Source organism: Equus przewalskii, chromosome 3 (genome assembly GCF_037783145.1).
Source record: "Equus przewalskii isolate Varuska chromosome 3, EquPr2, whole genome shotgun sequence".
NCBI lineage: Eukaryota > Metazoa > Chordata > Mammalia > Perissodactyla > Equidae > Equus > Equus przewalskii.
In genome coordinates, this window is record NC_091833.1 from 48,297,207 (window position 1) to 48,369,295 (window position 72,089).

General features: G+C 38.1%; 2 long non-coding RNA genes across 2 annotated transcripts; one reads left to right on the forward strand and one right to left on the reverse strand.

Annotated features, from left to right (window-relative positions):
• Positions 1-5,276: 5,276 nt before the first annotated feature.
• On the forward strand, positions 5,277-10,008 carry LOC139082642 (uncharacterized). The gene is made up of 3 exons (XR_011538849.1): positions 5,277-5,376; positions 8,533-8,664; positions 9,892-10,008. It is a non-coding gene; the product is annotated as an uncharacterized lncRNA (long non-coding RNA).
• Positions 10,009-31,247: 21,239 nt separating this feature from the next.
• LOC139082279 (uncharacterized) lies at positions 31,248-47,056 on the reverse strand. The gene is made up of 3 exons (XR_011538113.1): positions 46,920-47,056; positions 41,615-41,678; positions 31,248-31,493 (listed from the first exon to the last, which is right to left on the reverse strand). It is a non-coding gene; the product is annotated as an uncharacterized lncRNA (long non-coding RNA).
• Between the last annotated feature and the right edge of the window lie 25,033 nt (positions 47,057-72,089).

Consider the following 72,089-nt stretch of genomic DNA (forward strand, 5'->3'; position numbering starts at 1 on the left):
TGTCTAGGATCCAAGCATAATTTGTAGGTGCCTCTGAATATAAAAAAGATATTTCTTTTTCTCCATGGTAGAATTATTGATTGGTTTTACACAAGCTGAAATTTTAAAAATCTCTCTTATATAAGAAATGAGGTTGTATGGAACTGGGCTATCCCAATTAATTAATCTTATCAAGAGATAAAATTAATCCATTGATATCCATTAATGGGCCCAATTAAATTTATTTATATTCCAAACTAGTTATGTGTTCTGATGTAAGCCTTAAATTTGGGAGAAGGCTAATGTGTCTTCATTAGTAAAACTGCCAATTTAGATGTTTTTTCAAATGCCGCAAGTAGTCCAGTTGGATTTTCTGGTTCATAGAAACACAAAAAAATGCACAGTTATATGCTCCCAGTATTATTTTCTAAGTCAAATTCAGTGTCAGAGAAAGATTCTCAATTTACACTTTTGCAGACAGATAATCTTAAATAACGTATGTGTGTCTCAGCATCCTGGGGCTGGTCTGCTTAATTCACAGGAACCAATAGAAACAAATGCAAAATGAACAGGAGACTAAGGATTTCAAAAGTGAAAAGAAGCAGACAATATGCGAAAGAAATCAAGCAGGTTTTAGCTTTCATTTTTATTTTATTTTGTTTGATTTTTTTTAAGGAAACCTGTTTTTCAGGGATCTCCAATATATTAGCTCTAGGAAAATGCTCCACATCTCTTAGCAGGGCCTGAGAAGGGGAGGAATTGGGGAACCTACAGTGAGATGATACATTTTTCTTCTTTTTATTTCCCCTTGGCATTATTTTACATTTTGCAATATTTCAGTCCTTCAGAAAAGTACAGAGAATAACATGAAAAATACCTCTGTACCTGCCACCCACATTCAACCAGTGTTAACATTCTGGCATATTCACTTCATGTCTTTTTGTCTTTTAATATGCAAAAGGTTAGGATATAATTTGAAGCCCTTAGCTTCCTGCGTCCTGGTTTTTCTTCCTTGCTAGAGCCAGTCACGGTTCTGAGTCGGGAAAGTCATTTCTTTCCGTTTATTTTTCATTTTTTCTTACTATGCACTTCTAAAGTTTTCTTTATTTTCTCTCTTCATTCTTTATTTCTTGACTGTATTCTTTTTCCTATAACATAAAAAATTATTCCTTAGCTTTCTCCTAAATCAAGCAAGCATCTTGGCTTTCTCTCCCTCCTCCAGCCCAACCAATCTGCTTTATTGACAATATTTAGTTTTCTCTTCTTAACCCCTAGATTGGTTATTCTTTAATTTTATAATCAATAATTAATTAATTTTGCCAACATATTTCACCAATTTTCATGCTTACTGTTTTTTCATGCTTCCTATTATTTTTCTCTGGATTCAATCTCCTCGCTACAGTACATCATTGAGTAGTTCTTTCTGGAAAAATATGAATAGTAAATTCTTTTGCTTTCTATGTTTCTGAAAATATATTTCCCTTCCCTCTTGAGTCCATCCTAAGTAGACCATGAGCTTCTCTCAGCCACGTAATGGGAAAGTGCCTTGGGCTTCTGGCCTGCCTTGTTGTTCTTAAGAAGTCTATCTTTCATCTATCTGTGGTTCTTTTGTGGAAATGTTTCTTCTTTGGGAGATTTCAAGGTTTTTTTCTTTATTTTTGATATTCTGAAGTTTCTCTAGGGTGTGTCTAGCTATAAACATATTTTTAGTTTTCCTGCTTAGCCATCAGAGTTGACTCATATTTTTACTAAAATCTGGAAATATTTAATGATTATAACTTTGAGTCTTATTTTTTTCTTCTAAGACTAAAATGGAATGTTTGATTATTTAAATTGTTCAGTGTGTTGGCTGTCTTTCTTACTTTTTCCTCACATGGTCAGGAATATTGATTTGCAGGCTAATATTGACCAAAAGTTTCCATTTGAACCTCATCCCTATAGCCTAGAAGTTTTACAGTTGCTTCTCCCTAGAAACTCACCCCATACTGTCATTTTAGCTCACGTGCCACAGCGATGTTGACAAATACCTCAGACCAGCCACCGAGCCAGCAGGCAGCGTGGCTCAGGTCTTGACTGGGGGGCTTCCTCCTTCCTCCTCCTCAGCCCACAGCTCTTTTGAGCTTCCTTCCACTTGAATGGGAGTCTTTAGTTTCAGGCAGTGAAACCACTACCCCACAGGATGTATTTAGTTTCCATTATCCAAAAGGATCCAAATTTCCTGGCAGCATAAGCTTGCTTCCGGCCCCAAAGCCTGGCAGGCCTGCAGGTTCTACTTCATTTATCACTTTGTGTTTCAGTTCCATTTCTGGCCCACAAAGATCCTTGTCTTCCTTCTGAAAATAGCTAAGTCTTTATAATTTTCATTTTTCATGTTAAATCTATCACTATTTATGTGTTGGGAGAGGAAAAGATCCTCAGATTGTGTATTTAGTCGTTTATTTTGGCCGAAGCATTGGGAAAACAAATTTCAAGTTGTATTATGATGATTGAATTACATTTAAAAATATATAAATCTGTACATCTATATATGTATATACATGTATTTTACGTTTTCAAGGCTGATAACAAAGTCCTCAAATTAATATTTTTAAGTTTGTCATGTCTCTCCTGACATCACTATTTGAAAAACATACAAAGTCCCAGAAGCAAGTATTTGTCCATTCTTGAATGAAGAAATCTGTGTTGATTTTATGTCTCTTTGAGGTATTTGAATACAAATCAGTTTGGGGAGACTCACATTTCCACATTCAGATTGCTTACTTTTATGGCACTGAACTGAAAGTTCTCACTGAAATAAACAGTGCCATCTACCGGTTGAATTTTTGTCATAAAGAGAGTTGAGTAAAATGACAGTTGATAGGACCTCCCATTGCACCTAATTCGATTCCCTCACATAATTTGCTTTCACCCTCACGTAATGGCTCAGTGAAGAGCCGGAAGTAGAACCCTGATCTAAAACACACAGGTGTTTCAGTTTAACAATGGTACCATCTTTAGAAATGACCGAGGACACGGGGACTTCGAAATAGCCATATTTGAGTTGGTAAACAAGAATTTTGTTACAGCACATTAGCTTTCTGTAATTCTTTTAAAATTATTTTCTCCCTTGGAAAAATTCTATATTGAAATGTAATGAATTAAAGGTACTGAGTAGTCTTCAGTATCATTGTAACATGAGAAGAAACACTTCATCTTCTGGAATAAGGTGGCAGGACAGAATGAGCTGCATGGTTAGGTACCTGTCATTAAGGACCTGCCCCTTCTAGAACGCTGGGGTTGGAGCTGCTTGGTATCTTTGTCAGCTTGGGCTCAGGAATGAGTGAGAAGGAGGCGACAGGCAGCAGAGCTCAGCCCATGAACTGATAAATACTAACGTAAAGAAAATAGCAAAATTAGATGGTAATGACATATCCCAAATAAAAGCTTAGCTTATAAGCTAATGTATTGGATCTTTAGAATACAATGGTAACTTTCCTACAAAAATCATGTCAGTAAATAGTTATTTATAAGAGAGGTTTATTATGTCTCATCTGGATTTTATTTTAGCCAGGAGACTCAAATCCCACTCCTTGATAATTACCTTCCTGGGGTCTGCAGCCCCTAAAGGCACTTGTCATTGTTCACTGAACCCTAAGATTATAGAAGACCTTAATATTTCAGTTCATCAATGATATAGTTTCTAGGCAATATATCCCTCATTACAATTCCCAGATATAATCAGCTACAGCTATCTAGAGCTGTAACCACAAGAGAGATTAGCAATCAGTCAAATAAATCTCAGATCAGAGAATCTTAAAAACCCAATATTGCTTTTGGGGTAAATATTTTAAATCTCAGCTCTCTAGTGAGGGAAATCCTAATCTTATTTCAAAATTATCTAAGACGGTGAAATTATGTATTAATTTTAAAGAAAAAATGTAAAAGTTTTCCTTTAGTCCATGATCATCAGGGTTGAGTCATAAATTTGTATGCTAAATAAAATATTAAAAAATCAGCTGCTTGTGGAGTTGAACCTTGATGATTCTGATCATTTAATCTCCATTCAAGACACAGATTGACATTTGAAGAAGAAAATCACTTCATGATTTTGTTCTTAGTAAGGTGATGATAAAGTCCAGTTTGCTGTATTGCTAAAGCTGACGATGAGGGAAACATTAATACATAAGAGGAGAAACAGTAAAAGAACTAATCTAATAAGTGCATCTCCATCTAATGCTAAAGGAAAATTTTATTAATTGCCTGAAGGGATAGAAAAGGAAGGTCAGAACAATCACACTTGATTTTCTCAACCAAAGGAGAAAATTTCCCGAGTGGCAGACTGAGGCTATGCGGTCAACGCCACTGACTGTCAAAGTGGGACCTATTTGGCTGAGCCTCACACACCTACAATTCATGCACAGATATTCACTGCCCAGGCTAAGGAGCCCCCACAGACAACTTGAAATTGAGAGTTGGTCCAGAAAAGCATTAACTCAAGTGGTACGAAGCTGCTGCTGCCACCACTGGTGAAGCCAAGAAATCAGCATAATGATTGTCCAGGTTTTTCATTAAGATCAAACATTTTCCATATGGTGATGAGAGATTTGGCTGACAGTGTGTGGTGGCACCACAGCTTCTGGAGATAAATGTAATAATCATAAACACTAATGGAAATTACATTATAAAATGGGAGAGAAAAAGGCCTTTTATCAAGTAATATGGGCAAATGTTTGTGTCAGTTATGGAAAGACAATGAGAAATGCCTTGTTTGATGAAATTCCAATTTTCCTCATCAAATGAAATTAAAAATAAAATTGTTAAGGGTCCGCTATCTGACAATGATACAAATGAAACAAAACAATATAGGACAATCTTTTAAATAACATTCCTTTTGGGGAACAGTAGGTTGGTAAATGAGATTGTGAATTGGAGAAATTATACTCTTTTGGTTTCTAACTAGTTTCCTCGATTTTGCAGCAACTAAATTCTCCCTATGACCCCTCCCACCCTTGATGGGACTGAATTGCATTCCCCCAAAATTTATATATTGAAGCCCTAACCCCTATGTGACTATATTTGGATATTGGGCCTTTAAGAAGATAATTAAGGTTAAAAGAGGCCATACGGGTGGGGCCCTAACCCAAAAGGACTGGTCTTCTTAGAAGAAGAAAAAGAAGAGACACAGAAGCTCTCTCTCCACGTGTGCAGAGGAAAGGTCATGTGAGAACACAATGAGAACACAGTGAGAACACAGTGTGAGAACATAGTGAGAACACAGTGAGAACACAAAGGAAAGGTCTACAAGACAAGAGGCGAGCCCTCACTAGAAACCAACCCTGCAGGCACCTCCATGTTGGACTTCTAGTTTCCAAAGCTGTGAGAAAGTGCATATCTGTTGTTTAAATCATCCAGCCTAAGGTATTGTATTACGGCAGCCTGATCAGACTAAAACAACCCCCAAATGCTATGTTAATATAATTATGCATAAGTGATACCAAAGGTAAAGTATTAAAGGAAAACCATTTGGAGAAACTCAAAATTATTCAAAACAATGACCAACACTTAATCTGGCTACTTCTTCGACTTCTTCTTCTCCCTCTCCCCTTCCTCCTCCCCATCCCCTCCTCTTCCTCTGCTCCCCCCTCCCCATCTTCCTTCTCCTCCTCCTTCTCGTTCTTCACAGTATTGTTGTTGTTGTTATTGTTACTGTCATTATTAGTATTATATAGTGTTACCACCTTTAACGTCTATCATGAACTCTGTAGTTGCCCCCAGTCCAAGTCTTTAGACACATAAAGTATGGGGACTAGTTTTTGTAAGCCATCTACTATATACTGTTCTAGGTTTTGAGAACATAATATATTGTTCTCAAATTCTGAATTGTCATGTTATGTCTATTTTAAATAAAAGATAAGAGAATAAGACAAGAGAATAAATTGTCTAAGGTTATATACCTAGTATTTGGAGGAGCTATAAACCTACATAATTATGTCTTTCCCTAGAACCCGTGGCCTGTTCACTACACCATTACACCTCAGGAGCACAATTTGCCCTGACTTTTTCCAAATTTGTGTGCTTTCCCTAAGCTTATGAGCTTATTATGTTAGCATTTAGTTGGAAGGTAGCATTAATGGACCCAAATGCCGCAGTCTGAATCCTGCAGGGCTCTATTAGCTGAATTATCCTATAGGACCTCGAACTCACCAGAAACCGATACAACTGTTTTTTACATTTTTAAACAAAATAAGTTGAAAGTCTAAATGTAAACCAGTTATATTTCTGAAAGAATATCTAATTTCTTAATTGTATGTCATTTTATTTGTGAAGACATAGGTATTCTTGTGTCAAAACTGTCTGAAGAAAAGTAGTCTATCAAGTGTTTTCTTAAATATAAAATGATAGGTCTAAAAAAATAGTCAACAAGATTTTATTTCAAAGGACAGAATCTTTTTGCTAATATTCATTTTTTGGATCTTTTTGATTCTACTTAGTTCAGATTTCTCAAAATTGATTTGATTTTTTTTCCTAAATATAGAAGTAGATATTTTTAAAATTTCTTCACTACAGAAGGGTGTAAAAAGGGAAACCGATAATCCTACCACCAAAAATTTTTTATTTTATATTGAGAGAGTCAAGCCAGGAAAAATGCAAAAAGCTAAAAAAAAAACCCCAATTATTTTTTCTCTTCTAAAAATATTAAGGACAATAAATAATAACTAAGTTAAAGAGAAAATGTTCTACAATACCTGGTTGTTGTAGTTTATTTGGGTTTTGTCTGGAGAAAAATTCTTGAGTTTTAGATGTAACTTACATAAAATACTTAAACATTTATATATTTATGTTGAAACAATGATCATATATTCAGAGCTGAAAACAATACCTGGAATATACAAGCTGTAGCTGCTTTTGAGGGGAGGGAGTTGATGTGAGACTAGATTCTGGTGATAATGAATGTCTTTATAATACAATGTAACAATTACTTTCCAGATATTCCTTTAGGTAATCTATTTCATTTACTTTTGGATCTTTTCCCTGCTGTCTTATTATTCCTGTTCCTTCTGAATGATTTTATGATTGTGCTGAGACAAGCGAGGACCTGAAAAACATCAGTTGCATTTCTTACTGGAAGCTAATTAAAGACATACGAAGTCCTTGCACTTCACTACAGCACATAAGCAATGCGTCAAGAGAAGCTGCAAGTTCTACGGACAATAGAGGAAAAGCTGGCCCTCACCAAATAAATATAAACCCAAGATATAAACTAAGATGATGATATTTAGAACGTTCAACTATTTTGATCTCAGGAGCTTATGTTCATTAAAAATGTTTATAGATTCATTCAAAAATGTTATCATCCTATTACAGCAGAAGCCACATTCCCACATGACTCCAGATAGGTCAGAGTGCCAGATCTAGAGCACAAAGCAGATTTTATACTGGATTCACACAGAGGTGCCTAAAGCCGTGTACAACAGAAGCGGATGGTTCCATTCGTGCTCTGTATTGACCCTTCCGAAAGCAGGTTGTCATGTCTATTGGGGCAATGACTTCCAAACATTGCTACAATACTGAGTCATATCAAGATAGCATTTAAACCAATCCTGGTCAATGATCAGGGTGTATGCCACCTTTTCCCTTAATATCCCCTGTAAAAACTACTCCAGAAAGCAAGTATCAAACAGTGATCACTTAGAACTCTGCTTAAAAAAACGGCTGTCAGTGAATTTCATAAATTGTCCAAGTAATGATTCCTTGAGAATTGATAGTGAAAACTTTCTCAAATATTACTTCAAAACTAATAAGAATTATTTTTTCCCTTTCAGAATGACAATCTATTGACGTTGCTTGCGTTAAAAAAAATAAAGCTTAAATTTCTCATTATTGTAGCTATATTAATAAAGCTAACCCTCCAACTTTATAGCTTACTATAATACTTTAAAAAACCTTAATGGGGCTGGCCTGGTGGCACAGCAGTTAAGTTCACATGTTTGGCTTCAGCGGCCCAGGGTTCTCGGAGTCGCATCCCGGGTGGGGACATGGCACCACTTGGCAAGCCATGCTGTGGTAGGTTCCCCATATATAAAGTAGAGGAAGATGGATATGGATGTTAGCTCAGGGCCAGTCTTCCTCATCAAAAAGAGAAGGATTGGCAGCAGATGTTGGCTCAGGGCTAATCTTCCTCAAAAACAAAACAAAACAACAACAAAAACCTTAAAATGACTGCAAAAGAAAAACAGCAGGTAGGAAACTAAAATAGTAAGCAAACTAAAATTGATAAAACATTCAAGTAATAAACATTGACCTCAGGGTACATGCATAGATAGATATACATTGTTTTCTAGTCAATCAAATAAATATTCTCAAGCCCCTAGTGTTGTGTCAAAGAGCGTTACTTGTCTAAGTGATTTTTGGTTAATTCTGTCTTGGAGCAGCATCACCCAGTTCTCCTGGCGATTTGGGGGACAATTGCCAGAAGTTGGACAATATTGAGGGATGTGTCAAAGTTTGGTTTCGGCCTCTGCATTTGGCTAAAATCTAACATTTGAATTCATCTTTGGTCTGATCCTTTGAAAGTCCAGAGAGCCAAATGAGTGTGGTGACGTTATTTCCGGCCTCGTCAGCATGTGTGTGATCAACACGATCACACAGAAGACCGCCGCATCCAAGAAAGGAGCAAGGAACACAAAGACATACTTCAGACTGATTGTTAGTGTCTCATTACTCACTTTCAAAGATAGGTAACCTGGAGTGCAAATATTTTTATGATAAAGTTTTATCAGTTAATTTGAAGTATAAGTGTATATTTATCATTGCAGTAGTAAAATGGAGCAATAATTAATGATGATTCTGCAAGTTATGAATTATTTTTACATAAACCCTTTTAAAAACTTTCAAGTAGTAAAATAAATGGGGAAATAGATTGACCTTTATGAATGTTAAGGGAAATATATTACATAGATAAATTTTAGGAAAAACATTATGTTCTTTTGGAGCCACAAACTGCTTTAAATAATTTCAACACTAATAAATCAAAACAAAGACTAGGTCATATTATGCTTCTATATTTGTAAAATTGTTCGGAGACTAGTATATATAACTTTAAACAAAACGACCTCTAAGAACTGAATTTAATGTTTAATTATTTCATTCCTATTTCGGCCTTGAATGTTTCCATAAACAGTCCTATCTGCTGGTTCTTTAGTCTTAGAAAAAGTGATGTAACAGATGGATACCAACTTGGCTCCTTTGTTCATCACATGCGAGAGGTGGCAACAATATACAGGCAGGGGCCTGAGCAGAACGAGCCAAAAGACAGCTCCGGTCCACTGAGTCCCTCAGCGCTCAGTGCAGTGACGAGAGAAACAATCCCGCAGCTCGCAGCGCTAAGGCATTATTGTTCCTGTGCTATTAAGCCAGACAATAATTAAAACAATTGATTTGCAAGCTAAAATTTCAGACTTATTCTTTTATCCTAGATATTCATTCCAGAAGATGATAGTCTCCTTTAGCCAAATACTGACTTTTGACACAGCCATTTGACATTTTCTTAATGCATATGCATCACATATATATGCACACACACGACTATCTTTGGGAAAATTTTTAACGATGAAGGAAATGTTTACACTATAGAAAAGCTTGAAAGTTCATAAGAAACTAAAAAATACAACAAACACATTTCTGCATCCCTACAATAGTATATAATTTTCATTTTTTTATATGTGTAATTCACATGTACATATATACGCACAAACATACACATAAACACATCCACTATCCTTGGGTTATTTAGACAAAAATTTAAAAACGCTAAGGGGATACTTCTTTTAATCTTTTAGAATTAAAGGATTAGTCTCTGTATCTGTCTACAAAATTGTCTGGAAAACTTGCACATTTTTATATGAATATCTCTTCACTTTGCTGCCCCCAAAGGAACAGAAGGCAAAATTTTCAACGGACATGATAATGCAACACTTCCAACATGGATACATTTGTTATAGGCCGAAAAGCTGCATCATATAATGAGTGAGTCCGTGAAACCAAGTCAAAATGATTTTCTGTAAATTAACCAAACTGTTCTTGAAAAAGCTGGATAGATATTTGATCTTGTGGGTATTTCCTATTATTCCTTGTGATTAAGATGAAACATATCACATTTGCACAAGTAAAGAAACGTGTATTTATAGACAGGAAAAATTTGTTTATATTTGGACTTGAATAATACATTTTAAGTAACGTTTGCTGCCATAGAATCGACCATGAATTAATACTAATGTTTCCCATGAACATTTGATATTGAGGGAAACATGGTCATTTCTCTTTTTCCAAATCCAATTTCTAACATTCCTTCTGAACTTGAAGGTCCATTAGCTAATATAAAGATAGATGTAGGGGCCAGCCCTGTGGCCTAGTGGTTAAGTTTGGCGCACTCTACTTTGGTGGCCTGGGTTTGGTTCCTGGGCGCAGACCTACACTACTCATTGGCAGCCATGTGGCAGCAACCCACATACAAAATAGAGGAAGATTAGCACAGATGTTAACTCAGGGCCAATCTTCCTCAGTAAAAAAAAGAAAGAAAAAAAAAGATGTAAGAGTGTCACATGAGAGCCATCATACTTTGTCCTCCTAGACTAGACTAAAATTTAATGTTTACTTGTTATGGATATTGCACCTCTTTATCTAGTTCCTAATAACTTTTTTTAGCAAGCTGTAACTATGTTCTCTGCTTCAGTATTTAGTGACAATAGGCCAGACATAACTGCATCATTGGGAGTGGAGTAGCTCTGCGGATATTTTAAGACAACATGTTCCCCTTAATTTCTGCCCAAACACCCAGGAGCCGATGGGGTCTGAGACCTCTTGGTTTCAATGAATCTTCTATTTTGATAGAATTTTGTATTTCCTCTCTGGTTCATGACCTGCCTATGGGATTTGAAGCTTGTCAGCCAGAGCTTTTATGGAAATTTGTACAACTTTGTGTATGACTTTAATTTCCATTTCAGTCAACATTTTAATTAGCAGAACTATTTCTAGGGCCTTGAAAGATTATTTTTATTCATCCAATTCTGAAAATCTCTAGTTGTCTAGCCTCTTCTTTATGTAGACACTTTAGGAATGGTGCTCATTAAAATGGCATTTGGAAATGACAGAAGGAGAAAATGTTTCAAAGAAAAATCTAAAGTACTGAACAATAAAATAATTAACTATAGGGGTTTTTCGATTTAGTTGTTATATATCATTCATATTAAACAGTTTTGTGTTTACTTCTTATCTGATCTGATAGAATTCTATAAGAAATGATATAAGAACGCAAATGAATGGTAAAATCAACTTATTACAATTGATGTAGTTTTAAAATAGTAAGTAGAATTTAATCACAACAAATAAATTTGATAATAAATAGACAGTGAAGAGATCTCAAAATCATGTAATCCAAACATAAAACAAAGGCTCAAATCCTTTCTTCAATATTTTGGCTAAGACGCGTTTCAGAGTATGCTGAAGCACTATTTGGAAAACAGGCTTTATCTCTCTATTAGAACTAATCACTCCCTCTGTAGATTTACAGAGCTTTGAAAAGGTCTCTATTCAGACTACAGAGAACACTCGTATGCCATTGTGTGCACATGTGTGCTTCTGGGTTACATATGCGTTTCTGGAAGTCATCTTTGTATTTTCAGGAGTTGTATAAGTACCTAGAATGCAGGTGAATCAAAGAAACTCTCCCAATAATAAGAATCACACAACCTTGGGAGTCAGCCCATTAAATATTTGATAGCTCTGTCAAAAAGCTCTGTAGTTATGTTGAGCTGATTTCTCTCTCCCTGTAGCACCTAATTGGAGACCCTTGTTTTTTTCTGGAGACAATACGTAAAAACTCTGAACTTGACATGGCTTTATTTCACATGCAATTATTGAGGTAATCCATGACGTGTCCCACTCTATGTCCCTCTTCTGCATGCTAAGTACTCCATCCCTAGTTACTCCGAACTGAAATCACGAGGTACGACTTCAAGACTTCTATAAAACCTCTTAGTTCCTCTCAATTAAAAAAAAAATTATCTCTGGCCAGATTACTTGGAAAAATGGTTCTCAAAACTGAAATGCTATGTGTTTGAACATACAAAGAAGAACCCATCTAGTTCTAGGACTTTATTCCCAGAAGGGAACGACCTGCTTGTTCCACATTTACGCATAAAAATCTGACTGTATACGTCTTTGCATAGGGCAATATCGGACAAACTATCTTCTGTGGGAAGTTCATAGGCGCTGTACACATACACAACAAATACACATAATTTGTTCTCTGGTCAAATTAGCTTGGAAAATTTTCAGTTAATTTAAGTTTCAGCAAATTTAAATTTAACAGGTTTTTTGAATTGTAGAACACATTAGAACCTTTAATATGTTATTGTGCCTGATGACCTCCTGAGGGATGAACATAGTGCAGTGTTTCCCAAACTTTTTTGACCTCAGAACCCTTTTTGTAGAGTGTCTTGAAGGACACATTTTGGATTAGAATGTTGTTCCATTTGGAGCACAAAGAAGTATAGGAGACACAGAATCACCTGAAAAGTTAAATCGAAGTTATTTGTGTAACACAAATGTGATTACTGTGGAAAATTCACACTTCCTAGTCCTAAATGCTACAGCAAATATGAGAAGACTAGATGTGTCAAGAGAACAAGGTATTTGGGCACTTGGTTCCTGGAAAATAAATCAAAGTGTGGCATTCTCCAGTGGAAACAAGCTAAGAGCTAGGGGTAACTTGGACTCAAAGAGAAATGCAGAGTTCTGCCTTGACTCAAATCTTGTGAGTCAAACTGTTTCTACGTTTCTTGAAGTCTTTGATAATTGTTTTTTTCCCTGAGGAAGATTGGCCCTGAGATAACATCTGTTGTCAATCTTCCTCTTTTTGCTTGAGGAAGATTGTCCCTGAGCTAACATCTGTGCCAATCTTCCTCCATTTTGTATGTGGGTTGCCCCCACAGCATGGCTGATGAGTGGTGTAGGTTCACACCCAGGATCTGAATCTGTGAACTGGGCTGCTGAAGCAGAGTGTGATAATTTCTTTTTTGCTTTCTCAGTAATCAGTAAAGCCTCAGTGATCAGTAAAGCCTCTAAAAATTCCAACCATGCTCAGTTTTGTGATGCACATGCAAAATAAATATTTTTGTCCTCACTTGTATTGGAGGGCAGCAAAGCACACTGGCATCCAACTTCATGATGGCTGCTATATTCTAAGCAGCTGAATTCTGAGGAAAATGTATTGACAGTCTTATAAGGTCGGTTTTATCAGATGCCCTTCCACACCTGGAGGGTCCTCATTTGCAACTAGCTGCTAAAACCTAGAAGATTCCGCATTTATTAGTGGAAATGATTTCTTCACAAACTGTGCTAGTTCAGACAGGAATTCTTCTTTTCCTGTCTTGGTTTTGTTTATTTATTTGAGGGAGCCCCATTACCTATTAACTTACCCTGAGCTGATAATTGAAGGAAAACAACAAATCTCTTTTTTCTACTTTCTCCACCTCTGTTTGCTATTCAGTTATCCTTTCCTATTCCTATTCCAAACATATAATACACTGCTTGGATTTTGGGGACCAAGAACAAAAATTTATATTAATTCCTTTTAAATGCAATTTCTAAAGATTTAGCCCAATCTTCCAGTCTCTCTATATATCATTTAACCTTGCTTCTCTCCTCCGGTGTATTTTTGTCACTTCAACAATCTTATCTGCAAATGTGATAAGTATGCTAATTCTTTCTTCAAAGAATTAATAAAATGGTAATAGATTGAGATCAATGCATTAATAACGTCTAAGTGTGATAGCATATGCACTTTCTTTTCTCCTTAATTACATTAATACCTAGACTGTATTTCTTCATATTATCCCTAAGGATATCTTGAGATATCCTGTCAAATATCTTGTCAATTGTAGATACTCTAGGGAAACAAGAGAATTCAGGATCACACCAGACATTTACTATTTACTTGAGTGATATTTCCTACAATTAGAGAAATAATTGAAATTTTACAGTACTATTATTTCTTGCTTCTGTGACACTTTTGTGATTTATCTAGGAAAATATTCATATACCAACATAATACCCACATAAATAAATTTTTGTTATTTATTACAAACACCTTTCTGTTGATTAATTTAAGGGAATTGGTTTTCTAATCAGACAGACTTGGATTCAGTCTTAGGTAGATCTAATACTTATTGGCTAGGAGATCTTATCAAAGTTATTTAAATGTCTTAGGCTTCAGTTTTATTGTCTTTGAGTAAAGAATTAAGTAAAATTAAACATCTAAAGTGTCTGGCAAAATCCTGGTACTTAGCAGATTTTCAGTAAAGATAGATTTTCTTACCAAAGTTATTATAACTGTCTTGATAATATAAAGTATCTTTCCTAAAGATGGGCTGCTTTTCTGACTGTTAAATGACATCAATATAAATTCTTGTATGAACAGGGACTAAAGTGAAATGGATATATTGGTCAATGGATCGATAGAAATTTGTATTTTGAATTTGGAAGCATAACACAGAGTAACAATCAAAATAATGTTATATAGTAAAAAAGCATTAAATGCCTACTATATATTTCACCCTTTGTTAATACTGGGGACAGGAAAGAAGGAGAGTCAAGTGTAAGATTCAAAAGATAGTCCTTTCTAAAGAGCAGACTACAATCTAGTAAAGAGAATTTACAGAAAGCAAATAATTACAACTCAGTGTGCTGGATTCTTCAGAAGTAGGTTGTAAAAAGTATTTGGGGAGCAATAAGAATGGCTCAGTTAACTAACCCAGAAATACTTAGAGGAGAATTCAGAGAAGAGGAGACATTTTTGCTGTTTTGTATAGTAAGTAGAAGTTTTAAAGGAAACAACGTTTCTTTCTTAGGAAATGGTGAAGAGTTTGGTGTGGCTGAAGCATATGGCTGAGTTGGACTCTCCAAAAATTAAGCCCAATATGTATTCACGAACTTTCTATAACATCTTTAGAACTTTGAAACTTTCTTTGTAGGTGCTATTGATTTAGAAAGAAGATATACTCAAGAATCAGGAGAAATGATGTACTGGACTTTGGAACTAATTATTTTTGAATAATGAAAGAGAAACATCAATATGAATTTAAATTTCTATCTTGGACAACTAAGCAGATAGTAGTAAAATAAATAGAATTATGGAAGAGCTGCAAATCTGAGAGACGTGTGGAGCTTGAGCTATTCAAGAAAATAACAGGTAGTACAATATCGAGCAGCCACTTGACAGTGAAGTTCTGGTGCTCTTAGGACACTGTAGCTATAGGTACAAATTTTATATACCATTTATCATTTTACTAGGATTATATGTCATATGTATTTATTGTGGAAAACATAAAATGTATGAAATAGAAAAAAGTCTCTCCTAATCTTATCATCTGTTAATAATTATAGGGATAAGCTTCTCACATATCCTTCCAAAACTGGGTTTATAATGTTTCCTCTTTTTTCACTTATTATTGACTATTTACTTAATTCCATAATACCAGATATTTTAGGTGTTTCAATTTGTTATATTTACCAGTTTTCCATAAATATCTGCATACATCTCTGATGTTCCCCCATTAACTGTATTCCTAGAAGTGAAATAAATTAATAAAATGTATGAAAATTTAAGTTTCAAATTGCCCTCCAGAAAGCTGGTCCTATTTTGCACTTACTTTCCCAACCAGTATGTGAGAAGACCCATTTCATTGGATTTAATTGTGATGGTGATGTTGAATTTCATGTTTCCTAATTGGCTCTATCTTCGAAAACAAAATGCTTTTGACTGATACTGAACAGGGAATGCATGGCCATGTAGCAGTAGCCTCTATCTCGACAATTACATTAACCCTAAAAATAGATTTCTCTAAGAACTGTGAGTAAATGCATTTGAGCCAAGGAAAATGTTGATATGATTTGGAGCTACAAACCCAAATTGGAGCTATTTATTGGTTTACTGTGTGGGTGTGAGTCAGTGAGAGACAGAGAGACAGTATACAGGCATGTGAAATATACCACTTATCAGAATACTAGTAGCTATAAAAACAAAATGAAAGGGTAAACGTGTAAAATATAATAATAATGTCAATAATCTTACCATGCTTTATTTTATTTTTCAAAGAAATTTCAGAATTTACTGAGTAGGCAAAAGCTCAGAAGACCAATAAGCTTTCGGACAATGAAAATTTTCATAATAACAGCTGAATACAACAGGTTAGGAAATAAGTCTGATAAATCTGATATCTGAATATCACAAGAGTTTTAGAAATATTATACCAAGCAACTACTAATACAAAATTTTGTACATTAAGTGAATTTATTTTATCACATTCAGTTTTATACCGTGTCTGCCTTTAGTAAATTTACGTCCTCTTCTGAGTGTTTGTAATTGTGATACCTAAATTCCAGGGACGATGTAACTCTCTTGTATTTGCAATGGAAATTTACCTTGAAATACAAGAATGCAAATCTTTTGTTATTAGTCTCCTGGATGACTCACACCCCAGGGAAATGCTGGTCACTTGTACAAATCAGAGAAATTATAATCAGAAATAAAAAGAGGGTTATGTACATGACTATAGGACTGTGTTGTCCTTTATTCATTTCTCTTGAGATTTCTAATTTAAGAAATTGTGAGGGTTTTCCGTTTTGGTTTTTTCCTTTCAGATTCCAGCTTCACTTCCTAGTTAGAATTAATGTCTTACCTTATCTGTTTCATTCAATGAACCAAAGTAAACACTGAGCAAGAAACTTTAAGGCAAAACAGAATTGATTTTATCTTTATATTACCTTTAGGTCACTTGTTTTTACTCACACTTCTAAAGTAAAAGAGAAACGTAATTGGACCACTGAGTACAATCTAAAAGATGTTAAAATAATCTAGAAGTTCAACAAATTAGAGTTATGATAGAAAGAGTCATAATCTCACTAAATATTCCTTATTGGGGACTTAGTATGTGCCATTTAGGAAGCGAAGTCATAAATATTCATTAAATTTTGTGTATATAGGTTCAAAGACTTTAATCAAATTGCCCAAAGTCACATATTTACTAATGGTGAATACGAGGTTTGAATCAGCTCTTCTGACTCCAAAGCCCATGTAATAGCCATGAAATGAGGGCAGGATTAGCTCTTTGGAATCTGAGTGACCGGACTGAGAACAATGGAGATCTCAGTGAAAGACCTGGGGCTGCCAGGAACCAAGCATCTCCCCAAGGCACCCACCCTGACTACTCAAGAAAAAGTGAGGGCTGGGGGCCCTGGCCCAGTGACCAGAGTGCTTTCTTATGGAATTCTTATCTAGTTTGACTTTCTGGTCTACTTTCAACTTCATTGCCAATTTCTATCCTGCTGATCTGCCTGGGCCCCTGCTTTTGCACCTGACTCATACTTTATTTTGCCGTCATCAGCTACATTCTGGCCCCCTTTCTCTGGAATATCTTGAGTCACTTGAATTATAGTACGGAGTTCTAGTGCTCTTCACAAGCTCTTGGAAATTTGAATTATCTAATAATATTCCTATTTTTTATAGAAAATTTCCTAAAAATGAGAATTTAGCTCTTGCTTCTTTCCCACACATAGACCTTCCTTTCTTAGGCACTGTTAATTAAAATTAGGATTCCTGGGCTTAGGAGTGAAGACAAAGCAACTGAGAAGCCCTATTCTGGACTCTGATCCATAAGGGAACAGGTTCCTTAATCACCCCATAGAATTTTACTCTTGTTTTTTCAGAAATCAAAGAATTGACTGAAATTAAAATTAGTAAATATCTCTATGGTGATCCACAGAGGAGAAGCATAATGTAATATGAAAATCAAAGCACCTAGTTTTTAGTCTTGCTACAGAGCAATCTTTATCAAGATACTCAACTTATGTAAGTTGTTAACGTCATTTGAGAAAATGTAGGAGATAAGTGATCCCTAAAGTCTCTGAAATTCACAATATTATATAACAATATGATTCTAACTAGCAAAGGGGGAATCTAAAGCTTGGAAGCATGAAGGAGCGGGCTGATTAATCAGGTCTCTGGTGAAGTAAGTGCACCACGTTAATATAATACAGTGGTATACTTGCAACCAGATCAATTTTATTTCATTTACCCCTGAAGTTTCAACCTGACGTCCTAAAATTGCTTTTGCAGTCTTAACGACTGAGCATGGAAAGTACTGAGAAATGTTATCAAAGCTCTCTTAAGGCTCTAGGTGGTTATAGCAGAAAAATCTACTAACAGAAAACGTTTCAAGGAGTCTCGAACTTGAGCCCCAAGCACATTTGATCACGCATGATCCCATTTATGAGTTTAACTTTAAGCAGTTTAAGATGAACTTTTTATTGGTTAGAAATATAAATTTAATTAAACAAATTAAATTCTTTTTTATTAAAATAAAAATTACCATAAAATATAAATATAAATGACAACCTAAAGTATGTTTTATAATACACATGGCAAATTATTTAACAAAAGACAAAACAGTGAGCAAATATATAAAATGCTAATTCATAAAATAGTATGTTCAAATTCATTAGTAATTGAAGAAATGGAAATTTTAGAGAAAAAACATTATATTTTACTTCTCAGTTTGGGAAAGTTTTGAAAGCCTGGTAATATTAGGTCTTAGCAAGGATGTGAGAAAATTAATACTTTCATATTCTGCTGGAAGGAATGTAAATGGTTAACCATCCTCCTGGTAGACATTTTGATAGTGTTTATTACTCCGTTTGAATTAGCACACTCTCTGAAGTAACAACTTTGCTCCTAGAAAATTATGCTAAATATATACATACGTGTGTGCCAACATTTATGTACAATATACTTGCTACAATATTATCTATAATATGGAAATATGAGGAAAGAAAACAAAGATCCAAAAATAGAAGTGAGTTAAATACTCCATGATACAATAGAATACTATGCACATGGAAAGAAAAACCTGATGAGGTAATTTTATATTTATTGATATTGAACAAATTTTACAAATTATTGTTAAATAAAATAGCAAGTTTATTATTATTATTATTACAACTACTACTATTTTTTAATTCAACTATTTACTCATCCATTCAACAAAACTCAAGGAGCAGCGACGACATGCCAGGAGTTGTCCTTGGCACTAACGATATAGCCGTGAACGAAAAAATCCCAATCCGTGCTCTCATTCTTGGAGCTTACATTCTAGTGGGGATGACAAATAATAATTAAGTAAATAAATAATAAGTTCACTGAGATAAAATCAGATAAGAGGTATAGAGAGTAATAAAGTGAGAGGTGGGGCTAAGACAGTTCTCTGATAAGGTGAACTCTGAGCAGAGATCTGAAAGGCCTAGCCATGTGGCTATTTGGGGCAAGGATGTTCTATTCAGCAGATAAAAGAGCAAGTACAAAGGCTTGCAGGAAAGCACGTGGTGATGTGTTCAAGAACGGTAAGGAGGCCAGTGTAGCAAAGAGTGAGAAAGCGGACAAATGGTAGGGAAAGACGGGGAACAGGCAAAGAGTCGTATTGACCATACAGGCCTTCTAGGGGAAAACATAAGGATTTTCACTATTGTGAGTAAGATGGCAAACCAGTGGAAGGTGCTGAGCAAAGACGCTACATAAAGTGACATACATTTAAAAGGATGGTACCAGCTGCTGTGTAGACACTGGACTGAAAGGGGCAAGGGCAGAAGTAGGGACGCCAGTGAGGAGAAACGATGGTGGGTTGAACTAGAGCAGTAGCCGTGGATGTGGTAGGACGTGGTCAGACTCTGGACAGATTTTGAAGGTTGGATGTGGTGTGTGTGAGGAAGAGAATTCAAGGACGACTGCAAGCAAGCAAATATTATTGCACGTATTCACATCAATACATAGAAAAAAGGATACAGAGCTATAATAAAATGTTTTAGTGGTTATTCAATAGCAGAAATTTTGACTTGCTATTTTGTCTTTGTGAATATAAAATATTTGTGAAATAAAGAAGGAACAGAAGGCACTTTCCTTCGGAATGATCCAAGTTGCTGGTTACGCATCGTCCTTCTTCCTGCACTTGAATGTTCTCTAAAAGAACTTTTAAACTCCACGAAAGATCAATATTTGACAATCTTAGTGATATTTTACTGATACCAAAAAGGACAACAAAAGCATTGAGGGGTAAGTATGACCTTATTTTACGTTAATTTAGGGAAACAAAAGAGAAAAGGCAAAAAGCATTTTAGAAGTGGATTTTTAAAAAGAGAAGGTCTGTAGTGGCATCATCTCCAGATAGTCTCGCCCTCTCACCTCCATACTGCAATATTTTAAGTCTCACTGTAAAGTAAAACATATTGATAATGGTAAATAAATAATTTTATATTCATCAGCTTTGACTATTGGAAAGCATTCCATTCTCTTGAACAAAACATATCTGAACCTATCTATCTTTATTTTTTTAAGATTTTATTTTTCCTTTTTCTCCCCAAAGCCCTCCAGTACATAGTTGTATATTCTTTGTTGTGGGTCCTTCTAGTTGTGGCACGTGGGACGCTGCCTCAGCGTGGTCTGATGAGCAGTGCCATGTCCGCGCCAAGGATTCGAACCATCTAAACACTGGGCCGCCTGCGGCGGAGTTCGCGAACCCAACCACTCGGCCACGGGGCCAGCCCCTAGGTTGCTCTATCTTTTGAGACAGGAAAGTCATTACTGCCTCAGTGGGTGCATGTGAATTATATCTCATCTTTTGATGTGAAGCTTGATCTTATCACTGCCTCCAAAGTTATTCTATAGTGGATTATTCCTGAGAGGGCTTTTTGATACTGTTTACATTTCCCTCAAAATGACTTCCTTTTTCTGATTTCTTCCCTCAATTATTTAATTTTTCACCTTCAGATATTTAGTTAACTCCTTTAAGCCACTCTAGAAAATGAGTTTCATGAACACATAGTAGGTACTCAAAAATATTTGTGGTGGTGGGTAGACTCTCAGAGCTCTCTGCCACTTGCTATTTAAGCCTCTGTGTATTCCTCTCCTCTTGAGTGTGGGCTAAGCTAGCAACTTGCTTGTAACCAATAGAATACAGGAAAGGTAACAGAATGTCATTTCTGTGATTAGGTTACATAAAAGAGTAACTTCTGTCTTTCCGGCAAGCTCTCCTTTGGTGGCTTTGATAAAGCTATATGGAGAAGTCCGTGCAGGAAGAACTGAGAGCAGCTCTGGCCGATGTCCAAAAAGCCACTGAGACCCTCAGTCCAACAGTCCACAAGAACTAAATCCTGCCAACACTCAGAGCTGGTGAGTGGATCCTTCCCCAACTGAGCCTTTGGATGAGACCCTGGCTGACACCTTGACTGCAGCCTCGTGAGATCTTACAGCAAAGAACTCAGCTAAGTCATGACCAGATTCTTGAAAACTGAGACAATAAATAAAAAAATAAACTATGTTGACCTAAGCTGCTAACTTTGTGGTGATTTGTTACACAATAGATAATATATTTGTGGAATGAATTAATGACTATGTCCCAGTTTCCCATCTGTAAAGTGAGAAAAAATAAAAATAGTTACATTATGGGCTTTTTCTCAGGATTAAATAAAACATCTGAATGCTTGTCATGTAGTAAGTGTTTAATAAATATTATTTGTTATTACAATTGGGTGAACACAATTATTTTTATGTTTGATTCCTATCTGAAATGTCTAGACCTGTTGTCTCAGGCACATGCAGATTAAATCAAAAGGAAAATAGGAGGTATCACACTCCCTGATTTCAGACTATACTACAAAGCTATAGTAATCAAAACAATATGGTATTAAAACAAAAACAGACACACAGAGCAACAGAACAGAGGAGAAAGCCCAAAAATAAACTCTCATATATACAGTCAATTAATTATGACAAAGGGGCCAAGAACATACAATGGAGAAAGGACAGTCTCTTTAATACATGGTCTGGGGAAAACTGAACAGCAACACGCAAAAGAATGAGACTGGACTACTGTCTTACACCATACACAAAAACTAACTCAAAATGAATTAAAGACTTGAATGTAAGACGTGAAACCATAAAACTCCTGGAAGAAAACATATTCATTAAGCTCCTTGACATCAGTCTTGGAAATGATTTTTTTGGATTTGATACCAAAAGTAAAAATAACAAAAGCAAAAATAAACAAGTGGGACTGTATCAAACTAAAAGGGTTCTGCACAGCATAGGAAAGCATCAACAAAATGAAATGGCAACCTACTGAATGGGACAAAATATTTGTAAATCCTATATCAGATTAGGGGTTAATATCCAAAATATATAAAGAATTCACATAACTTAATAGCAAAAACCAAACAATCTGATTAAAAAACAGGCAGAAGTTCTGAATAGTAGACATTTTTCTGAAAAAGACATACTGATGGCCAAAAGGTACATGAAAAGATGCTCAACATCACTAATCACCAGGGAAATACATATCAAAACCACAATGAGATCACCTCACACCTGTTAGAATGGCAATTATCAAAAAGACAAGGAATAACAAGTGTTGATGAGCATGTGGAGAAAAGGGAACTCGCATACTGTTGGTGGGAATGTCAATCAGGGCAGCCAATATGGAAAATAGTATGAAAGTTCCTCAAAAATTTAAAACTAGAACTACCATATGATCAAGCAACTTCACTTCTGGGTACTTATCCAAAGAAAACACAAACACTAACTTGAAAAGATATATGCACCCTCATGTTCATTGCAGCATTATCTACGATAGTCAAGATATGGAAACAACCTAAGTATCCATCAATGGATGAATGGATAAAGAAAATGTGATACAATGGAAAACAGTATGGAGATTCCTCAAAAAATTAAAAATAGAATTACCATATGATCCAGCTATCTCATCCCACTGCTGGGTATCTAGCCAAAGAACCTGAAATCAGCAATTCCAAAAGTCCCATGCACCTCTATGTTCATTGCAGCATTATTTACAATAGCCAAGATGTAGAAGCAACCTAAGTGCCCATCAGCAGATGACTGGATAAAAAAGACATGGTATATATATACAATGGAATACTACTCAGCCATAAAAAAGAACAGAATCGTCCCATTTGCAACAACATGGATGGCCCTTGAGGGAACTGTGTTGAGTGAAATAAGCCAGATAGAGAAGGACAATCTCTGTATGACTCCACTCATATGAGGAAGTTAAACATGTAGACAAAGAGAGCAGATTAGTGGCTACCAGGGGAAAGGTGGGGTGGGGGTGGGCACAAAGGGTGAAGGGGTGCACCTACAACACGACTGACAGACAATAATGTACAACTGAAATTTCACAAGATTGTAACCTATCATTAACTCAATAAAAAATAATAAAAGAAAATGTGATATATATATAATACCTTTGGTAAAGGAATCTTTGGTAATTTTGCAACTCAAAACTTTCAAAACAATCTACTGGAGAATGGGGACCTTATTACTCTGCATCTCTGACTACGCTCTTAGACCTGAAGCACCCCTTGCCGTCTCTGCTCTGCCTTCTCCTATTTTTTGCACATAGCACTCATCCTTTCCCTATGAGATAGGGCCTCTTTGGGTCAGTTTGTCACCATCCAATGTGATGTCAATCCTTCTTACATGCAGGTGGCCTTCCTCATAGTCAGTCTTATTTAAAGTAAAGAGGAAAATACAGTAAGTCCCAGTCTGGAGACTATATCTCAGTTCTATTGTTTACCGTTGTGTGATAATAAAAACATTACCCTTGGGTTTAAGATTTCCTATCTATAAAAATGGGATTACATTTACCTCAAAGAATTTTGGAGAGGACTAAGTGATGTAAAATGCTATGCCTACCACATAGTAGTTGCTTAATGAACGACAGTGGTTGCTTGGCTGTTGATATCAATGTTATTATTATCATGCTTGCCATTATCTCTTTTGTCCAGTACTTAGCAGTGCCTAGAACAATGTGTGCATGGGAATGAAAGAATGCAATAGTCTTACTGCTGCTCAAGTGGTGTCATCTGGGTCTTTGAGGAAGAGCAATGTTTTTCTACTGGAGACATGAATGTGTATATTGGTAGCATCCATAGAACATATTCATGGTCCCAAGTGGCACTTATTTGTAGCTTCTGATGACTATGTAACTCAGCCATGTGGCTCACCATACTGGTGAGCCTTGAAAATGCAGCTGGTTCAGCCCCTTTAAATAAAAATGACTAGACAAGAAAAAATGAAAAACAGATTTATTTATAAACCATCCTACATAGACACAAGGTGCAGTTTTGTTTTCGTGACACACAAGCAACTCTTTAAATATTTATTGTCAACCTGGGGAATTCACGTGTAGACTGAAGGCATATTTAGGCCTTTAATATGCCTTCTCAGCAGGGCCTGCTTAAGGCTGCCCATCTGGAACATGAAACTTTAGAGCCAATTTTAAAACATTTTTTTCAAGGACAAAACTGTTTATAGCTGAATTTTACCATGACATATGAAAGCAAACCTGTGGCTTTTGTATATGGGAGTTAACATTTAAACCAGAAAAATACTTCTTTTCCAGAATACCTGTAGCAAACTCCTGCTAATCAAGCCTAATTTACATTCAGTTCTATAAAGCCAGCCTGAGACAGTGTATGAATCAGAGTAGAGAGATATATTTTCCTATTATGGCACCAAAAGCAGTAAAAAGTGTAGTTAGAATTTTATTCTCTTCTCTTCAGACTTAATGGATAGGTTTAATGTGTTGAGATTCTGCCAATTGAATAAAATTCTTTAGAATTTTACCAAATAAATTTCTAAGTGTAATGAGGCAATGTTAATTTTCTCTTTAAATTATTGTTCTACCAATTTTTGAAATATCTTAAAAAAAGCTAAACTTGTGTCATAGAATCTCAAATGCCATAGGATGACTCAGAACCAGTTCATTCAGTTGGTGTCCCACCAACACATCTCCTGCGGTTCCAAGGGATCATCTTTCTGTCTTCCTTCCTTCCTTCCCCATCCTGCTCTCCCTTACTCTCTTCTTCCTTCCCTCCCTCCCTCCCCTACTTCCTTTCATTTTCCTTTTTTTGGATTCTGACGAGCTAGTAAAGTTGGTGTTCAAGTGTGAACAATGTCTAAAAATTCAACCCCCTTTCCTCTCCCAATAGTTCAAATTATTTTCTTCCAGAAGCTGTATTTAGATTCTCTCTCCATCAAATAAAATTATCAAAAATATGCTGTATAGTACTTAATATGATGTATAAGAGACATTTATGGGATTGGTCGGGGGTTGGGGAGAGGGAGAATGGGAACAAGACAGGAGCTAGAGTAAGAGCTAGATTGAGAAAAGAGAGAGAGAGATCATGAAAGCTCCAATAGAGACATTTAGGTCACTGACAAAATCACAACCACAACCCAGAGCATGATCATAATGTTTACTCTAAGTGCCCCCCCACCACCACCTTGATAGTCAGTGCAAAACCACTAATGAGCAAAATTTGTCCCTCTAAATTGACTTTCTGTAAACTGAACTTTAAAAAGGGAGTTTTACTTGCTCCAAAATCATCTTTTCAAGAATTGAGGAAACATGTGACATAGCTCTCTCTCTCCTCTCAATCCTTTGAAAACACTTTCTTGAAATTAATACTAGAATTGAGTAACCAATATAATCTGATAAATTCCAGGGCAATAACAACAGTAGACGGCAGGAATGTCCCTCTGAATGTCATTTCTTTTCTAATGAGGTTGATGTCACTGGAACAAAGAACAGGCAGGATCTGATTTTGCTGTTTGCCATATCTGGTTGCAGATGTATACAGCTTCCCTACATGCTTGGCAGTTAGGACAATTACCAGGAGAATTCAGCAAATGGGTCTCCATTTACCTGTTACCCTAGATTTCGTGTAGTCTGAAAACATTGACCATCATTAGCAACTCTTCATAGTCCTCTGTGTCAGTTCCTCAAATTTACTTGCAGCTGGAGAACCATATAATTGAGCAATGATTACCCTTACTAGAGAGGAAATTATTGGGAGAGCTATTTTCAGAGCTCACATGACTAGATTTCTCTTTCACTATGGTTCTTGTGTAGTCTTGAAAGAAAATGTGTTTGTAGTGTGTCTCAAGTCCTCTTCTCCTGTCATTATTCTCATTCTTTTTTTTTTTCATTTTAAAATATAAAATGGTGTGCTGTGGTTCAACGTTTTCTAATGATTCTTTGGATGTTACTACAAGGCTGTAGAAACTAGTGTCTCTCCACCTCAAAATTGTGAGCTGACAATTACATGCTTTGTAGACCACCTCTGCTTGAACGCAGAGAGAGTTCATTCATTTTCTACAGGACAGTTTCAAGAGATTTGTGGGTTTTCCTAAGCAGATCCAGTTTACATGAGTAAGAAATAAACTTCCACCATTTTTAAGCAACTCTTTTATTAGATTTTCTGCTATCTTCAGCTGATCTAATTCTGACTCAGCTGGTCATCAGGAAAAGACACAAATAGTTCCTAACTTCCCAGGGGAGGTAACACTTGACTTGAGTCTTGAACTGGTCTTTAGCCAGATGGAGCTTGGTTAAGGGAAGGGCAATTGTTGCGACTTAGAAGAATGGAGAATGAAAGGGCATTTCAGCAGAATAAACACTGTGTTCAAAGGTAGTACAAGGATGCTCAGACTTAAATCATTAAGGCTTGCCAGAGGAGCTTCCTAAAAGGGGTTGTGGAGGATATCTCTACACTCCCCTCTTCTCCACGTTGCACTGTGCCCCAGAAGGCTGACCTCCACTAACCGGATTAACAAGCTCATTTGCCTTCTGGCTTGTGGTTGGGTTCAGTCAATGGGAATCACCAGAAGAATATCAGAGTGAAGGAAGAGAGCAAGGTCCACATATTTATTCCCACAGCTTTTTTCCTGCAGGGTCACTCAGGGCTGGCTGCATCCCTCTATCACTGGGCATAGCTTCTCTCAGGTAGCACTCTCTCTTTGGGGTCCAGTGACGGCTCTGTTCCATTTTTTCCTTTAAACCTAGGAGTGGTAACAGCAGCCTATTACCAGCCCAGAGGACCCACACTCTCTTGTGATTTCCTTGCATCTTGCTGATACTTTTGTAAATGGTTCCTTTATTATACATTCTTCAGATGAACCCAATTTTAACATGATTTTTGTTTCCTCATGGGACCCTGACCAGTAAGGAGTTCTACTTGCTTTACTTTGCTAATATAGAGCACTTATTAAAAACAGTAGGAACAAGCTACTCAGTAAAAGTACTTATATCTCAAAATACCTAGAAGGATTTTGTGAACACAGCAAGAATTGTCTGAGAATGATTGAAATCACCATGAGAAAATTCTGAGAATCCTTATCTTCTGGGATAAGGTTCTGGGTTCTGACTCTCCTAGTGCATGCCTGGGTCCAAATGCGCGCTGCCTGATGGAGCATCTCTTTACCATGTTGGAACACTTATTGTAGAGTCCCTTCTAATGCCATTGTTCAGTTTGTTTCAAGCACTGTCTTAACCCAATGATTTCTACAGAGACTTTACTTCTGTCTCTTCCTCTCTCCTAACCCATCTGCTCTGCAAATTGCTTTCCGTCTAAATAACCTTCCTGATCAACCCCTGAAACGGCTTTTTTCTCTTCGCTCAGAACTGTAGCTATATTTCTGTTTTGCCTTCTCTACCGTGTTACCAGACAAAAGGATTTTCTTCTTTCATTTTAGGAAGAGATATTATATTCTTGCAATCAAAATTGAAAGCATATTTTCCATTGTTCAACGCTCCACAGTACTGAGGAACACCATCTGGGGGATCCATCCGCTGACAGTAGCAGCAGAGGTAGCTTAGGGTTACATCAGGTACATACACAGTGGCACTGATGCGTGAGAGAGGACACCAGTGTCAACGAAATATACTGATTTGGTGTACCTAAAGATTAAACAGGCGTGATGAGTCATAGAGGATGAAGATGGAGATGGACAGGTAGGATGATGCTTTGAGGACCATTCCTGACTTACACATTATTTTTCACTGAAGTCAAGCAGCAGACATCTAAGTCAGGAACCTGCTCTTGATGGACAACAGGAGCTTCACACATTGACAGGACATCCATGTACAGCAATATACTAAACAGAAAGGATCAACAAGAATCCAAACAGTTATTGAAATATTGAGAATCCACTATGTGCCAGAAAGGAGGAGGAAATTTATCAACTTGGCTTGTTCTGCCATTGTGTGGTTTCTCTTTTAATCCTTAAAACTTGAAAATTCTTTTTCTATGTCTATCAATAGATGCTGGTTTTATTTCTCCATGCTTTCATTTCAAATCATTTTGATGAAGTGTTGTGATTTCCTTTGTAAAAATAAATCAGTACTGAAAGGCCTATTTTGCATTCTACTCTTCTCATTTTGTCAGCCAGCTCTTATTGTGGTCTCAGGACGGGTAGAGCAGTATCAAACGGTACATGCATAAACAGCAATGTCCAGAAATGGAGCAAAGGGGGATAAAGACAAATCCTTGTGTCCTTCCTTAAGATCTAGAAAACGTTTTTCAAAATCCTCAGCTATCTTCTCTTAGTCTCACCGAACTGAATTAAGTCACATGGTGCTCCTTAATCAGTCACTGTCAGTAGGCAATGAAATTACCAAAATTGGCTTAATTGATCCATAATTATCCAATAAACATAATTGAGTAATCAAGATTTCTGACCTGGAGCAGAGGGCAGCCTTTCCCGAAGCATACTCTCACATTTTGGGATACTGACAACTGGGGGGAGGGAGGCAGAATTCCCTTAGTAAGAAGAGAGAAATAGTTATCAAGCAATCACTAATGTCTGTGAGAGTGACTGAAAAATCTAAAAGACTATGAGACTGCAAGGGACTATACCTGAGAAAAGAAAACACCAGCAGTAGTGACAAGATTTCAAGTAATAATTAGGTAGAGGGAAAATATTTCTTTTTCCTAGAGAGTACTTGTACTCTTTCCCTAGAGTTCCTTATGTAAGTAGCATTTTACCTTTTTTTTTTTTTTTGGTAAGAAGAAAAAAGATGTTGGCTGGGGAATATTTGTGTCCCACATCAAAGAAAAATTGAATTTGTTTTTATTTAATTTCTTGTCCTGAAAAATATTCTGCAACTCATCCAACCATGGGTCAAAGTATAATCCAATTTTCCCACTGAGCTCATTGGCAAATCTTATCTTAACAAGATTAAGACTTTAAAGCAGAAATTTCTCCATGTTTCAAAAGGCAATTGCTTTTTACTGGTTTTCTTGCACATTTGACCATTGCTTGCCTTGTTAAGTTGCTATTTATTCTTTAAAAATCTCCAGCAACTTTACGTTTCAGTCTTCTTCATTTTCAGAGGCAGTAGTGGTTTCCATTTGCCCTTTAGCTGTCTGAAAGGCAAGGGTGGCTGTGAGACAGGAACCAGCCTACTGAAACAAGGCCATTGGCAAGGCCCCAGGCCTAACCAGATGAGACTCTAACAAGATTGGCCCTAACCAATCAGAAGGCTAGGAGAATCAGATAGAGGCCACCAAGAGCCGTATTCCACAGCCTCTGGGTTTTCCCGGGTTTACCCATGCACCCTAGCACCCAGGAGTCCACTGAAGGTGCCCCTAGCCCCATTAGCACAGTAAAGATCACACCCAGGGCTGGAGAACTAACATGCTAATGATACATGTGTCACGTGAGGTGGCATGTTGAACAACAGTGCAGGCACAAGGAAAGCCCTGCCTCTACATGCCATGGCAAGGCCATCCTCCCCAGACTTTGCTCCCCGCTCCCTAAGGAGCTGGTCACCTGCCCCTTTCCTTTCCACACTGGCTCCCTTGTGCCTCTCCTGTGCACAAGCTAATAAACTTTTACTTTTCTACTCCTGTTTGTTGTCTTTTTAAATTTCTATCCTGGGGGACAATAAGAACCCAATGCACCAGTAACAGCTGTCTCCTTGGAAATGTGAAACTGTCTTCTGAAACATCTCTAAGATGCTGTAAACATTACAAGGAAAACGCGTAGTGTGGGGCTGTCTTAACAGCAGAAGCATGAATCCTAAATCTAAATTCATGAGTGTAGTATAGTATACTGCAAGTATAGGAAGATCACATATGTGAGTATAGTATACTATAAGTATGGCAAGATCCTATATATGAGTATGAACTTATACTTTCATCGACAAAAGTAAATATCTTGGAAAATGCTTCATTTATCTTTCAGTGAGTGGCATGTGGGAAGATTGACCTCAAAGGCTTTCCCAAAAGCCTTTTTGGTATGTGTAAGTATCAGTCAACTTATAGATCTGTCTCCAAATAAGGGAGCCTGGGTTCTCTGGAGAGCTGGCCCCATTCTGAAAGGAAAGTTTAAAGCAGCCTGTCTGCTTTTGAGTAGGGATTATCCAATATTAACCTCTGCACGATGGAAAACAAATCGCCCTAGTCATTCATTGCTGCTGTAACGGACTGACCTCCTGAGGCAGAAAGGATTTTAAATTAGAGGTAGTTTTAATTGAGGGAAATGCACAATTATATTTCATCCAGATTAATCAAGTTTTCAACTCTTCTGATTAAATTATTCTTTTCCATTCTTCCAGAAAAATCTGGTTTTCAGATCTTCTGAGTTTACTAGAAGTTTGAGAAAATGTGAATGATTATGTGCATTCTAATTATTTTAATATCAGTAGGTGGTAAAAATGTGAATGCAACACAAAAGATAAGGGAATGTCTCTCTCCTAACCAGCAACAATCCTCCTGCCTAAAAGAAAGTAAGTTTTGAAAACAACAAAACAAAACAAACAGGGCCTGAAGAGATGTTTTGGTCTGCTGGCTAGGACCTGAAGGAGATCACAGGGAAGATCATATTAATCTGGGTAAATATGTGCATCAAAGTCAGACTGCCTGGGTTCAAATTCCAGCTCCGTGATTTTTTGGTTGTGTGATAGTGAAAGGTTCTTTAAATGGTCACAATAGCAATAATGACAGAATTGGATCGCTGTGACCATTAAATTAGATGAGAGCGCATGGCCCAGTGTCAGGTATCATTAATATTATTTCATTTCCTTCTTCAAGTCTAAGAATTTCTTTTCGAATTAGTTTTTATAATTTCTAATAGGTTAGAGGTGTTCTGATTCAGGAAGTGCTTTACGTCTATTGCTTGGTATAGCCATACATTCATGGTTTTACAGGAACCAGAAAGCAGTGGACCAGCCCCATTCTATCAGTAAGTTTTATTAAAGTCCTAGTATGAGACAGACTCTGTGCTGGAAAGTAAGCAGAAATGAGGGACGACAAATGAGGCCCTTGTGTGCAAAGAATTTACATTGCAGTTTGATTGACACAATCAATACACACGAAAACAATAAGCAATAAACTAGACTTATAATTGATATATACATTACGCATACAATGGTGTACCTCCTCCATGATTTAATAATTTTATGGTGGTATCTCTCTTCTCCTGAGATTCAAAGTTCTTTGAGGGCAGCCATGAGATCCTGCTTGTCAGAGGTATGGGCATAGAACTGTGCCCTCTGTACGCTTTGAGTGTTTGCCAATAAAGGCACTGCAGTCATCAGAGGAGCATTCCTATCACAGTGGAATGAACACTAGAATGAAAAGAAGAGAAATTGAGATCGCTGAGTTGGGCTCTCCCACTAATTATCTATAGAGCCGAGCCCCAGTTTCTCCAGCTATAAAATGCAAAGTTTGACCTAAAATCTAGATTAGTAGTATTCTAAGGTACATTTTTTTCATTTGTAAATAGGCAAAAACATTCTTCAAAAGAAATCTTATCAGTAAAAACAGGTAAGAATGGAGGACCACAAACAGCCTTGGGATTGCAGAGAAGACCGCCTGGAGGAATCAATGTTTTAGCCAAGTCCTGAAGGATGAATGGCAGTTACCTAGGAGAAGGGCGTGGAAAGAGGAGGAGGCTAGAAAGGCTATTCCAGAGGCTAGAAAGAGCATGGAATTGAAATCCATTAATTCTGGTTAAATTCAAGAGTGTCAAGGGGGAGTGGAAAGAAATGGGGCTTAAGAAAGTAAGCAATGCCAGATCATAAAGGTCCACAGAAATCATAACAACTTTGGACTTTATCCTTAGGACAGTGGGTATCCATCAAAGGATTTTGAAAAAGAGAGTGAACTCAAATTTGTTCTTCAGAAAAATCAATCTGGCTATAGAGTGGAGAAGGAATTTGAGAGGAGCAGGATTAAGGCAAGGATGTCATTGAGGAGGTTGTTGCAGTAATTTTAGTAAGAGAAGATGATCATTTAAGCCAAGAAAGTGGTATCAAATTCCTCACTCCTTTGATCCTCTTGCCTGTTTTCCGCTCATCCATAGCGCTAGCACCATAACCCCGGCTAATTCTAACTCTTTGTCAACTCCACGCCTGCACTCAAGAAGTTAAATGTGACTAGGGATAAATGTACAACTAAGCTTACTGGTCTCATTTTAAATTCATGAAATTAGCTGCCAACGAGTCCTTAAAATGCTCCTCAGGCATAATATTCTTCATCCTCCATGTCCATTTATCCTCCGATTGCCTTAAAAAACAGTTTCATTCTTTCTTCTCTCCCTTCAAACTCCCAAAACTGCCTTCCCCATTGATACACTCAGCTTATAATCTTTCTTCCTACTTCACCAAGAAACAGACAGTCGGAGGGAAACATTTACAGATTTCCGCCACTGCATCTAACCACCTACCAGCATCAGTACCTGCCAGCTTCCTTTCTTCTATCCAATTACTACAGACGAGTTTTCCATGCTTCTATCCAAAACCAATCCCTCTACTATATCCCATCTCTTCTCACCTCCTATAGGACGTCACATCAGCAATTCTCCCCTCTCTCCTTCAACATTAACTTTTTCATTCTTACTGAATCATTCTTATCATCATTCAAATATAGCATTGTTTCTCCAATCTTAGAAAATTATTTTCATGACTCCACTTTCTTTGCCAGCTACTCCTCTGACTTCTTTGCCCCTTTTTGCAGCAAATCCCTTGAAAGATTTGCCTAATCTTCCTTTTTCCAATTTCTCACCTCCCTTTTTCTCATAAACTCACTCCAATCAGGATTTTGCTTCCACGACTCCACTCAAATAATTCTATCAACGTCATTGATGGCCTCCGTTTTGCTCCTCAGTTATTGGTCTTGCTTTGCTTAATCTATCAGTAATATTTGACTTAGTTAATCATTCTCTTCTTCTAGAAAAAAAATTATTAGCTTGGCTTTCAGAATAACTCATTCTCTTGATTTTTACCCTACCTCAATTGATTCCTCCTTCTTGGTACCCTTTTTGGGTTCTTCCTCTCTCAATCTCTTAATATTAAAGTGCTATAATGTTCAAATTCTTGGCCTCCTCTCTTCCTTATCTATTCTCATTGGTGATTGTATCCAATCCTATGAGTTTAGATATCCTCTATATGCTGACAACTCCAAAATGTCTATCTTCAATCCAGTCCTCTTGTAAGAATTTAATGACTGAAGCCACTCAGAATATCTCATCAACTGACCACAGTAATTGATTTAGGGATGAAAATTTAATGTAAGCTAGTTCAATAAGATAAGCCTCAGTACCTGTTCTGGGGATTCTGATGCATAAATTCATATGTTCTCCACTGAGCATAAGGATTTGGGGTTTGAAACTGCTGTAGTCAACATTTGCCAGAGGTCCACTCTATGCCTGAGTTTGGAGCCAAGATAAAAAGGAACTAGACCCTAGAGATGGATCTTGATGACTATGTTTGAGTCTTGGATGAAGTCACATCTCAAGCCAGATCTGCTCTTGGACTTATGCAATTCCATGAGCATAAAATTCTCTTTTTCATTTGAGATTTCTGTTGCTTGAAAATATATGTATCCTATCTGATACGCACAAATTTTAGGGAGTTAGGTATTCTTATCTCCACTTTATGTAAGAGGAAAAACCATGCTAAGATGCCTGCATGATTTTCCCAAAGTCATTCATCTAGTAAGGGGTGGCATCAGGACATGATCCAGATAGTCCAAACTTTAGATTCCTCATCCATAATTAGAACTCTCTCTAAATGGGAGTTTGGAGATACTGGAATTCAATGCTGTATGTGATGTGTCCCTCTAAAATGTACGTGTGTGTGTGTGTGTGCACTCTTACTCTAAGCACTGTATTACAACATTAAATATTAGGTGGTCCTCTTTCCTAAGAAAATACCAAAGAGTTGATTCTCACTTATTATTTACCCTCGTTTCCATTGAAATATCCTGGGAACAAAATCAACTTTACTCTTTGGTCTGTGTCCTCAATTTTAATTCTGTCCTTCACAGAAGAGTGGGCATTACTCTCACCTGTGGATTTTTTGTTCTTCTATTTTCAGATTGCAGACAATAACCAAGAATCTAGCGTCATCATGTCTGAATTTTATGAGATAGATTTATCTTCCTACCACTGACATGATGTTAATATTCGTGAAGGGATCACTGAAATGAGCACAGAACAAAGAATCCAGGAAACCTGGATTCATGCACTGAGTCTTTCTTTCCAGGGTGTGACACTGGGCATGTTCTTTGGCGCACTGGAGCCCTTTTCTCCTCTGTAAGGTGTGAACCACAACCATCTATCTTAGAGGACTGTGATGATGATTAAATGAGACAGCAAACACCTGACATATAATGGACCCTGAACAAATCATAGAGTCTTTTTCTGTTTTGTTTTTCAAAAATTCTATTGGAATATACATCTCTGTATTAGCAAAAAAGACACCCAAGAACCATTTCATAGCACATTTGTTTCAATAAATGTTGATTTTAACAAATGGTATTGTATATCACAAGACATACTGTCCCACCAGTTCTTTTTAATAAGATATTAACCCTGTTAACAGGAAGCATGAGAGTGTATATATGAGGCACCCGGAGAATGGCTCAGGAACGTCCTGAGCAGAGAGAGAGATCAGTCTGGCATTCAAAAGTGTCCAGAGATAAGGCAAGAATGGATTAGCAAAATTGCCTGCATTGGCATGATGTGGATGTGCCCTGCCCACTCTGTAGTTGAAAAAATCCACTCCAGACCTTGCAGTACAGACAATTCAATTTGACATTGTTTAGTGTCCTGTGGAGTGAATGGGAAACTTATTGCATCTGCTATCTTTCTCAGAATGAGAGTGTTTTTCCTTAAGAATTCTCAGAAGGGAGTGATTCTTTGATAATTGAACTCCCTGTGGCGTTGGTCAAGTGGAAACAGTGCGCAGAGGCTTCAAAGAAATGAAAGCTTCGAGCACAGAACAGAAGCTTTTCTGGCAGTGATGAGAAGAGGCATCCTTTTGACCCTTTAAGTAATGATAGCCAATCGTTTAGAGAGAGCCCAGGCGATGTCCCTGAAGAGAGCAAAGGAGAGCAGGAGGGAGCAGAGCACGGCGTGGGGAGAAGCTTTGCTACAACTCAAGGATCCTCATAAAATGGTTTCTACTCTTTTCAGTGTGATGTTTTGATTCATAAGAAATAGCACATAAATCCAAAGTTGGGAGCAAAGGAAGTAAATAATACATTAAAAAACACATGACTCAGCCTGAGAGAACTGCTTCACTTCAGCAAAAACAAGAGAACTGTTAGAAGAGTAAATGGATAATTCGGTAGGCAGGAGAAGTTCTCTGCAGGAGGCCTGAACTCGGTGAAGACAAAATGAGAGTCACTGAAGAAATTCCTACTAAAATCAAACAGGTTCATGGAGGTAGTTTTGTTACACCTTCTCTGTTGCTGCATCTTTGCCCATTTCTCCTTACAACCAAAATTAACCTGCACAGTTCTTCAAAAAAACACCAACAGTGCCATTTTAATCCTTTCTACTCCTGAAGAGGAAACCAGATATCTACATCTGCTTTCTAATTTTTAATGCAATAGTGGAGAGGATGGGGTATTGGAATGAAAAGCAAGCATGGGCTTTGCCACAAAATGAGACCATTGCTTGAGTTCTTAGCCCAAGAGGTTAATTTAGGGAAAGATAAGCATAAAATTTCAGGAACGAGTCAGGATATCAAGGCAGTTAAAAAATAAACACCAGTAGTAGCTATGGAGTGCTGGAATGCAACCAGATTCACCCAGAAGAGTTACAAGTTTTTCTTCCGCTGAATGAGGATGAGAAAATCTGATATAACCCTCAGTGGCTTTGTCTACCTGGTGCTACAAATATGTTCCATTATGTTGATACAATTAGGTTTTTCACAATTAAACCATTGATCCAGGGTGCCAAAACATTAAACTTATATGTGTATCATTATATGTGGGGGCATTCTGAATATTATTAGGAATATCCTATCGGAAAGAAAGTTTTACTTTTATGGATTTACTTACATTTTCTCTTCTATTTACATTCTTCTTATCTAAGGAAGAAATAAGAGAGGTTTTCCCACCCTTGCCATATAATAACATAATGTGCTACATTTTAATATTTAATATTGCGTCCCATCCCTCCGGAATGCTGTGGAGCACAGCAGCAGCAGTTTGACATCCCTCAAGGCCTGGCGAGAGCCTGCACTGCTTGAAGAGCAGTGAACTGTGTTTTAGTCCAATTTTCTGGAAGTATATGAAATATTTAGCAACTGATCTGAAGAGAGCTGCTGTTCCTAATAACCACAGCTCCCAGGAGGAAGTCAAACCATGCTCTGGGCTCTATTGCTGAGGAATTTCATCAGTGTCAGAGCAACATCAATCAACCAACTTGAAAACAGCTATTGAGTGGCAAGGCATCACCATCATCAACAGATATTTTTCACCAGGCTCACTATGAAGAGGATACCCTGTTAGTGATCAGGGCTTCAAAATGGCTCAAGAACCTAATATCTAGTTGCAAAATTCCTCATTTCTACTCATTTTAATGGTAAAGTGCCTGCTAGAAAAGTACAAAATGTTCTGAAAGGTTTTCTCTTTTCTGATACATTTCTAAGCCAATTTTTCAAGGCAGCCATTACCAAACTGATGGGGAAATTAAATGGGAAAAAATTTTTACTTTCTAAGTGCCTCTCCAGGAATACTTTACATTGATTCTATAAAGGGAAGCAACAAGCCTGGGACTTCAGTTAGCCATTCTACCACCAGGAGATTAGGAATAGAATGAATGTCCAGCACTAAAATAGTTCATAATATTTGCACTTATTGTATTTATGTCATCACAGTCCATACATTTAGCTGAAAATAATCACTGTTTCCATTTTAAGGTAAATGTATGACTCCCACATCAATTTGAACTAGGCGAAGAATAGACATTAAAAAGTGCACTGGGACTAGAAACAGAGATATTTAACCACCCATTTAACATATGCCAGGAATAAAAGGCAGGATGAACAGTTGTACTGTTCTTTAGAACGCAAACTCCAATACAAAAGCTAATTTTACATTAGAAAGCAGTGTAAGTCCCTTCTCCTTGGCAAGCACGCATCAAGCATCCAAATCAGCAGTCAGCCCCATCCTATTATGCAGAACACAATTTGCAGCAGCTAATAAGAAAAACCTGCAGGCAAACCCTGGCTACCAGATCAGTAAACACAAGTCACGTGCTTCTTTAGGTGGCACCAATCTAGTAATTATTTAACCTCTGCTAGTTGAACCAGATCAACAAAGGTATTTCTTGAACTTTGAATTCCCAAGTGCTTCAAGATGATGCACAAATAGGATTAATAATAGCTAACATTTCTTGAGCATTTACCCTAAGGGAGACACCAGGAGAAGCACTTTACATAAATTATCTCATTGCATCCTTACCACAAGCCTATGAGGTAGGTAACCTTATTAAGCATAAGAAGCTTAACTAACTTTCATTAGGTCACATAGCTAATAGGTGATGGAGCTATAAACACTGGCAGTACCCAGTCTTTTAAACTCTGTCTCTTCTGCCTCACAGAGCTATTCAAATTAGAAGGAAATCAAGTAGGTTCCAACCGGGAAAAGTGGTTTTGTTCTATCAAAGAATTCTGTTCCAGTACCAGGAGCTTCCAACATTTAGATTAGGTCCGCTATTTTCTTAAAACCCAAACATGGTACCTGGAATGGATAAAAACTTTAATCCATTTGCACCAATGAGCCTGTGCTCTGAGAAGAGGCAAATATCTTAAGTAGGAAGGACCATAGACAGGAAGTGTCCTGAGAGTGTCAACTCCTAAACAGGGACATTCAAAAAAGGGTGGACCTGGATAGATGGGAGTCACTGGACTGAAGAAAAGTAGAGGATAAGGATAGAGGAGAAAAGAAATGGAAAAGGAATCAGCAGGTGGAACATTGCAGTAAGGTGGAAGATGAAAATCAACCTCAAGGTTTTCTTTGGAATAAACACTCATGGATCCGTTAAAGACACAGCCTTGCCGCTTGGTATCTCATTCCTGGACAAGTCAACTAAAGACTGTTGTTGAGAATTACAATCCATTTTCCATTTTAATATGAAATTCATGCTTGTAATGACTTCTACTTTGAAATATCAAAATCTTATCCACAGGAGAAAGCATGACATTTGGTAATTACTTATTAAATCGATTAATTTGAAAAATCATCCAAATTATTCCAACATAAACGAAAATTAATATCCCATGTGTTTTCCTAGAACAACATATGAAGATATCAAATGAAAGCAATCTTTTCCATTCTCAACTTCTTTTACTCACATGAAGACAAATGTATACTTCTTATATGGGAGCAGCCTATGACCATTTACTTATGTTATGAAATGAGTTTGCTAACTTATAGCCCCTTAGCACTGTTTTGAAAATTGGCTTTCTGACCTCGTCAACTTTTTTTTTACACTAATGTTGATAGTCAGACTATGCACACATTGACATAAGCTGGATCATATCTCCATTACAGTATTAATACTATTCTCTTTTTTAATTTATTTTCTTTTTTTAAATTTTATTTTTATTTTTTGAGGAAGATTAGCCCTGAGCTAACATCTGCTTCCAATCCTCCTCTTTTTGCTGAGGAAGACTGGCCCTGAGCTAACATCCAGCCCATCTTCCTCTACTTTCTATGTGGGATGCCTACCACAGTATGGCCTGCCAAGTGGTGCCATGTCCGCACCCAGGATCCGAAGCGGCGAACTCTAGGCTCCCGAAGTGGAACGTTCGAACTTAATGGCTGCACCACCGGGCCAGCCCTACATTTATTTTCATAAAACAGATTTTAAAGTAGTTTATACTGAAGCATACTACAAATCCAATTTTTCTCACTAGTTTAATTTTCAGCATGAGAAACTCCTACAAATTATTTATAAAGATTTCACAACACTGTTGTCCTATAATGAGTTAAAGGGTCACACAATGAAACATTTTGAATGTCCTTATAAAAGTTTCCTATTCTGGATAAGAAAAATTAAGCCACACAGAATTTTACACATTCTTTAAACTAAAACTATAACTTCATTTCTGTAGAAAAAAGTAAAATGTCATCATATGGCTTAATGGAAAGAGCTTGGACTTTGATTTTGCACAAACTCAGGTTCAAAATATACCCCTCTTTCTCAGGTAACAGGCTACTGAAGAGTGAACTCAAGAGTATATAATCATAAGCAACTATCCATTCTCCCATTGACCCTTCAAATCATCTCATTGGGCTAGTTCTTTCCCTGTCCTTGGATTTCTTAATTCCTTTTAGTCACATTTCACGAAAGCAGTGTCATTTTAGCATGAACATGCTATCCCTTAAAATAATGAAATCACTTACCCAAAGAGAATTACTCTTACCCAAAGAGAAGTCTGGCCTTTGCACCAGGATCCTGGGAGGTAACCTTTAAACCCTCGGAATTTCCCAGTTGATAGGAGTGTCTTTGATGTTCAGGGTGGGCCCCCGGACCACAGGTGTTTGATAATTTATGCTAAGAGAGGACTCAGGGTGAGCAGGGTCACACCAATAGTCTCAGGATGGAGATGGCCATGCCAGAAAGACAACCATGTGATTAGAAGGTTGGAACTTTGAGCCAGGTGATATCAGCCTGACCTCCAGCAGGGAGCGGGCTGGAGAACCAGTTCACATGGGCCTTGGGATTCTCAGCAATTTTTGTGATCACATTCTCTGGCTCACTGACAGTGACTTCTCCTTAGCCCCTGGAGTGCTGTACTACCTTGGCCCTCCAGGCGGCCTTTCTGGGTAGAGTCCTCAGGCTTAAAGTGAAGAAAAACATCCTCCCCACCCCCCTTACTTATTCTAGGTGACAGAACCTTCTCTTTCAACGAGTCCATTTCCACTCTTACGTAAGCTAATGTTGGGAGAACCCATTTTACAATCTCTTGGCCTGTCTGGCATATTCTGTTTTTATTGTTAAGCCTGTCTTCCTAGGGGGCACCCCGGTATCAGTATATTTTGTGGTCAAGCAATGATCAGTCAGAAAATTTTGTTAAATGCTTTGCTCCCACATTTTCTACCCTTTGCCAAGGGCATCTGTGTGTGAGGCATGCTTTCACATGTCAGTCAAAACCTGTAACGTCAGGGGGGGTTATTCTCTTTTATAATCCGTTCAATTTACTTTTACTGTTGCTTTATTTTTATCTCCCTACTTAAAATTCTGCCATGTTGACTATAAAATCAATACCTTTAGACATATTTGAATTATCAAAGCTCAAGGAACCCTGAGTGCCTTCATCAGTGCTACGAAAGGCATTTTATCACTGTCATTGAAGCCAGATGGCCAAACTGATTTCAAAAAATTCACTTTTGGATTGACTCAAAATATGTGAATGTATTAATCTATAAGAATTTAAAGTGAACATGGGAACTGATAAGGGGTTCAGAATAAAGAATAATTCAGTCTAACATTGGTCTAAAACTAATCCTAATTATTTTGTAAATAGCATCTGCAAGGTAATGGAAAAAACTTCTGGCCTTGCAGTTGAGAAGTCACACGATCTCATGCCCTAGGGAGTCATACTGAGAGGCAGTGTCTTCAAAGCAGAATTAGAGATGACTAGGAGTAGGGCCTTCAAAAGTACAAATAGGTACTCTCTACATGAGGATGTCTGCGTTCTCACCTTAACTTCTGCTTTATGACTTTCATGCCAACCAGGTCTCTGGAATGCCCAGTGGATCTCCCTTTGGCACTTTCCCTCTCAGGATTTGGGCATTTTGTCTCCGTATACTGAGTCCAACCACATTCACCTACCATCCTTGTAGTTGCTTCCTTCTAGCTTTAAACCCTCTAACCCAACAACTTATCTATTATTTTTAAAAATATACATATATATATCCCATAGAACAAATACTGTTTGAGCTTCAGCTTTCTACCAGTGAAGGAATTCCCTTGAGGTTGCCCGTCTACACTCGTGGGAGGCTGATAGACTGGCCTGGGAGAGACTCTCTAATTGCCTCAGGACTAAGATATCACAGAGATTCTTGGAATGCTTGTTGTTACACAGAGTCTGTTTAACAGCCTTATCTTCCTTTGCGCGTTGTGTTTATTCCTGATGATGCAAAAAATATATTAGTTTTTATTTGAATCCTAATATTCAGGCATATAATTTTAAAAAATGGCCAGAGATATGAATAGGCTAGTCACTAGTAGTTAAAAAAAAATGCAGATTATAATAATAACAGCTATCCCAGTTTACCCATCAGGCTGCTAGAAATGAAACAGTCACCTACTGTTGGCAGGCATGTAGGAAAAAAGTGGAAATGTGAATTGTTTCAGACTCCTTGGAAAGCCATCTGGCAGTGTCTATTAAAAATTAAAATGTACATTTCTTCAAGCCCAGCGATCCCACTCCTGGGAAATTACCAGCATAAGTGAGTAGCCTCTTCATATAAGGATGATTATTCCACATTTATCATGGCAAAAAAGGCTGGAACAAAGAGAAGGTTATTTGGTAGGAGAATAGTTAAGTAGATTGTGATACGCTCCCACCATGGGGTATTATACAACAATAACAAAGAATGCACTAGAGCCCCATCCAATGAACTGGACGAATTTCAGGAAAAACATAAAATTGCAGAAACATATACATAATATAATCCCACTTTCGTAAAACAAACAATGACTAAATGAAACCCTCATGTATATGTATGATTTTGAGCATGAAGATATATCTGGAAAGTTATACGTTAGGTGTATAATGACACGGATCACCTAGAGGTGGGACAAAAGGACAGAAAGGAGGAAAGGAAGAGAGAAGTGTAGGGAAAAAAACTCAACAAGTAGTCATAAAAATAGTATATTTGATATGCCCCAAATGTGTAATATTATGCATGCATGTTTCCGTGTGTGCACATGTGTGTGCATAAAGAGACACACTGAAGGAAGCAATCACTAAATGGTGAATGTGGTTTTCTCATTGTAGTGTGATTTCAGGTAATTTTTACTATTTCCATATAGTTTTTTGAATTTTGAGTTTTTTAAATGAGTATGTAGGATTTACATAATATAAAAAACATCTACCTTGTGGGAAAAAAGTCAATAATTAGTATTAGAATAATTTTTTTAATATTTATTCTGTACAAATTTAATGGTCCCACACCATTTTTTTTTTTTTTTAAGAAATTCACAATCTAAACCGATTTACTGGTGGCCTGTACACTGTGTCCTGGATTGCCCTCTCTCCCCACACCGGTTGTCTGGACAACAGTACTCGCTCATTGCCTAGCCCTCTCTGTGTGTTCTTGAACCCCTGGTTCTAGTGGCAGATCTGTCAGATTTAATCTCCTACTTCCTAACTCTGGTTTTATTATCTATAATGTGGCTTGCTACCTACACCAACTGTAATTTTACATGATAATTTACCATCCTGCTGTCACTTTGAATTTCTGGACCAATTTTGTCATAACGAATATCATTATTATCATTATTTCACTCTTTAATGCTATCTACCAAATCAGCAGCAGTCTCATTTTTTTCATTTCTCTTGACATGGACATTGTGTTCAACTAAGTGAATCTGAAGCATCCAGAGACGGGGACGAGTATATGAATGAAAACATACAGGTAACAGATGCAAGATTTGAGGGTGCTTAGTCTAAGAAAAAGAATATTTAAGAAGGACATTATATATGGATATAAATACTTAAATAGAAACGAGGTCCAGAGAACAGAGCTCGGTCAGATAGAAGCTATAAAGAGTAGCAAAATCCAAGACACAATGTTTTCACAGTGGAAATTATCCCAAAATAGGAACTGGTAGTCTGGGGCAGTAAGGAGTTCACTCCCAAAGAAAATTGCAAGTGGAGACATGGTTTTTATTACCAAGGATGCAGCGAAAGGGCTTCATTTGAAGATAGAGGTTAAACGAGATTATCTCTTATTTCCGTTTCACCTTGGGAATTCCGTGAGTTCTACTTACTGTTTTACACATATGGCTATTTATTTCAAAAGATGGTTGGGTGAACTCGTATCCTCTTCATAAATATTGGAATTTGGATCAGATGATTCATTTGGGGTCATAGCACATATATGTCATCCTTCTCTCCCCTCCTTCTTTGTGAGTTCTATATTTCAAGAAATGCTCAAAGGCAAGTCAGCCAGGAAATGTTTTCTAGCAGGTCCCTCCTTATTTTCGGCTTTCCCACTGCCCCACACCATTCAGGGTCACTTCTGACTATCTGGCCACAGACTATATTTCAGGAAATACATATTGTTCTCATGAAAAGGGCTTCGGATCTTAATATTTTTCTCATCTTTATTTTCTATGCCTGAAATCTGAGCTCAAAGTCTTAGAAGTAAAATCTTCTGTTAGTCTTCCTAATTCTTCTCTTTTGGAAACCCCTCTTGTCTTACTTAGCTTTTCAGAATCAAAGTTAACTCCCAATGCAAAGGCAACATTTGGGAACACACATAGTCCCCAAAAGTTTCCTTAAAAATCTCTTTACTAGCTTCTTTTTTTTTTTAAGATTTTATTTTTTCCTTTTTCTCCCCAAAGCCCCCCGGTACATAGTTGTATGTTCTTCGTTGTGGGTCCTTCTAGTTGTGGCATGTGGGACGCTGCCTCAGCGTGGTTTGATGAGCAGTGCCATGTCCGCGCCCAGGATTCGAACCAACGAAACACTGGGCCGCCTGCAGCAGAGCGCGCGAACTTAACCACTCGGCCACGGGGCCAGCCCCTCTTTACTAGCTTCTTTAAAATGCTCTTTGTTCCTCTCAACATCAGCCCCCTTCATCTCCAAACTTGTAATGTCTTTGCCTGAGGAAGGTGCAGGCCAGAAAGAAAAAGAATGACTGCCAATACCCCCTATCAATCTTTCCCTTTGAGTTGTCCTGTGCTGTCCTGAGTTGTCCTGAGTTCTTATAGGGGATCATCATTCTCTCTCCCTCTCTCTTCCTCTCTCTCTCACTCTCTTCCTCATCACATCCCTTTTCTCTCTTTACACTTTCTCTCATTTCTCTAGCTGTTGTGGCTTATTATGATTTTCTGAATCCTCCAAGAACAGTGTTTGAGGTGTTGGAACCATATTGCATTACATTTGTTTTTCTTGATCCCTTCCTTCAAGGGAGTTTTTCTTCTCCATTCTTTTTAATGTATCACCTTAGCCAGATGAAAATTTCCTTAGCAATTTCCAAATCTTTATTCCTTTAGGATAATCTGAGTATTACGCTCTTTACCTAGAAACTCTTTAGTAGTCTTTACCTACTAAATCAATGATGGCTCTATTTGACCAGTTATATACATGAAATACACCTTTGGAGCCATTCTGTATCAACTCCTTTATCCCAGTATATTCATGCTTTTAATTTCCTGATTTCTATATAATCCAAATATTATTAGAAATGGCCCTTAAATTAATTAACACGTAGGGGCAATGACAAGCACAATTTTATGCTTTACTTTTGTCTCTAAGCTGCTTGTGATTTAATGTAATACATTTCAGATATTAGAAGACTGGTGAATAAGCAGTAAAAAGAGGAGAACTTGACACAAAGTTTCCCATTAGGTGAAAAGGTCACATCCTAGGAGAGCACATCCTCTAGATGGAAGACGTAAAGAAACAGAAAAAAACGTTGACGAAGTTTCTGGATTTAATAAAAATTAAAATTTTTATATTAGACTCTAGGGTTGAAATTTGAATAAAGAAAGTGAGTTATAAACTGGTTTATACCAAAGATAGTCCAGAAGGTCATGAAGTTACAATAAATGTGTCTAAGTGAGACTCTTTAAAAAAGTGAGGGGTCCTATCCCAAATCCATAAAATAAGATTGTTTTTGGTGAAATGTGAAGGACCTGTAACTTTGAGGTGCTTACGAGCATTACTTGCCTACGACCAGCCAGCTCTTACTACAATTTATCACCCTTTGCTCTTATAAAATACTTAGACATACTTTTATTTTAACTTACAGCAGTATCCAATTATTTCTATTTCTGGGAAAGCACATAGCATGAAAGACAATTTTCAAAGCCAAGAACATGAAATAGACACCGTTCAGTTTAAATGGAGAGGGCCTTTTTTTCCTTCCTTCTCTATAGATGAAGAAATATATAAATATGGAAAGGAAAGAGACTGGCTATAAGAGGGGGACAGCAAAAGCAATTATGTACTATTCTGGGAAAACTATGTCACTAAAAAGAATTTAATAATTTAAAAAACTTTTCAGAGTTTGAACATCTCTCATGGCTTTCTAATACCTTTACAGTTAATTCAGATTAGCTCACAATTTTTAATTGTGCCTTTATCAGCCTTTTCTAAGGGTGATTATAAAAAATTATTAAAATCTATCTGCTTGTGAAATCTTGCAGAAATAAGCAAGAGGATAAAAATCAAGCAAAAATGCATTAGAAATAGACTAGAATAACAGACTGAGGACACCTAGTGGTGGTCAAGAGTAGCACCATATTCTTCTATAGTGTAAGGTTCGTGCCTCACAATTAACACGGGAGAACTTCTCCACGAGAGATTGTCAGGTGCCTGCCAGCTATGTCACTTTCAACTGGGCAGGAGGTGCCACAAATGGAGAAGCCAATTAATAAAGAGACTAGCATTTAATTTCTATACGAGACCTTGTCCTAAACTCTTTAAAAATGTATAGTGTGATAGACAACAAAACTGTATTATAAACATGAAACTTGCTAAGAGACTAAATCTTAATTGTTCCCACCACTCAAAGAAATGATAATTATGAGACACGACAGAAGTGTTAGCTAATACTACAATGGCAATCATCTTGCAACATAAGTGTATCAAATCAATATATTGTACACTTAAACTTATACAATGTTATATGTCAATTATATCTCAATAAAATAAATAAGTTTTAAAAATGCATAGTCTGGCTAGGAACTTGTGAACGTTGTGATCACTCAGTGGATAGTCCTATAACAAACAAACAAAACTTACTCCCTTTCAAGTGCTAGATCAGTGTCAACTATTTTTAAAAAAATGACAAACGTACTCAGTAATTCCATAAACAATGTTACTATTGTTATATGTTATCATTGTGCCTATCATGAACTAGGGACACTGTGCTAGGTACTGGGAATACAGAATGAGTAAGACATAGCCCAGGTCCTGGAAGGTAGAGGAAGCAGATATGTAAAAAGAGAGGTGATATGAAACGTTAGAGGTCCTGAAAGAGAAGAATGTACAACAAGAACACAGAGGAAGGGGCCATCCGTTTTACTTGTGGGGGATGAAGTCAGGAAATGCTTCAACATTTGAGACAAGATTTTGTTTGCTATCTTGGCACCATGTGTGGTGTGGTCAGCCTTGTTAGACGCCTCTTACATTTATAGAACAGAGAAGAGATGTATTATTGCTTCTTGTTCTGGCTGCCTTAGCCTTGCTGTCTGACCATGGAGAATTGGCATTGAATTTTCTAGGCCTTCTTAAAACTAATTTAGCAAACATTCACTCTATTCCAAATACATAGGTAGAATAGTTAAAAAATATTTTTTAAGCTTATTTATTTGGAAATGGAAAAAGCAAGAGACTGGCATCCAGACAAATAGGGCTACATCTCTGCCACTAACAGTCATGAGTTTTGGTGAAACATTGAAACTCAGTCTCAATTTTATTTTATCTCAAATGAGAGTTTGGGAAATAGTGCTGTCTAAGCATTCTAAACATTAAATCTAAGCATAATTCGAAGCATTAATTTACACATACATATGATGTCTATTCATCTGTGATGGTTTTCAAATACGTCCACAAATCCTTTTTTAGTCCTCCACTCGAAAGGTAGAGCCGATTGCCCTCCCTTGAGTGTGGGCCAGACTTAGTGGCTGACTTCTAACAAATAGAATGTGGTGGGAGTGACAGTGTCTGACTTCCTAGATTAGGTCATAAAAGGCACTGCAGCTTCCTCCTGGCACTTTCTCTTACCTCACAAATTCTGGGGGAAGCCAAATGCCATGTCATGGAAAGACTCAAGCTGACTAATAGAAAGGCCCATATGGCAAGGAACTGAGGCCTCAGGCCAACAGCCATGTGAGTGAGCCATCTTGGAAGATCCACTCCCCAGTCAAGCCTTTAGAGTCCAGCCAACATCTTTACTACAGCCTCTTTAGAGGCCCTGAGCCAGAACCATTCAGCTACGCTGCACCAGAATTCTTGACCCACGGAAAGTTCGAAATAATAACCACTCCTGTTTTAAGACTCTAAATTTTGTGGTAATTAGCAATAGATTACTCATATACCATCATTCAAGCCATCTCCTCCACGGCTCATGACCCATCCAGAACTTGTGGGTTCAAACCTCAGTGGACAATAAAGTAGATGCAGGATTATTGTTTTCTCTTTAAAGGTCTGAGCATTTATTCTACTTCCATCTCTGCCATGAGACGGAAATTTTAATGCTCACCCTCTCTCCTAGGCCTTCCTTTACCTAACAGTGCTATAGCTAACTGCAGTGCTACAGCTAAATGCAGCTCTTTTAATGAGTGTATTCAGCCTTTACAGTTTAAGAAAGCAAATTTGGATAATCACAGAGCATCAGCTCCTCGAGACCCCTTCAGCTCTTTTCTGCAGCTTCAGTCAGGTATGCATGCTCCCCCATGTCAGGATAACTTTCATGTACCACATCTCAACATTTCAGTCAACGACAGACTGCATATATGACAGTGGTCCCATAAAATTAGTACCATAGAGCCTAGGTGTGCAGTAGGCTGTACCATCTAGGTTTGTGTGAGCACACTGTATGACATTCGTACAACCATGAAATTGCCTGACGGTGCATTTCTCAGAACACATCTCCATTGTTAAGAGATGCATGACTGTAGTTCCACAGATACTTTCATTCCCTACAACTCCTGATCAGCACATTTAACTCAAAAGTCCGGAACATAAGGCAAGAGGCTCAGACTATTTTTTACATGCACACGGGGACTCTTTTCAGTGTAACTGCCAGGAACCTTTAGTCTCCCAAGGTAATTATAAACACTAAATTTATTAATGTCCCCCATATTACAAGGCAAAATGGTGCAGTAGAAAGAGCATTACATGTGTAACCAACGGTCCCATGACTGAGTCACAGCTCTGCTATTTACTTGCTGTCTGACGGCAAACAATTTATTAAACTGCTCTGACCTTAAATTTCCTCGCCAGGAAAATGAGAGTATTGGTATCTACTTTACAGAGTGGTTATACGAATTTAGAAATATGTTGAATGTGAAAAGTGCTTTTCACCTTGTAGTTGTTTTTGTTCTTTTTATTACATTGAGCCATTCACGAACAAATACAAATCACTTTAAGACTGGTCAAATTCCCAGATCTGATACACTTGTAACATTGCCAAATCTATTTCTTCTGACAATACAATGGAAGCACAGTGTGGCATATGAAGGGACTCCAGAGAGCTGGATTTCAGGGTGCCACCACCTAGCTAACATAACCGTGGGCGAGTGGTTGATCTTCTCAGGCCAGTGTTTCCTCATCTAGAAAATGGGGTAAATGAGTGAGAGAATTTTAAGATAGCTTCTTGAATGCCAGTAATTGTTAAATAACACTTGGGGTTAAATGGAAAAGGACGAATTTTAAAAGTACGAAAAATAATCAGAATATAATATTTTACCTGCTGTATTAAGAGAAAGAATTTTTAGTTTACATTCATTTCATTTGAAACAGTAAGCATGAAAATGTTCTTATTTATCTGTTTTGATAAGTAGCCAGATGGTGTCTAAGGATTCATTTGCTTTGTAGTTTAATGCAATTGAAATGAGTTTGCTAGTCACCTCTTGAAACCTATGGAGCTTTAAAATCATTCAGAATATAAAGATCCTAGTGAGGGTATTAAACTCTATGACTTTTAAATGTTAAAATCAGCAAAGCACCTTTAATTTTACCGCTGATGACATATACAACCTTTTATACTGTATATTAAGCATTCATACTAAATCATAATAAATATTCATGATGAACCATAAGCCACCTGATATTGCAAATGGTCATTTATGTTGTCATTTATGTACCACTGTCAGATCTGATAGTATAATGTTTGTAATTTATTAAGCAATATGTTATAAGAAAATGCCCAATTCCACACTATTTCCATATTAGTAGCAATGGATGTTGCCAGGGCATGGTGGAGTATAAATTATTTCTCAATTTGAACATGATGCTGCTACAATAAAGTGCCCATGGCTAACGAAGTCATTAGCATTTACCATAGAACAAGATTGTCACACACACATACACACACACAATTAGAATACTTGGTATTATAGACAAAAAAGAAATAAAGAAACAAAAAGAAGTAAACATCAAAGCAGATAGTCGTCTGATTTACAGCAAGCACAGCAGAGATGGCCGGAGCCTTGCAATGAGATGCCCAGGGAAAGGTTAATTCCTTTATAGCAAGGTAAATAGTTTCCCTTTATCTACAAGAGAACACAGTTCAAAGCCATGTCAGCCAGGGAGACCTGGAACTCAAGAGAAATAGAAAACAGAGATCTTTTGGAACAAGCTATTGCTTCCAATGGATGACTATGTGACTAATAAAAATGCAAGACCTCGTTAATTTTGTTTAACTCTTAATCACCAGATGTTGTGAGCCATATGGAAAGAAATTTAACTTAATGTTTTCGGAACTGTGGATGTGTGAAGGGGATGTGTGTGTGTGTGTGTGTGCATGCACGTGGGATGTATTTTTGTGGTAGTGTGTGTATGTGTGATGGTGTGTGTATGTATGAATAAGTGCAGTACAATAGATATTTACATTTTCATAAAAGGAATTTGTTTTAACAGGTCTTTCAACACTCAAGAAAAGCACCATGATATTTGTGATAATGTCACCTTAGCAACATATAATATTTTTTAGTTTACAATGTATTTCCACCGGCACTATTTTATCTGGTTTTTATAACTATTATCACTGGTCTATTACAGAAGAAACTCAGGTGAGGTCCAGAGAGCCCAGAGTCATAAAGTTTATAATTGGAAAGTCCAAGGCTTGAACCCAGGAGATTCACACTTTCCACCAGTCTATGAGAGAAAGTGGGGAAAGGCATATAATTAAAGTATTTTTCCTGGTGCCTTAGAAAACTATACTAGGTTACTTCTTACCACCTCTCATCTCCTTAACCTTGTCCTCCAATTGTGACTACACATTAAAGACAGGACTCACTCATTCACTCAACAAATTTTTTTGGTATCAACTATGTGTTTAGAAATGTGTTAGGTACTGCAAACATGTCTATGAATAAAACACCGTGTCTGACTTCAGGTTGCATTTGCTTATAGTCTACTAAAGGAGATGGTCAAATACTTTTGGCATTACTACCCTAGAGGGAATTCAGAATTCCTCTAACTCTTCCTAAAGATGCACCAGGCACAAAGGCAAACCCACTAAGGAGGTCTGGGCACCATGGGGATGAAACAGTGTGTGATATGCTGAGTTTAAGACTCAAAGTTTACATGTAGGTTCATATTCACATTCTCTCACTTTCTTCCCCTTCTTTTTATTTCTTCCTTCTCTTTTACTTTTTCCAAATATCAATCAACACCACTATCCCATCTCATCTGACCAAAGTGTTCAGTGATCAGGACCCTAGGAGACCAAGACCACCAAGAGTGAAGCTTCTTCTCTGGGGACGCCTTTAGTAGTGAGACCTGCAACTGCAAGGGATTTTGACCATTTCTTGTGGAATCAGTCAGGGTCTCATATTGATAAGGCTTGAGATTCCTTTCTAAGTCTGAACCTGGATCCTTTAGGAATATAAAACTGTAGGGGGAACTGCATGTATGGGTAAAATTCCATAGGGTTCAGAAATCTCAGCTTATAATCTCAATAAGTCCAATATGTTTATTTTCAAGAAATCAACTTGATTTCAAATCTGAATCCTCACTTGGCCAGGCTGGTTTGAAATTTAACCTCAGTCATTTTAGTGCGATGACGCTCATGGTTTTATCCGTTAGCAAGGAACTCCAGAAACGCTTCCAGTGGTAAGGCACCTGTGCTAGTTACCACAGAAACGCCCATTGTACCATCGTCCCTCAACTTCTGCAGGTCTGCTGCTCTTATCCCTGTGTGGAACAAATGAATCTTTGGGAAACTACACAGCCATTCCTCTCTCAGGCTCTATCACCTACTTGGGGTGCTGAAAAGGAGCGAGGCATGCATGTCTGCTATTCAAGAAGCCCAGAGATTTCACAATTTCCCGGTCTCAAAGAATCACTCTTTTCCTGAAGGAGATTCTCCTTCCTTCAAGTTTCCCTGGGAGATATCTCTCTCACCTTGTCCTTCAGAAGACCTACCACAACCTTCTCAGAGGGCTTAGACTCCAAAAAATTAAAGCTGAGATATGATGTGTCCTGCCTTCTTGCATGTAAGTTCTGTTTTCTACCATGCCACAAACCTCCCCTTGGGGAAGTAAGCATGGAGTCTGCCAGTTGTTTGAAGACAGAGGATTGGAATAAGGAAATATAGAAAGAAAAATGTAAATTACTGTATCAAAGATTACCCTACCTCACTAGTCTTGACAAAGACAGAATTTGTCATTCAGAGTTTTGCACCAGAAAATGCTGGTGTATCTGCAGTCTTGATGGGCTGCGAACTGCATGGGGTGAGCTGGATCTGGTTTTGATGGGGAAAAGGAGTCCTCTCCAAGGTCATAGGCAGTTTCAAGCTGGTGGCAGTGCTAGTTACTGGAGGGTGGAACAGTTTTCTACATCAAGACCCAGGTGTTTTCTTTTCATATTTTATTTTCATCCAGAATTGAAAGCCAAATTCAGAAAGTCACTCAGGTCATATCATGGCAGAAAACAGGTAGCCACAGTGAGGTGTGAGCTGATGGAATGATAAGTTACTAGGACCTGCAAGACTAAGAAACTGAGAAAAGCAAGGTTTTGGAGAAGAGCCCATGGCCTAAGTCACTGCACTCTCTACGACTTCTGAAGGTTCAGGCTTGGGAAAGCCCAACAGACACAAAGATAAAAAGCCTTAGGATTCATCTGCAGTTAGAAAAATCATAAGGGAAGAACAGGAATTGGCAATTTGAAGGCAAAAGAAAGGCCACAATTTTGGCTTTTTTTATGTGTTCCCACCAGTGTGCAGGCTATGCCCTAAATAGAGCCTACACACAGGCCCTGAAGACACAATTTAACCTCAGGAAAGCATAGAGACTGAAGTATACACCACCATAAACACCTCAATTTCCCCCCAAGGTAGTACTGCTTGGATGCTGCTTACAGAGAAGGCCATCTGTGTGAGAGTGGGCTTTCAAACCCCTCCTCTGTGAAGGGACACCACATATTGAGAGGTTTGTCCAAATAAGGTTCAAGTTCGTAGGCATAGACTCCAAACAAAGGGCAAAGATCGAATAATAGCCTAATGAAGCTAAAGCAAAAAAGCTTTCACATTTTTTTTCTTAGCTCTCTTTCTGTTTACCAGTTTCCTTCAAATAATACGGGTAAGTAATGTACTACTTTGCTAGAGTTTCCAAAACAAAACACCACAGACTGAGGGGCTTAAACAACAGAAATTCATTTTCTCACTGTTCTGGAGGCTGGAAGTTCAAGATCAAGATGACGTGAGGGTTGGATTCTAATGAGGCCTCTCTTCCTGACTTGTAGATGGCCACCTTCTCACTAGGTCCTCACATGGCCCCTTCTCTGTGCATGCATGGAGAGAGAGAGCAATCTCTGGTGTCTCTTTCTTTTCTTATAAGGACATCAGTCCTATCAGATTGGAGTCCCACGCTTATGGCCTCATTTAACTTTAATAAACTCCCTAAAGGTCATATTTCCAAATACAGTAACATTGGGCATTATGGCTCAACATATGAATGGGGGGGGGGGCAAAATTCAGTCCATAATATTTAATATGAGTTTTCTCTATATGTTTTTAGACTTTGGGAACATTGCTTCAGCTTTGAAAATGCTATTTTCTGAAGGAAGTGGTAGTTAATAAGTAAGCTACTGGTTCTGAGGTGTGTGGCAACCTGTTGACCTTGTAGAATTTTAGATACATGAAAGACTTAGAATTGGACTTAACTGCCATTGGAAGCTCCACCAATTCAAGTGGAAGGTGGTTCAGCATAGATGCTAAAGAAGGGACCAAACTACATGTGACCCTTTGGGTGGGCTGAGAAGAATAAGATGAAATGAAAGAAGTAAAACTTTTTGTAGGTATTTAAAAATTCTAATTTCTGAGGAGGTGAGGAGCAGAAAAAGTCATTTGAAGAAGTTTTATTCTGTGGGAGAATTTGATTATAAAATGAAGGGGATCCTATGCGATTGCGTGCAGAGTGTCAGCCAATGTGACACTTTGAATTATTGGAGCAATGATGACAAATAGCATAATGGTTGAGAGCTCCAACTTTGGAGCCAGACTGCTTGGATTCAAATCCTACTCTCTACTTACTAGCTTGTGTAAGCTACTGTGTGTCCCTCAGTTTCTCTATCTATAAATTGGGCATCATAATAGTAACTACTCCATAAATTTGAGGCGAAAACTCAATGAATTAAAACCTAAAAGTTCCTAAAACTAATTGCTAAAATGAATTCACAATTCCTAAAACCAAAAACCTCACTGACAATACTAACTGTTCAATAAATTTCAACTTCTAATACGTGTTGAATATCGCGGGAGGAGTCAACATCCAGAATGGTGATGCGAGCAGCTCTGCAGACCCTCTTTGCCATTGAACAACCATAACTGGTAAAAATCATTTTTCAAAAGATACTAGTTAAAGTCTCTAAATTATCCGAAGGGCATATAACAAATGAAGAAACATTTATTTAATAAAATCTATTAAATCTTAGCAAGAACAGCCAGAAAGTGTGATATTTCGCCCACAACCCTATTCTGCTTCCCCACAACTCGCAGTCCGGGACTACAGTGTCTCCCAGAAAGCATCAGGCCACCAGCATTTCTCATCCTTTCCAGCTCTGTGTTACAGAGGCTAAGTCCAGGTAAATGTAGACAAGACGTGGAGGGTCCCTTTCCACTACACAGCTTCCACTCGTAGGTCAGAGGCTCTACCCCAGATGTAGCAGGCTGCGAGTACTGGGGCCCAGATTGCCCTCATCCCAGAAAACATGTAAGGTGGAGATTTCACTCTAAGAAGATCCCCACTTAGTACCCTGCTGATAAAGCAGACTTTCCACTCTGGCAGAAGTGGCTGCTGACTCTGCTTTTAGCCCCCAGAATAGTCTACGGAGGTTTTTCCCAAGGACAAAGACAGGCCATAAAAATGGAGAGATCTGAAGCTCTCCCCCTGGGAACTGACTTTATTTGGAGCAGAGCATTAGGAAGTTCAAGTCTAAGTGCATCATCCAAAAAAGTGGAGATTTTGGTGATAAGCCATTAAAAGGAACCTGATAGCTCCACGAGAGCAAAAGCTAAACTGCAGGCCAGAGTTTACCAGAGATAACCAGGAAAAAAGACAGCTAAGGAAAGCCCTCCATCCCCCCAGTGTTAGAACAAACCAGAGAGACTGGCCTCAGAGACTACCCCTGTGAAGGGGACTGACTTTAATTGGATCAGAGTGTGGAGTAATTTATGCCCAGCACATTGTCAAAAACAATAGAGCAATTAGCGTGAAATTAGTGGAGGCTAACAGCTGGGTGTGATAACAACAGAAACAAATAGCTTAACAGAGATACAAGGGAAAGAGACAAAGAACCCTGCTAACATCATCACCCCAGGGTGACTGGGAGCACGCCCAAGACTGCATACTCTGAGAAGTAACAGAAGGGGCTGACCACTGAGGGAGAAACAGACTTCACTAAAATAGTACAGCCAAATCACTAAACGTTATAAAAGCAAACAGCAGCAAAAAGCCTCAGAAGAGAGGGATCAGTTTCCAGAATTGCTATACTATCTAAAACTCCATAACTAAAATGAAAAATTTATTAGAAGAGCTCAACAGTAGACTGGAGCTGACAGAGGAAAGAATGAGCAAACTTGAAGAACCATCTCAAGAATAGAGAAAAAAATAATGGAGAAAAATTAACAGAGTCCTAGAGAATTAGAGGACAATATGAAGTGCACTGACATTTGCATAATGAGAATATCAGAGGAGAGGAGAGAGTGACAGGAGCAGAAAAAATATTTGAAGGGGTGGGCCCCATGGCCGAGTGGTTAAGTTCACATGCTCTGCTTCAGCAGCCCAGGGTTTTGCCAGTTCGGATCTTGGGTGTGGACATGGCACCGCTTGTCAGGCCATGCTGAAGTGGCATCCACCATGCCACAATTAGAAGGACCCACAACTAAAAACATACAACTATGTACTGGCGGGATTTGGGGAGAAAGAGCTAATGGCTGAAAAATTCCCAAGTATTATGAAAAACATTATCCCACATATCCAAGAAGCTCAATGACCTAAACAAATGCAAGTGATCGACATTTAGACATGTCACATGATAATATCAAAACGCAAAGAGAAAGAGAAAATCCTAAAAAGAGTAAGAGAAAAAGACTCATCACATACAAGGTAGCCTTAATAAGCTAAAAACCTGACTTCACATGAGAAACAATGGAGGCCAGAAAGCACTGGAACAACATATTCAAAGAGCTGAAAGAAAAAAAATTATCAAGCAAGTATGTTATATCTAGCAAAAATGTCATTTAAAAATGAAAGGGGACGAAAGTCATTCCCATATAACAAAAACTGAGAAGTCACTGCTAGTAGATTCACCCTACATGAAGTACTAAAGGAATTTGCTCAGGCTGAAGGCAATTGACACCAGAGAGTAATTCAAATCCACACATAAAAAACAAAGACTCCAGTAAAGGTAATCATGTAATTATAAAATACAGTATAATTGCATATTTCTTCTCCTTTCTTCTATTAACTGATTTTAAAAGCAAGGGCACAAAACAATATGTATATAACTGTGTCATAGGACTATACTATTTAGAAATATAATATATGTGACAATAACAACACAAAGAATGTGTGGGAAAAAAGCTGTATTGAAGTGAGGAAACGACACCAGATGGTAACTAAATCCACAGGAACAAATGAAGAAAATCAGAAATGGCAAATAAAAAGGTCAACATAACAAACTCTAAAAATATATTCTTACCCTTCTTTCTTCTCTTAACTTCTTTAACAAACATAAAACTATAGGACCAGCCCAGTGGCATAGGTATGTTCATGTGCTCTGCTTTGGCAGCCTGGGGTTTGCAGGTTTGGATCCCAGGCGCAGACCTAACACTACTTGTCAGGCCATGCTGTGGCAGCATCCCACATAAAAAAACAGAGGAAGATTGGCACAGATGTTAGCTCAGTGACAATCTTCCTCAAGCAAAAAGAGGAAGATTGGCAATAGACGTTATCTCAGGGCCAATCTTCCTCACAGAAAAAAGCTCAAAAATTATATAAAGTAACAATTATACAAGTATTGGAGCTGCAGCATATTTATATGTAATATATGTAACAATAATAGCACAAGAAAGGAAGGGGGATAGAGCTATAAAGGAGTAACATTTCTATATCTCACTGCCATTAAATTAGTATAAGTCTGAAGTAGATTCTGATAAGTTAGGATATATACCACAAGCCCTAGAGCAACTACTAATAAAATAACTAAAAAGAATGGAAATATGATTAAAGGAATTAAATGCTACACTATAAAATATTCACTTAACACAATAGTGAAGTAGGAACTGCTGAACCAAAAGACATAAGACATATGGAAAACAAAAGGAGTAAATCCAATTATAGCGACAATCACATTAAATGTGAATGCATTAGACAATCCAATAAAAAGGCTGAGATCATCAGGCTAGATAAAAACACAGATCCAACTATACACTGTCTATGAGAGAAATATTTATAGTTCAAAGACACAAATAGGTTGAAAGTGAAAGAATGGAAAAAGATTCAACCAGCAATCAAATAAAACTAGAAGATTTATACTAATATCTGACAAAATATACTTTAAAACAAAAATGTTACTACAGATAAAGAGACATGTTATAACCATAAAAGGGTCAATCCATCAGGAAGATATAAAAGATATATATATCTAGGAACAGAGGCCCAAAATACATGAAGCAAAAACTGACAGAATGGAAGGTGTACACAATTCAACTCCAGTAGCTAGAGACTTTAATGCTCCACTTTCAATAATGGATAGGACAACTAGGCACAAGATCAATAAAGAAATAGAAGACAAACAACACTAAACCATCCAGAACTAACAGACATCTATAGAACAATCCACTCAACACCAGCAGGGTATCAGTCTTCTCAAGTGTATATTGAATACTCTCTAGCATAGACTATATGTTAAGCCATAAAACAAGCCTCATTAAATTTAAAAGTATTTAAAACATCCAAACAAGTTTTCTGACCACAATGGAATGACTTTGGAAATCAATAATGAAAGAAATTTGGGGAATTCACAAATATGTGTAAATTAAACAACACACTCCTAACACAACCAATAGATCAAAGTAGAACTCACAAAGGAAATTAGAAAGTAATGGATAAAAATCAATTCACAATATGACACAACTTATGTGATACAGCTTAAACAGTGCTTAGAGAGAAATTTATAGCTATAAATGTCTGTATTCAAAAAGAAGAAAGATCTCAAATCAATATATTAACATTCTACCTTAAGAGACTGAGAAAAGAAGAGCAAACTATAAGTAAACCAAAGAGAAGAAAGGAAATAATAAAGATTAGAGTGAAAGTTAAGTAGAGAATTTAAAAACAATGGGGAAAATTAACAAAACCAAAAGTTGGTTCTTTGAAAAGATCAAAAAAGTTGACAAACTTTTAATTAGTTTGACCAAGAAAAAAAGAGAGGACTCAAGTTACTAAAATCAGCAATGAAAGATAGGGTATCCTTACTGACCTGACAGAAATTTAAAAAGGAGATTCTAGGTTTAAAGATCACCTTAATCTGCATTCTTAGAAAGGCAAAATGACTACCAAAAATGACTCAAGAAGAAATAAGAAATCTGATAAGATCTACAATGAGTAGGTTAGATTAGTAACAAACTTGCCACAAAAAGAAGACCAGATCTAAATGATTTCAGTGATAAATTCTCCCAAAGAATTCAAGAAAAATTCTTTGCAAACTCTTCCAAGTGACAGAAAAAATAACACTTCTCAGCTCATTCTATGATGCCAGTATTACTCTGATACCAACACCAGACAAAGTACCACAAGAAAATAAAACTACACACTGATACCTCCTATGAATATAGATGCAAAAATCCTCAACAAAATACTAGCAAACTAAATCTAGCAACATATGGAAAGGATTATATACTATGAACCGGTGGGATGTATCTCAGGAATATAAGGTTGGTTTATCATCCAAAAATCAATTAATATAACATACCATATCTACAGAATAAAGGATGAAAACTGCATGGTCATCTCAATAGACATGGAAAAAGTATCTGACAAAATTCAACACCTCTTTATGATAAAAACCAATCAACAAACTAGGAATAAAAGAAAATTTTCTCAGCCTGATAAAGTCTCTCTCCAGTGCCTGGCGTGAACCAGGGATAGCAGTACCATCAGGTTGGGGTGTTCTGATTCAGACCAGGATCCTTGTTGTCACCAATTCCCATTTCTCTGCTTCAGGGTGTTTTCCAACTCTACCACAACTGCCACCACCACCACCACCATGATGTGTGAGATTGACTATGAAGTTATCCGGGGGCCCCTTAGCCCAATTTCAGGAGGGTGACCTGAGGATAGGATGACTCCAACTAGCCAACATGGGATTTCTTTCATGTTATCACACATGATTGGGGTGCCAGGATGATGCTAATGTGCCCATAATGACTGACTCTCACTCAAAACACACATTGGACAAGTTGAAGGCTCTGCGCTACCAAAGGTCCACCATGACCTTTGGGCTCAAGCTACATGTACGGGCCCAAGGGTTAGCTCTCACTCTTCTATATTTGAACTGTTGTTGACTGCTGGTTCCCTCTCTGGTTTACAGCACCCAAGGACAGTGGTAGTACTAGTAGATACCCTTTACTCTGAGAGCCCCTTACTGCTGACACCCAGGGCAGTTGTCCCATCCTCTCTGCAGGCCTCATGCCACATGTCAGGCAGTCCTCCAGGTGTGACTGCACCCATCAGCTCTGAAGGCTTTCAGGACCATTGCTTCACAACGCCAACCAACCTTCCGACTGATGTCCTCTCTTGCCTATAATCAACACAGTGACACTGTGCTCTCCCCAATCAGCCTTAAGCTATACCAGAAAAAGGGTAAATATTTCTTGTGTGAATGGGACTGTTTTTGCTCAATCCACAGGCCCTTTGCCTATGTTCCCCACTGGTGGCATAATGTGGAAGGCAGGGGTGCAATCAACATTTAGAGATCTGGGGCTGGCCCCGCGGCCGAGTGGTTAAGTTCGCACACTCCACTGCGGTGGCCCAGGGTTTCTCTGGTTCGGATCCTGGGTGCAGACATGGCACCACTCATCTAGGCCACGTTGAGGTGGTGTCCCACGTACTACAACTAGAAGGACCCACAACTAAAAAATACAACTATGTACTGGGGGGATTTGGGGAGAAAAAGCAGAAAGAAAAATCAAAACAGTTAGAGATCATATTCTAGATATGCTGTGATTACTATTCAAAAAGTTATAGAAAAGACATGGTTCTACATTGATGTTATAAAATTCTGAGCAGTAATTTTAACATGACCAGTAAACAAATTATTATTCACACTTTCCTGATACCTTGGATAAGATTGGCACGTGTGGTTCTCATCAATGAAGCACAGTAGCAACCTCTGAGAGTCACTGGAAACCAGGACTCACCAGCAACTCTGCAGTGGGATAAAGCTCCCCTGGACTTCTCAGTATTCCTATAAAGAAACCTAGGCACCTGAGATTTCTCATAGGCCATGAAAATTAGATCTGTAGCCATCTGTCTAGGTAATTGCTCTGATTCAGCCCAGAGGAGGTCCCTAAGTTAAGCCCCAGGATGCAAGGAAGACTGAAGGCTATCTCCCCAAGTATTTAGATTGTTAAGGAAGAATGAGGCCCAGGAACTTGGAGACACCCTTATGTTGAAAAAGCAGAGACACAAGGGACTATCTGGCTCCTGAAGAGATTTTATTTACACACCAAAGGCTGGAGTTAGGATTCAGTCCCATTACTTTCCCGAGGTGGGGGATAGTTTCTTCCTTCCCCTCTCTAAGCAGAGAAATACAACGTTTTTCTATTCTCTCACGTATGGAGCATCTGGTTCCTCACGCAGGACATTTGATCTGGCTCTTATCATGTCACCCCCAGGACAAGCACTGGGGCAAAGGACTAGAAGCTTGTCCACTTGTACCACAAATGCCCCCAGGAATAGTGCGCTAGGTAAATGGTTGGGAGAACAGCAATGCGATGAGGAGGTTAGGCAATGTACTGGTGGGTTACAATTTTCAGTGAAGTACACAGGGAAGGGCTCATTGAGGTGATGTTTGAGGTAAGAGAACCAGGCATTCTGATATCCGGGGGAAGATCATTCCAGACACAGGGAGAAGCGAGAGGAAATGCTCTGAAGCCTGGGTATATCTGGCATTTTTTGAGGAAAAGTAAGGAGAGCAGTGTGGTTGGAAAGAGGAGAAGAGTAGGAAAAGGACCAGAAAGGCCTCAGGGCTGGACTTTCCAGGGCCTATAGGTCATCCTACTAAGATTCAGAAGAAATACTAGTTACTACTTATAGAAATAATAAGAAAAACTAAGGATTATTTTAGTAAAATTATTGCAACCAAACAAACACAGGATGACTTTTTTAGTAATGGATTATTCCAAACTAATTAATAGTAAAAGTAATACCTTAGGAAGAAATGCTTAAGAACTACTGTAACTTTTATAAACTGTCTTGGTTACGGATATTAAATGATTCTGCTATTGATAATCATATGATGATTTGGGGACAGCAAAGAAAATGAATTGTGCTTCATGACAGAACAAAGCATTTTCTAAAATTATCTAAAATTCATATAAAAACTATGACAAAAACAGAGGGGACATATCCCCATTTATACGCTATGTGCTCTATTTTCCAATTAAATTTGAAAGAGTGAGAGAGAGAGAGTCTAAAGAAGTATCTTTCCCAGAATAGTAATTACCTACGAGGAGAAAGACATGTGTAGAGGCTAGTGGCTATCATATTTTATTTCGTTATCTTTCTATACTATTCAAAATTTCTATTTCTATACTTGTGTACTTTTTTCAACAACAGCAAGGATTATCTGATGGGAAAATTATGGTATGCTTTCCTTTTTTTTTTTTAAAGATTGGCACCTGAGCTAACAACTGTTGCCAATCTTTTTTTTCTTCTTCTTCTTTTTCTCCCCGAATCCCCCCAGTACATAGTTGTATATTTTAGTTGTGGGTCCTTCTAGTTGTGGCATGTGGGATGCCACCTCAATGTGGCCTGACGAGTGGTGCCATGTCTGCGCCCAGGATCCGAAGCAGCAAAACCCTGGGCGGCTGAAGCAGAGCACATGAACTTAACCACTCAGCCACGGGACTGGCCCCCTTTCCATTTCATTTTATTCCTTGTACCCACTGTATTTTTAAGTGAATAAATGTTACCTTATAAACAATAAAATTAAAACTGCAGTATTAATATGAATACTTTACCAGCAATAGTAAAAAATTAATAAAAAATTAAACTTTTCAAAGCATTTCAAACAAAGGAAGGCATTTCAACAAACTGGTCTTTAGACAATATTTCCTGGATCCCCAAGAAATGGCAGACTAGACTGAGCAAATGAGGATAGATCTAGAATTAAAGAGTGTTATGCAGCAAATGTCTTTCCTAAAACAAATCTTCCAATACTTCAAGTCACTGGAACAGATCATGGGCATTTTAGTTTATTCTAATAATATAATAGTTCTTCAAGTTCCATAGCACTTCATATTTCTTGTACTCATTATTGCATCAAGGAAGAAATCACTGAATGCCTGTGAGCTCCATTTTCTCATCTGTAAAATGGGTATAATCACATCTACCTTTCAGATCTGTAAACTATCTAAAACACGTCAGTAAAGTACTTGACTTACTACCTGAGCACAATGTGCTCAACAGATTTTAAGCAAACTAAAGGTCGGAGTTTAAGTGATTACCTGGGTTCACACAGCTTTTTAGTGACAATGCTAGAATTACAGTTGCTGATTGAGTGCTTTCTGTAACGCCATGAGGATGAGTCTAGGCAATGGATTCTGGAACTGCTCCCTGCTCAGATGGGCTTGTACTAGTTCATGAGAGCCAACTGTATACAGCACTTCCCAAGTCTACATTTGGTGACTTTATATTGGTAATCTGAAACTGACCATAATGGGTGTATTTACACCACAGAAATCAGCAAATGCTGCAAATCAAGGATTTTGTTTACAGGGGAGCCAGTTATTAAATACTCACCAGCAAACCACTAATCTTGGCTTATAGATCTGGACCCAAGTAGCATCTACTGTGGTTCAATATAATGCATGTGACGTAGACATCATCTCTTTGAGAGGCCACTAAGGATTTCAAGTCACAAGGTTCTATTTATAGTTAATGCAGTTACCCATGTGTATTTAATTACCTTGGGGCAACCTCCCAACTAGGTGATTCTCACTCTGTAAGTCATTAGATGTCTTTTTAAAAATCTTACAGTATTTCTTTTCTGAATGTACCCTTTCTCTACATTTCTTGAAGGCAGAATACAAGGCTTAAAATCAGAGCATTGATTTTTTTTCCATCTCTTTTATGTTGACAGTTCAGTGCAGCTTCCCCCCTAGGCAGAATTAATCGTTCAGGCCTCTGCGCTCCCTAGCATTTTGCTCAAACTCCTAATATTGCGCTTATCACATTGTGTTACTGTCACATTTTTCCTGCCTCTTTTCTTGGCAGGACCACAAGCTGCTCAAAGGCCTTCCATTCACCTAATAACCACTAGCACCTAAAATGCTCCGTGTCTCACAGTAGGCGCTCAATAACTGCTCAGTTCATTTGAGCTGGCTCAGAAGAAAACGGATGCAGCCAGCTTCTTTGGATAGATAACCCTGAATTAAAAAAGGACTACATTTTTGAAAGCTAACGGAAAATTATTTTTCTTGGTCACAAAAATATTTAAACTGTTCCTTCTGTGGTGAAATCCAAACCGCATAACAAAGGCAACAGGGAAGGAAGAGACAGAGCAGTGAGATTCTTGTCAAGGAAGGTACAGAAACAGTGCATCTGAACTCTGTGGGTGTGACCAGGAGCCTCCATGTTTCAGAAATGCTGCCTAAAGAGACTCTGCAGGCTTTCGGTAGAATGAGGATGATCATGCCAACCTGACCTAAATCCAGGGCTGATGTGAGAATTAAATGAGAAAAATGCTTCTGGAGGTCCCTTATAAACCAACTGTAACACACCAACAAAAAGTATTGTTCTGTCTGCTGAGACTTACTTTGTAGGAAATTTGGAAACTTCTATGACTCCAAGATGTTGTCACTGCTTCAGTACTCTACCTTTAGAAGCCTGTCTCCCCATCCCACAACATACGCTTACCTGGAGTTACCATCGAATGAACCTCATGTCCTACTTTGTTTTTTTGCTTTGGTACCTAAAATGCACCTGACTCTGAATGGTAATATCATACTAACTAGTTGGTACCACCATCTAGAGACTTACATAAACCAATCAACTAACTCTATAAAATTGAGCTGTCCAGATTTTTAAACAATTCGAGTGCATAAATATCCAATTTTCTGAAAGTGACATTTGTCTTTCATTTACATGAAGCTTTTCTCTAAGAAAGCTGCTATTGAAATTTCTTTTAAAAATAACATGCCACCAGTAGCTTGTTGCCTAGCTGCTTTGCAGCCTTATAGTATTCATTATTAGTTTCGCAAAGTGTTTTAACTCTTTCAGGCAGATACCTAAATCTCGAGAGCCACATCAGCAGCATTTCCTTTTTTTTGCATCAGGAGAGGAAGGGATGCTTCTGAGCCATCACAAGTAGGATTCTTCTGGATCTATTCAAACACTGCCAGCGAGTCTTTGCTCAAGCATCCAAACACCTGACCCTCAATGACAGCCATCAAGCGTCGAACTCTGAACCCACTGCCCTCCCTCTTATCTGATTTCTCACACATGTCCACCTCTTGCCCAAGAAGTGTTGTCAGTAGAACTGGAACAGGGGTTTGTGGCACGTCCTGTGAAGTGCCACCTGAGGTCAACGTGCTGTCATTGATAGCTCACGTATGCGGTGACACCAGTGAATCCTGAAGCATGTGACGCGAGGCCTGCAGCCTGCATGCCATTTAAGGCATGCGACTGAGGAGATGATTCCTGAGAGAGCTAATAATGAAAAAAAGCAAACCTCTGTTTGTTTCAAATCTCATAAATCTGGAGTCCACTTTTAATCACATTTTTCTCTTCTTGTGTCATGCTTTTTACCCAGTGATAGTTTAAAAACTTATAATATACTTTTTCTCCATTACCAACTTTCCTAACTGTAACCCTGTATCCTTTCTTATATTTTAAAAAAATATGGTAAAAAAGCAAAACCAAAAACCTGGATTCTCCAAATGCTTAAGGGTCTGTGCTTTGTTTGAATCTGATTCACCAAAGTCAGGTCCCTCTCTGTTGTGTGCTTTTAGCACTCCATCTTACTTTCTGGAAGGATTTATCACAATAGAAATCAATTTTGGTTGAACATCTGCAACGCTGCCAGAAGGGAGACAAGTTAAGGGCAGCGATAGACAGCGTCTCCCAGGCCACCTCTCCCTCCCAGAGCCCAGCCCGGGGCTTCTTCCAGAAGAAGGCACACAAAAGAAAATTTATTGAATGAAAAATAAGTGAACAAATGCCTTAAGATTTGCCTTAAAAGTATTTCTTCTGTACATCATCCCTATGTATTAGAAAACACACACGAAAATTCTCTCTCCCATTTTTTCTGACCCTTAGCGCTGTTAACCTAGCTTTTTCACTAACACTCTATTAAACCTTGTCCTGGCCAACTGATCTCTTTGTGCTCATTTCTTCTTTTGTGAAATCAGAATATTATAGCAAGAGTGATAATTTTTTATCTCTTTCCTCCATTAATTGTGCTATATTTCTGTTGTATAGCTTATTACCTTGGCCAGAACTAAACAATGTGAAGTAACAAGGATGACAGAAGGATCACACCCCTTCTGTGTGAAGTACACTAATGTCATTACCCGTCTGTTTCCAAAGATGTGTTATCAGAGTTGTTTTTGAGGACTATCTCCCTAAGGGTTCTAAGATATTTCAGTCTTAGAGTCCAAGATGAAAATGAAGAAAACTGGATAGAGAAAAAGCATAGTTCCTTTCAAACAAGATGCTATTTTAATGCTCTAAACCTAAATCTTGAATTGCAATGCAGCAATAAAATCATTTGAATGCTGGCAATTAGTTGAAAAGGAGAGAGGAGCACATAGCCTTCTGAGGTAATAATTTGCAGGAAAGCCCATAGATTCAATGTTTTAAGTACTCTTTTCGTATTTGATCAATGTAATCTTCTTGTTCATTTTAATGATGATGTTAACATTAGGCTGTCTGAATCCTTTGATTTACTGCTAATTGTCAATTTCCAAGCCGTGCTCAGCAGATGCTCACGCCTGCATTCATAGATATAATTATGGGAACCGTCTCCTTAGCAGTCAAGGCCAGGGACTTAAACTGTGGCAAAATAGTAGCTTTGGGAAATAACTATTTTCAAAATCTAGGGTTTCTTTTTATGATTTTTAAAAATCTATCCAACAATGTATAGATAAATTCTCTGCCTTTATGGAACCACCCTTATTTTTTTTTCCTCCATATACTTTCTGGTATTTTCCAAAGGTTCTACAAAGGACTTGGAAACTTTAAATGACTTTTTCTTTGTCAGTTGCTTCACAAGGGAGGCCGCGTCCTCCCAGCACCCCCTCACAATCACTCCCCGCTTCCAGAACTTAATGAGACCAAGTTCCTGCGTAGCCCAAGCACCCTGGTACTTGCTCACTGGGCAGAGGTACAAAGCAGCCATGGACCAGGCAAAGGCCAAACTGCCAAGAGCAAAGGTTAACACTGAGCCCCTGACGTGGAACCATTCCCGGGGCGACCTGAAGGCTGAGGCAGGGATCTTTCACTCCGGGAGAGAGCGGCCATTTTTGTCACAGAAATAGGTATCTATTCTGTACAGAAATAGGTATCTATTCTGTATACAAATACACCTTCTTTTCCCAGCTCAGGATGTCTCTGCCAACATTGCAATTTGTGAAATTCCTTATTTATCACTGCAGTATCTCACATAACATAACCTCTGAGCAAGAGAATAATTTTACGGTGAACAAAGCGCAGCAATGTGTCTCGCCCATAGGATTCCCCACTACAGAAAAAAAAATCAGCGGAGTAACACCAGCAAGATGGCGGACCAGGAGGACCCAGACCTTGTAGCACCCCCTCCCCCACCCCCCGCACAAAACCATGATTTAACAACTTCCAACATGAAAATATCTGGGAGAACTCCGGAGTCCAGTAAAGAAGTTGCAGCAACTCAGCGGAGCCAAAGAACCGAGGCTAATGGCATAGAAGAGAGGTTCATTTTACCTCGTCACCCCATCCCCAGCCTGGCACAGCTCAGTGATGAAATGAATCCCTTCAGCCACCAGAGCAGAAGGACCCCAGCAGCCCACCCGCCGCAGCAGACACCCCCCACCCCCAGACGCCCCCGCCCCCCGCGCCACCCCAGTCTTTGCTGCTGAGGAAGCAGCAGTCGTCACCAATGGGAGGCCCAGTTACTGGAGCTGCCAGGAGCCCAAGTGGCCACATCTCCCGGGACCGGGAGCTATTGCACCCCCAGGACCCAGAACCCCCACATACAGCTGGACCAAGTGCCCACTGCACCCCTGGACCAGGCGCTGCCATGCCCCGTGAGAACTTGTGCCTTTACATTCCCCTGAACCCAGCACCCACAGAACCACTGTGTCCCCAGACCCCGTGCCACTGCACACCCCATCCAGCTGGCACCCTCATGCCCACCCAGAGATAAAAATCTTTCCCTAATGAAGCCAACATGTAAAGTCTGGGGGAAGTGACTGCCTCTTCTAATGAGCAGACACCAATGCAAGGTCACAAGGAACACAAAAAATCGGGGACCTAGGACACCACTGAAGGAACACAGTAAGTTTCCAGTAATCGACCCCCAAACGTGGGGATTCCTGAAATGCCTGACAAAGAATTCAAAATAATTGTTTTAAAGCTCAGTGAGCTTCAAGACAACAGATAAACGACTCAATGGAATCAGGGAAACCATACATGAACAAAGTTCAACAAAGAGAGAAAAATCGTAAAAAAGAACCAAACGGAATCCAGTTTCTAAGGAGAGTTCTCATCCTGGCTTGAAGATGGCCACTTTCTTGCTATGTCCTCCCACGGTCCTTCTTCTGTGTAGGTGCAGAGAGAGAGAGAGAGAGCTCTCTCTCCTGTTTGTATAAAGACATCAGTCCTATCAGATTAGGCCCGCACCCTTTTGACCTCGATTAACATTAATTTCGTCCCTAAAGGCCCTATTTCCAAATAGAACCAGATCAGGGGTTAGGGCTTAAACGAATAATTTGGGGGGTAGGGGGGTCAGGATACAATTTATACCAAAACATTTTCCCTGTGCCTCCCCAAAATTCATGTCCTCACACGCAACACATATTCACCGTGAACCAACAGTCCCCAAAAGTTTTAATCCATTCAAGTATCAATTCCAAGTCCAAAATATCTTCTATATATCATCTAAATCAGGTATTGGTGAGACTTAAGTCATGCTTCACCCTGAGACAAAATTCCTCTCCAGGTGTGAACTTGTGAAATGAGACAAGTTACACATTTCTAAAATACAATGCGGTGGGGCAGGCATAGGATAGACATTCCCATTTCAAAAAGGAGAAATAGGAAAGAAGAAAGTTGAGTCCCAAGGAAGTCTAAAACCTAGCAAGCCAAATTCCAGTCGATCTAAAGGCTTGAGAATAATTCTCTTTGGCTCATTGATTTTCCCTCTAGGCCCACTGGGGTAGCAGCCTCACCCCCACAGCCCCAGGCAGTGGCCCCATCCCCCTTGGCCCTTTGTAGGGCATCCTGGCTGCTGAAACCAAGCTCCTCCCTCTGAAAGGAAGGAGGAAACAGCCTTACTCCTGGGTCTGTGGTGACAGTGGTGGCCCTGATGATCTCTGAATTGCTTTTAAGGTTATTCTTCCCTTTTCGTGCAGGACATAGCACGCTCAAAGCTGGATAACTCTGTTGTCCTATCTGTAAGAACCCCAGGAGTCTGAAAGCCTTGCTTTCTTCATCCTATCGCTGTTCCCTTCAGTTCACGCTAGCAGAGCCTCTATGGGTATAATCCTATCTCTGTTCCTGGTTTCTGCTGAGATGGCTGATTAAAATCATGGGTAATCTATTTACACAGTGATTGTCCAGCCGGACTTTTGGTGTTCTCTCCAGAAGATGCTTTCCCGTTTTTTCCAACATGGATAGGCTGAGAATATTCCAAATCTTCAACTACTGCTTCCTTTTTGCTAAAGAGTTCTTTCAATTTACCTCTCTCCTCTCACGTTTTACTATAAGCAGTGAAGAGAAACCAGGCCACACATTCACTACTTTTCTTAGATATCTCCTCAGCTAATATTCATCACTCATAAGACTAGAGGCAAAGGAATTGTATGTAAGCACTGTACTCAAGTTGAGGAAGTTTTTCCCATGAAGGTACATGTTAATAATTCTGAAACGACAATACATTTATAATGGTATTGAGCAATTAAGTAAATAAATTTAGGAGCCAGGTTTCTCATAGTTGGAGTGGGAGGTTACAGACAAGCAATGGGAGAAGGCTAGAATGGTTCGTGTGGTAATGAATTAGAGCTCTAGACATGATGATGAATTCATGTTTAGTGAGGGAGAATGGAATTGGCCACCCCAAGATAGATCTCTTTGGCATGAGCATTATTTTGGGCTGGTTACTTTGAAAAACTGCAGACATGAGAGAAACTCTGAAAAGTAGAAGTTACTCTTTGTAAGAGACATTTACATTTGTAAAGGAAATCTCCATCTGTAAAGGATGTCTCCCTCTGTGTACCAGGAAGAATGGGGGATGACCTTATCTCTAGAAACTCTTATCAATGCAGAAGGCAAGAACTTAAATCTGCATAATAACCTTACTCTTGTTTACTGTGCTTTTCTGGTGACCTCCCACAATCAACTCCCCCGACCCCCAACATCCTCCTTTGTCTTTAGCTGAGAATGGCATTTAAGGTGAGAGCTTCTGCCATTTTGGCCAGTTACTCAGTTTTTCTGAGTCTCTCCCATGTATACATGTTGTAAAGCTTTGTTTGATTTTCTCCTGTTATTCTGTCTCATGTGAATTTAGCTTGTTGTCCAGCCAGAAGGACCTAGAGTGCATAGAGGAAATGTCTTCCTCACCCACATTAGCTTAGTGTAGATACATATGGTTACATATAGCAATATTTATAGATAGGTGCATATACGCATGTTAGTATACACACATATATTTTTCTCTATCACCTGATATAACCTAAAAGAAATGACATTCCAGTAACAGCATATAGCACCAAAATCTCAGTTTCTGGTATCATTCTCCAATAAAGAAAACCAGGGTTCCTTGGAGAAATGGTTGAGTCTAGGACTGGGGCAAGAAATACATAAGATGAGCCTTTAAGCAACAAATAAGTAAAATTGTATTAGGTTATAAACCAAAGTATAAAATAAATATCCATGAATCTATCTTGGGATAAATAAGTGATTAAATGCATACATGGAGGCAAATAGATAAATCACCCATGCAGAATAATTACAAATAATTTATATAGATACTTAGATACTTCACCAGATATTTCACTCTCAAGGAAAGGGAGTATAAATCTCTACCACTTACATGCGTGCTGCACATGGTGACTTCCTTCCAAAGACTAGGGTCCAAAAAGAGGGAAGAGTAACTTTACAGTGGAGAAACCAAACACTACCTCAGTCAAGTGATCAAGTCTAACACCAATTGTGATAAGTTATATGGATATGAGTTACCCTTGAGAAGAGGCAATGAGAATTGCATTTGACCTCTGTTGCCTTCCTCTCAAAAAGCCTTAATCCCAGTCTAACAGTGAGAAGAACAGACAAATTCCAACTGAGGAACATTCTACAAAATACCAGACCAGTACTCCTGATAGCTGTCAAGGTCATCAAAAACAAGGCAAGTCATTGAAACTGTCATAGCCAAGAGGAGCCAGGGAGATATAATGATGAATGTAATGTGGTGTTCTGGACAGGATCCTGGAATAGAGAAAAAGGCATTGGGTACAAACTAAAGAAATCTAAAAGCATGGACTTTAGTTAATAATAATGTATTGGTAGTGGTTCTCTAATTATGACAAATGACCCAGACTAATGTAAGATGTTAATAATAGAGGAAACTGATTATGAGGTATATGGGAACTCTGCACTACGTTTTACAATTTTTCTGTAAATCTAAAACAATTCTAAAATAAAGTTTATTTTTAAAAAACTATCATTGAGATCCCTTTTCTCAAAATGGAAATATGTCTGCTACAGACAGTCAAGTTTAAAAATATTTTTAAAAAACATTAGGTAAGCATTAATGGCAATAATAATTAGAATTTTGCATTAAAATTCTTTAGAGATATTTATGAATGACTAGGAATATACTTGCCAGACGTTTCCAATTCTGCCACTGCCTTGCCACATAAACTCAAACCTCTGCCAAGCTGGGTAATATTTTACTCTAGATTAGCATAATTAATTAATTCACTTGTGCATCAGTTTTTAAGTAGTTTTGTGTGTCTCATTAACTGCACTAACTAATGATAAAATTTAGGACATTTTTTAAATATAAGCTCTAAAGTCACATAATGTTGTGGTATAATAATTCATTTCTTGTCATTATAAATGGAGAAAACAAAACTCACGTGGCTTGAGTTGGTGCCCCTCCTCCTTTGTAATAGGAGTCGTGTCTGTCTTACTAACACACATCGGTGCACCTCTTGTAAATATTGGTAACTTGAATCTTAGCCACATGGAGTGTTAACAACTCCACAATGAGGAAGAGATCACTCATTCCATCAGGCCAAAATTCCGTGTCCCTGAAAATGCTAAATTTTTGCTAGATAAAGGTAAGACGGCCAACAAGACACAAATGCATCAAGTCATTAACAAAGCTAAGTGGTCACTTAAATCTTCTTGAGGACAGGGGTAGGTGGATGAGTGAATACATGAAACATAAAAATTTCAATACTCAGAGTCTCTCAGCACAGGAATAACTTGAAGACATAAACATTTACCTTACTCAAACTTTTCCTTTTAGAATTCCTTATATCTCAGAAAGATGTAGTGAGATGAAAACATGCGTGTGTTGTTTGGTGATGCGTCTATATATGGAATTTCATCAAATAGCAAAAGAAAAGATGAACAGAAGTATAAAGTGATGGAAGAGAGATTAATTTTAGGTTTATGTTCAGCAAGAAGCTGAGCACAGATTATGGGAAACAAAAGTAAGAAATAATATAAGGCATGTATATAGTATATCAAAGAGGATGAGGATGGGACTTAACTCCAGTAATAATTTGAAAGTGATATAAAGATAAATGTGCAATTATCAATTACACACACTCGGATGACAATTTAAAAAATGGGCTTACCTACCCTTATGAGAAGCTTTCTCTGAAATGTTTAGATATGATTAATTGGCCTGCTCATTTGGGAAGCGGAAGAAAATAATTCAAAAGTGAGCTAACCTGTCCTCCACACAGTCAAGGATCACACTAATGAACGAAGAAGAAGGTCTTTATCTTAGGGGAAAATTAGCACAGCTCTCTCAGGCTTTGTCTGTACACATCCAGCAGTTTTAAGAATTGTTGAA